Below are 72,089 nucleotides of genomic sequence, written 5' to 3'. Positions count from 1 at the left end.
CTGGGAATGACACCAACCGGATATCAGACTGAGGTGGGGGGTGGGGGAGGGGATGGGGGTATGCCTACACAATGAGTGCATTGCGCACTGTTTGGGGAATGGTAACGCTTGAAGGTTCTGACTCGGGAAGGGGGGTGAGGAAGGGAGGGATATATACCTACATGATGGGTGCAACGCGCACTACCTGGGGAACAGACATGCCTGGAGCTCTGACTTGGGGGGAAAGGCGGTACATGGGCAACGTATGTAACCTGCAATTCTGTATCCCCCATAACAATAAGATGAAATAAAAAAAAAAGAAATTAAATATGTTATTCCTCAGTCTGAAAAGCAGAGGAAGGAGACTGTGAAATCAAGGAAAGCACAAGAAATTAATTCCTCTTCTACTTTTGATTTACTCCAGCCACAGAGAACATACTCTCATTCCCTACAGGGAGTAGCAGCAAGTAAATAACAGATTATATTTGTCAGTCACACCACTGACTTCTTGTGTGATTTCAAGCAACTCACAATGTATCTAGACTTCAGCTTTCTTATTTGTTAAATGTGGTTAACAACACAAATGGAATAGCAGAAATGACTCATTGGCCATGCCCAAACCATTCCCAAGTCCCATATGCTATTTCCCACTTCTCTATGGAGACTGGAAAGGCTAAACATTTTCCAATTCTCCCTTTGTCCTAATTTTAGTTATTCATAAAATAGATTTTGAGATGAGGATTTGGGTGTGAATAGTTAATGCAAGTTATCCCAGGAATAAATTGAGGGGTAACTTAGGTAGAAAAGAAAGACAAACTAATAATAGATGTGGTAATGAACGATGACCATGGTGGGAAACTGGGGATCAAACACTATGGGGATGGCCTGGGACACCACATAGAACTCTCAGAAATATCCAGGGAGAAGTGAAGAATCTGGGGTTTTTATATAACTACTCTCATTCTTACCAATTCAGTTCTCCTCTGCAAAATGGGCAACTGAACATGACTGCACCAAGACTAATTACAGATGTAGGCATAGTTTGAAAATGTCATGTTAAAATATGTGCTTATATATTATTGCAAATTTGTCCTGGTAGTAGAAAGAGTATAGAATTTGGCCAGGAGACCTCAGTTTTATCTCATCCTCGCCTTGCCACTAGCTGATAGCAAAATAAAATAATCTCTCTGTTCAGACCTTAGAGTTTAGTCATTTGAAAAACAGTGATCTTGAATCATTGATGAAAGTAACTCTTCTTCCATGTCTAAGTTCCAAGAGTCTTTGGCTAAATATATTTTATGAGGTTTACAATAATTCTACTCCTTTTGTTGTCAAGGTTTAAAAATCTTCAATGCCACATTTACGTTTTTTTTTTCATGAAATAGAAAATAGAATGCCTTTCCAATATCAGAAAACCATCTGCAAAGTGAATAAATGAGCATGGCTAAAAGAAACTCTCTCCACAGGAGAAATTAAATGATCTGTTAAAGTAATTGGGCAAGCTCACAGATTCTCCTGAAGGTCCATGTAGTACAAGCATTATCTCAAGACTTGGAAAAAAGTAAGTCAATGTTTAATTTTGAATTTTAAAGAAAGAAGAGAAAGAATGATGCCATGTGTAAGTAATAAAAATACAATTCCAAACAAACCAGATCCTCAAGAAAAACCTTATGATTAAAACTGTTTCCAAAACTACCATATTATTGATGCCAGATGTTAATCATGAAAGCAGAAGATAAAAAACTTATGGAGAGAGAAAGCTCCATTTTAAAAAGTAGGAAGTTAACTTATGAAAATAAGAAGCCAGTGCAAGTCTGGTTAGGCAATAAGCCTTCTGTAACATATTAAAGCATTTTTTTCATTGACAAGCATAGTTTATAGAGTCAAAATCATTTTTACAGGATTAAACACATACATTTTTGTGTAAAGTTTCAGACTGCTAGAGGTTAAAGCAAAAAATGAAGTTACATTTTGAGAGAATTTTAAGCATTTTTTGTGCATTTTATTTTCTTACAGGATTACCCTCAATATATGAACTCTAGCTATGTCTATGAATCCTACTTTTCTCTTATAATTCAAATCCACATTTCAGAGTTTTTATAACATTTTGACCTGATTGCTACTTTAGCACCACAAACTTCGTATGCCCTGAAATCTCTTTACTCTTGATGATTTCCTTTTTATTCAACAATGAATTCTTTCAAGCATTCCTTCATTCATTTAATCATGTAGTCAATGAACATCTAGTGTCTACCAGGAGGTAGATACATTGGTGAAAGCTAAGGCATGCACAATGAACAATAACATACACTGCCTGCTTTTGAGGGGTCTAGCAGATGATTGCCATATATGGTAGTTATAATACAATGGAGCAATTCTATCATTGGTGTAAAGCCAAGAATTCTTATTTACTCTGAAAATTCTCAAGAAGGTGCTTCAGATAGAATCATCAGATTTGAATCTTGAAAGTAGGGTGAAACTTTTCAGTCCACAAAGAGAAGCGGTGATGCAACATAAACAAAATCAAAGAGATGGGGGAAGCAAAGAAAAATATAACATGTCTAAACTCTAGATTTCTGTTTCAAAGAATATAGTTCCATATATTTCCATCCATTGTGCTGTTATTATTAATATCACATATATTACATCTACATATGTTATTGTTCCTATATAAAACCATAGAGATTTTTGTTTTAAGAGCATATAAAATTTTTAAATAAAGACAATAAAATATTGTTTTATGCTTATCTATATATTAATATTTATTATTTCTCATATTCCATACTTCTTCCTCTAGCTTCAAAGTTTTCCTTAGGCTTGAAAAACTTTTTTAGCACTTTTTGCAGTATAGTTCTGCTGATTCAAACACTTAAATCTTTTATTTATTGGAAATAGTTTTATTTTACTTTAATTTTTGAAGAATTCTTTTTTTCTGGATATAAATTTCATAGTAGACATTCTTTCAGTAATTTAAAGATGTCACTCCACTGTCTTTTGACCTCCATTGCTTTTGAGAGGGAGTCAGCTGTTATTTGTATTGTTAATCCTTTATAGGTAATACATTGTTTTTCTCTGCCTACTTTTAGGATGTTTTATTTATTTTTGATTTTCAACAGTTTTATAATGATAAAACTAGTTATGTTTTTCTTTATATTTATCTTTCTTAAGGTTTACTGAGAATCTTGGGTTTATTGATAGATGTTTGTCATCACATTTGAAAAATATTTGGCCATTTTTTTCTCTGTTATGGAATAAAATGTGTTCCCCCAAAATTCATATGTTGAAGCCCTGACCTCCAATATAACTGCATTTGGACATAGGGCCTATTTGGTCAAATTAGGTTAAAGGGTGGGGCCTTAATCCAATAGGACTAGTGTCCTTATAAAAAAAAAAAAAAAAAAAAAAAGAGACACCAGAGATCCCTCTCTCTCCTCATGTGCATAGAGAAGAGGCCATATGAAGACATAAGGAAAAGACAGCCATCTACAAGTTAGGAAAAGAGCCTCACTGGAAACCAGTCCTGAAAACACCTGATCTTAGACGTCTAGTCTCCAGAATTGTGAGAAAATAAATTTATTTTGTTTATGCCACCCAATCTATAATATCGTGATACTGCAGTCCAAGGAGACTAATACATTCTCCAAATATTTTTTCTCAATTCTTTCCCTCCTTTTCTTTTTGACCTTCAATCACATATATTCCAGACCCTATGATATAATCTTACAGATCACTGAGAATCCATTGATTTATTTTCTGCCTCTCTTATCTCTCTTTTCTATTCAAATAGTATTTCTATTCATCTATCCTCAAGCTTAGTAACCATTTATGCTACCACATATGAAGACATTTTTAATATCACATATGATTTTTCTCAATTGTAGAATTTCCATTGAGTTATTTTCTAGAGTTTCCATTTCTCTGCTGAGATTCCTTATCTGTCTATTCATTATGATCATGTTTTACTGCAAGTTCCCAAAATTATTTATAATTATTTATTTAGAGTTCTTGCATTCTAATATCAATATTCAGGGTATTTTAACATTGGCTTCCATTGACTGCTTTTTCTCTTGACTGTGGGTCACAATTTGTTTTTTCTCATTGTCTACTACTTTTGTATTGCATGGTAGATATTGTGAATAACACATTGGAGAGACTAGAGTCTATATTTTCTGAAGATTGTTCTTTTTTAGTCTGGTAGAAATTAAATTGATTTGACTCAGATTCAAAATTCTGGCTCCCCTGAAGTGGAGAGATAAACTATTCATTTATCCGGGTTTTTTTCTCTTTTTTTTTTTTCTTTTTAAAATGACTTATCTTTCACTGTAATATCTCAGTTTTTCCAACTCTTGCTTTTCACTGAGTAATCTGAAGTCTCCTCTGCATGTGTGTAGCTCAGTGGTTAGAAAATGATTTCAGTGGAATTTGTGTACACATTTGGGACTCTCCTCTCTCTTACTCCCTCCTTCAGGATTTTTCTCCTACTTTTCCCAACCTAGCAAAATTCCAGCTTGTGTACTAACTGAAGACTACCTTAGGCACTTCAGATTTTCTTTTTCTTTTCTTTTTTTTCTGGTTATCTTTAGTAAATTGTATTTTGTAAGTACTAGTTTATTTTATACACTTTTGTGAAATTTATTTGTATATATCCTGAGTCTGTTATACTATTGAGTGATATATCACACAGAGTCAGGTGCATGCCCTGCCTCTGAACTCTGGGTTGTAAATTATATAATACTACCTTAGCAATTATAAATTTGAGTCAGATTTAAATATTTTTATCTCAAAGCCTTTTGACTAAAGAGTGTGTATTAGGTAGATGCTGATTTGAATTAAGTTGCTAAGATACTGAATTTTGACATAACAATTTACTTTTTATACATTGCCATCAAATAAAGTTTTTCAGATAAAATAGGCAATTTCCCTATTTGAAATGTTTCTATAACTGACACTAACCTATAGTGGTGAAGTAAGAGTGTGGAAAATCTTAGTATTTCATTTAAGCTTTTTAAGCTTAAAAGAATTTGTTTTACTTAGTCCCTCCCTGGTGGATGCATATAAAATATGTTCATTCAAGTTATCACTAAACAATGGAGGGGGAAAACTTATAGTAAGGATACAAGTGCATATGGGGAAGTATGAAATTAGGGCATGCAACCAGGACTGAAAAATAAAGGAAATCATCATAGTACTTAGCATCATAAAGACTGGAACTAGATTCTAAGCAGCTCTAGAGGACTCAGTACTGATCAGTCTTTAATGCACTGTTACTATCTCTAAACATTTGCTATTCATTCTTTTCCCAAAACAAATCTATTTCCTGAATAGCTTCTGTTTCCTCCTAACTTTGCTTTTCTTATGATTCATCATGTTTTTCTCTGCCTTGTGGATGGCCTCCATCTCTGTTTCTTTTAATCTTCAGATCATTTTTGCCGATTTGGATACTTTCAATTACAATTAAGAGAAATCCAAAGCAAATTAGCATGAACAGAAACCATAATTTATTGGTGTGCAGAACTGATAAGTAAAAGTTTACCATTGAATCTGGGAATGGTTGTTGTAGGGGCTTAAACTCACTCTCTCTCTCTCTCTCTCCCTCCCTCTCTCTTTGTCTCAGACCAGCTTGTTCCATGTGATGGGCCATGTCGACACTACCAGTCCTAGAGTTATATTTTATCTTAATGACCTAGTTGGAAGAAAATGTATATTCCAATTATACCAACATAGTATCTCCAACTGGAGGATTCTGATGGACTCTACCTGACATAATTTATATTATATGCCCATCTTTGTTTCAGATATGTGGCCATGGGGGCAGAGACAGTGTCAGGCCGTCCTGAACTATATCCAATAGGTTTCTTATAAATGAGATCATTCTATTCCTAGGAGAAATGTGGAAAGAATTATTGGACATCAACAGAAAGAAAAGAAGAGAACCATACTTTATAGTTCCTAGTTCAGACTCTGACAGTGATTAGGCTGCTGTTCAGATCATTTTCCACTGGGCACCATCGATAGTCTGGCATGGATACACTTTTCTCAAATGCAGGTTTCAGTTCATAGTCTTATAGGTGCTTATGAGGATCACACTGTACAAAACTAGGTGTAGAGGGAATTCCTGTAATAAAAGCCCTGAGTGGAAATGTTTCCCTTATAAGTAATTCTGGGCTTGGCAGGTATCATAATTGTCATGCCTAGTTAAGTAACCATTATTTCAGATATGGAAAGTCAATTGGTTATATTTCTTTTATAAACTCCAAATGTATCATATTTCTTTTAATTTATATATAGTAAGTTTATAAACTGTTGTCTTAACTCTTAATACAATTACAACTATAATATATTGGCATTTTTATAAATATAACAACATGCCATATAGTTCTATTTAATTAGGCTTAATATTAACATTTAGGGAGACCAGAGAGGTAAGAAGACAGTTGTAACCAACAAGTTGTCTCTTAAAGAAGACCTGTTCAAGCCCTGGGTTGACTGTGATTCATTTTATAAAATTAAACAATTACACAATTATAAATCTTGATTGAAACCAAAGATAATGTTTATCCAAAACTGACCACTTAGTTACGGAAAGGGATAGAACTAATTCAATCCAGAATGATTATTATATTATTTTTACTAAATTCCAATGCACATTTAAGTTCTGAATGTCTTTATAACTACATCTTTTAGTGTTCAAAGACAAATATGTCGATATTTAAATTACATCAGCTAATATTTATTGGGAACATAAATATCTTAAACATAGTACTGAACACCATCGCATAGAAGAAAAATACATCTAAAAATTAAATAAGGAGAAAAAACACAATATTTATTTGACTGGTTTGAATAAAAAATAGCATGCCAACTGGACACAAGTATGATTGCTATCTTTTTGAGTATTTTCAGCAAAACACTTGGGACATACATGATTTGAATGCCAAGCCATATAAAAAGTAATATTCCATTCAGAAAACAAAACAAAAAACAACAGAACAAATGCTCCATTCCTTCCTTTCTATCTCTAAATCTAGGAAATGCTTATCTTTGAAATCTAAATTCTAAATTAAATATTCAATAATTCTGAATTTCTCAGTAAAATTAAAAGGAAATTCTTTTTCCTCAACTAAGTATTCTGCATGCATTCCTCACAATAAAAGTTATGGTTGGACTGATTTACTCACTAATCATAAACACGTGTGTAAACACAATTTTTTCCTAAAGTTCATAAAAAGTTCACCCTACTTCTCAATCTTACTCCACATGTCTGAAACGTTCCACAGCCCTTACCTTTAGTGGGAAATAGCAACAGAAGAATCAAACTGTCACTACAAACTTTCCCCACAATGTTTTTAAGTTTGACATGTTCAATACAACTCCTGTAAAACAGCAGCAGTGCCACATTCATCACAGGTGTCTTAGATGTAATATCTGGAAAGTACTTGTCTAGGAGTTACATACAATTATCTTCCACAAATGAGAAATAAAAAATTATTTCTGAATAGACCACGTGGCTTTAAATCAACAGATAGCCCAGAATACGTTTGCTGTATTGACATTCTTAAAGGTAATATTGGTGATAAATTTATTTTCGCCTAAACTTTGATCTTCTACTTCATTTCATTTTATGAAATTCTTGCCTGATTTTGCAGTTTAAAGAATAAAAGACCTTGCAACTCGAGCAGGAATGTCTACATATACATGCAGATTCATATACATGTTCATATTGGGACATATATATTTTTGAAAATTTAGAACAAATTTTAATTTGAAACTTTATAAACTTAAAGAAAACTAATAAAAATAAAACATTGTTTATCTATATAACTGTGTGTTGCTTAAAATTCACCCTCTTCTGAGGTTCTCTGTAGCTACTCTTTTTTTAAGATTCAGATTTCATGAAAATTTTGTCCTCATATACTTTTTACACTTCACTTCACTTCACTTTACCTTCAGTAACTCTAATTTGACTCCTGGTCCTACCATATTACCAAAACTGATATTTACCAGTATCACCAGGGACATTCTTTTTATTTATGTATGTATGTATTTATTTATTTTGAGACAGAGTCTCGCTCTGTTGCCCAGGCTAGAGTACCGCGGTGTCAGCCTAGCTTACAGCATCCTCAAACTCCTGGGCTCAAGTGATCCTCCTGCCTCAGCCTCCCGAGTAGCTGGGACTACACACATGCACCACCATGCCTGGCTAATTTTTTCTCTATATATTTTTAGTTGTCCATATAATTTCTTTCTATTTTTAGTAGAGACTGGGGTCTCGCTCTTGCTCAGGCTGGTCTCGAACTGAGCTCAAACGATCCACCCGCCTCGGCCTTCCAGAGTGCTAGGATTACAGGAGTGAGCCACCGTACTAGGCCACCAGGGACATTCTTGTTGCAAATTTCAATCATTAACCTAACCTATGAGGCCACATTAAATCCTTCTCCAATATCTATTATCTCCTTCTGTACAAATAGAATCCCAGTTTTCTTTGGTGTAGCAATGTCCTGGCCTAAACATACCCCCCAACACATGCATATGTATGTGCACACACAAGCACACAATTACATTTCCTGTCTTTCAATACTGTAATGTCTACTAATCATGGGATAAATCTGCCAAGTAAGATGTAAATTGAAGACTACAGGAGATTTCAGAGTAGTTCTAGATTTACTGATGTAGGCACCACATCCATTGTTTGGCTGCTTCCATCTTCTTTCTGCTTGTAAAATGGGTAGAAAGTTAGAGATGGAGGGCAACTTTGTGACTATAGCTTGAACAGAAATTTTTTTTCACATATAATATACCCTTAACTGATACAACCTCTTTGCTTAATTTATCATTTACAATGTCCTTTTGCTCTCAGACACCTCAGCTAAAGGCATGCATTTGAAACTTCTGCCACATTTTCTTCTATTCTTCTATACCTCCTTACTTTCCCTCTCAAAGGATGAATTATTTATCTAATGGTCACATTTCAGGATAATGTCTGGGATTACTTCAAAAAGCTTACCAAAGATTTCGGGAAGTAGACCAGTTAATAATAAAGTTGTATTTAATTTCTTACTTCTTGATGTTCCTTGTATGTGGAAGTCCCTTAGAAAACCTAGAGGGAAGAGGAATAGGGGTCCAGGCAGAATGTCAGCATTCCTTGGTATCTAGCTGGGGTGTAGTGGTTAATTTTAGGTGTCAGATAGGCTAGACTAGGGTGCTCTGTAGTTCGATCAAACAGTAGATGTTGCTGTGAAGGTATTTTGTAGACATGCTGAAATTCTACAATTAGTTGGCTTTACATAAAAAAGATTATTCTCGATAATGTAGATGGGGTTTATATAATCAGTTGAAGGCCTTAAAAGAGAAAGCTGAAGTTTGCTAATGAAGGAGGAATTCTGTGTCAACACTGTAATACAAAATTCTGCCTGAGTTTCCAGTTAATGGCCTGTCCTCGGAATTTGGAACTTGCCAGCCTCCACAACAGTGTAAGCTAATTCCTTCAAATAAATTTCTATAGGATATATACATATATTCTGTTAGTTTTGTTTCTTTGGAGAACCTGACTGATATAGGAGGCATTCATACTTACCCTGAGTTACATCATGTACTTAGCTAATTCTTACAGCAGGGTATTTAGCACAAATCTGCTTAAAATAGATTTTGTTATAACAGAACCCACAAATGTCTTCTTATGTTACGTATTGACTCATGCTGGCCACTGTAAACGAAAGAAAATTCTGCACCCACACTTTTCAGAAATGCTAGTCTCTGCTATGTTTTGAAACTACACTTGCCTTTAAGGCAGGGATCCCCAAACTACGGTGAGTTGTATAATGATTTCATTATATATTACAATATAATAATAGAAATAAAGTGCGTAATAAATGTAATGCCCTTGAATCATCCCGAAACCATCCCTCCACCCACCCTGGTCCATAGAAAATCGTCCTTCATGAAAACAGTCCCTGATGCCAAAAAGGCTGGGGACTGCTGCTAGGATTTTAGATTTCAGGCAACTTGAAGGGTATCACCTTAGATTTCAAAGGATAAATTAACCTCCCTTGGCCCACTCCCACTGTGCCAAGGCTCTACAACATATGCCTCCAAATTCTCCTGAAGTATTTCATATTTTAATTTCCTAGATGAACTTTAAATTCCATGCCATTCTAGATATCCAAGATTTCCAAGATTGTGTGATCAATCTTTGTAATGATTTGTTGGGGCATGAGGCGATTCATTCTTCCTCTTTCCTGTTCAAGTTCTGAACTAATTAGAGTCAATAGTAAAATGCAGGATGTTCAATTAATTTGAATTTTAGGTAAGCAATGAGTAATATCACATGTAACATAGTTATAATAAAAATTGTCTTTTATTTGAAAATCAAATTTCACTGGGTGTGCTGTATTTTTTTTTGCTAAACCTAGCAACACTTATTAGTAACTGAAAAATACAATTATAGAGTAAATCAAAAAGGAGAGTAAAATATTACATTTGCTATTGATATGATAATTAATAATATTGATAAAAGATTAATATTTGCCAGAGAGTTTTGACTTTAGTACTGCTATGAATACTATTATAAATAATAATCATAAAAACTGATTTAAAGAGCTTTGGTTTCTCCAGGTGGCACAGTTCAATTGATAATTTACTCAGATCTAGAGATGGTTGATGGCAGATAACACTTTTTTTATAAGTAAAACTTTGAAACCTGGAAATTGTAAAAAAATAAAGAAAAATGGTATTACTTGTAATTTTAAAACATATAAACACTATTAACATCTAGGTGTATTTCTTCCTGTCATGTGTGTGTGTGTATGTGCATGTGTATATGTATGTACATTTACAGAGTGGGATATAGATACACATATTTAAAATGAAGAATTGGTATCATATTCTCTCTTCTGCCTCCTGCCAGCCTTTCTTTCTAGCTCTGAAGCTTACCATATTCATTCATTTTTGATCGCTAATACCTACTATGACTGCCATGTCAGCATTCAATAAAAACTTCTTAAAGGAATAAAGTAAGAACAGTTATAAAATGACAAGTAGGAGAAAAGTTAGGGAAACTCAAAGTAAGTACTCCCTGAGTGGCTAGAACGTTACTTCATACAACCAAGTAAGTGCTCAGTAAAATGTACTGAATAATCACCAGGACCAAGTGCTGTTTTCGTCATAGATGCTTCAAGCATATGAGGAAACAGTGATCCTAGTGGCCTTTTTGAATTTTATTTGGAGCTGATGTATTTCTTTACTAATTCCACTTAATGAAACTGAATTGAACCTATAAATTCTTCATTCAACAAACATTGATTTGAGTCCTTCTTTGTACCACAGACAGAGCTAGACACTGGGTACTCAAAGGTGGGAAAATAAAACATGATTTTTGCCCCCATAGAATTCCACTTTTATGGAAATTAAACTAGATAATAATTAAACATAAAATATTCAATACAATATATGAAAAAAAATCAGGATGCTATGGAGGATAATAACAGGAAACATAGGAAGAAGCATTGAAGGCCTCTCTGAGACGTAAAGTATTGCTGATGGTATTTTGCAAGAATTAGAAAAAACACATACACAACAAAGGGAACGACATAGATGAAGAACCTAAAGTGGGAAAGAACTGGTTTATTGAAGGGTGTAAAAGACTAGTGTGATGCAACACATGGAAGGTGAGGTGAGTGACAGGGTAAGATGAGGTTGGAAAGGTAGGAGGCCATATCAGAAAACACATTTTAAGCTATTTTCAGGAATTTCTGTCTAATTCTAAGCACAAGATAGAGTCATTGCTTTGCTGTAAATGACTCATTGCTTTGTTGTAAATAAGCAACAACAATGTCAATAGAAGACTTAGTTTTTTAATAACAACAGTATAAAATGATACACTGTAGACTAAAGAAGCTAAGACCAGACTCAATGCCTTAAGTACAAATATAAAATTCTGTAATCTTTTACAGAATTACATGGAAAATTTTACATGGAAAATTTCTCTGGAAATTTCTAAATTTTCCCAACAGGAACATTTCTGACTTTTTGACATGTTTACTTGGTGTCTATGTTACCCACCACAATATAGTCACATTTTCAAACATTTAGGTAAATATTTATAGAACTACTAAAACCTCATTTTAAACTCTTACATATATGTATTTTCATTATCTAAGTATTCTTTTGTTAGCAATAATGACAATATTTTTTAAACTGAAGCTTGAAAAATTACTACAAGAGAACAAACTTATGAGATAAAGAGAAGAAAAACTTATTAGCAAAATGTAATAACTGTCTTAAATGCTCTTAAGCTGCAAACACAGGTTAAAATTAATAGTTGAGGTGTAACAAGAGTGAAAGTTGGATGATGTTTTAGGATCAGAATCAAACTTAGAGCAAACAGCCAATTCACCTATACCAGCTGTGAAAGCCAAGATGGAAAACATATCATTTTGTAAACAAGTACATGAATTAACTTATTTAATTCAGAACAAGTGATTTAACTAAGTTAGACAACATAAAGAAACTTCAGCCAAGAGAAGAATCATAACAGAGCCAATAAACATCAGAGTTAGAAAACTTGGGAGCTAAGTGTTAAGACTGCTGACATTTATATGCATGTGCAGACTTTAAAAGTTAGAAGTCAGAGAATATTCTGTAGTAAGAACACTGTAAATGTTCTGGTGATACAGTTTCCTGCTCTGGTAAAAGCCTCTTTTGATTTCAAATGTTTTCCTTAGCAAAAAGTATTTGCTAAGGGAGACAAAATTTATTGAGTCTATGTATAATATACATAGTGTGCTATTACTCTTACAGACTAATGCAAGGACCCATCCATAACTAGAAGTAGTAACAGTGACAGTAATAGTATACCTAAGAAAAATTGCTTCATTTTAAGATGTAGTCTATCCTTAATCCAGTCTGATATTCTATATTTAGTCTATAGTTTCATTATACCATTAAAATCTCATAAGGCTTGTGCCCCAAGTATAGTGTCTGTGATAGCATAAGTACTTAAAAATTAAGGCAAATTAGTGAATAAATGAATATATTAATATTTGTTATTGGTATGCAATGAAAATACTGATTTTTTAGAATAGTTTTAGATTTACCAAAAATTTGAGTAGGTAGTACAGAAATTCCCACAATATCTTCTCCCCTCTTGCATATACTTCCCCTATTGTTGATACATTTTTTATAATTAATGAACCAATGATTAATACATTATTACTGAGTAAGATACATAGTTTATATTAAAGTTCATTACTTTTATTGTACAGCTAAATACATGTTATGGATCCACCATTACAATATTATACAGAACAGTTTCACTGCCCTACATATCCCCTGTGCTTTACCTAGTCCTCTCTACCCATGTCTTCTAGACCCCTGGCAACCATTGATCCTTTTATTATCTCTATAATTTTGCCTTTTCCAGAATGTCATATGGTTGAAATCATCCAACATGTAGACTTTTCAGATTGGCTTCTTTCATTTAGCAATATGTATTAAATTTCTCTCTAAGTACTTTGTGGCTTGAAAGCTCAGTTTTCTTAAATTTCTGAATAATATGCCATTGTATGGATATACTACTCTTTGTTTATCCATTCATCTATTGAAAAATATATTAATTGCTTCCAGTGTTTGGCAATTATGAATAAAACTGCTATAAACAGTATTCACCATTCCTCCCTCCCATCTCTTATAACATTGTTGCCATGCATTTCACTTGTCCATATGCTATAATTGCCCAATACATTGTTACTACTATTATTTTGAACAAATCATTACTTACTAGATAAATTAAGAAAAGGAGAAATATAAGATTTTGTTTTATCTTCATTTATTCTTTCTCCGTGCTCTTCTTTTTGTTTGTGTAGATCTAAGTGTCTGACCTGTATCATTCTCCTACTCTCTAAAGAACTTTTAACATTTCTTGAAAGGCAGATCTACTGTTGAAAAATTCCCTCAGTTTATGTTTGTCTGAATGAGTCTTTATTTCTCCATCACTTTTGAAAGATAATGTCAAATTCTTTTTCTTATTTTTCTAAAGATGAGGCTTTCTTGCTCAGCCTGGATTCTTTGAAAATTTTCTTTGTCTCTGGTTTCCTGCAGTTAACATACAATATGCCTAGGTGTAGATTTTTCATATTTATTCTACTTAGTGTTCTGAGTTTCCTGTATCTGCAGTTTTCTGTCATTAATTTTGGAAAATACTGCTATTATTTCAGATATTTTTTTCTGTTCCTTTCTTTCTTATACTTCTGGCATTTCCATTACACATATCTTACATCTATTGCAACTATTTCACATTTCTTAAATATACTGTTATCTTCTTAAAAAACTTCTCTCATTGTGTTTTACTTTTGGAAGTTTCTATTGACTTACCTTCAAGCTCACTGGTTATCTCCTTGGCCATGTTCAGTCTACTGATGAGAGCATCAAAAACATTTTTTTTTAATTTATATTACAGTGTCTTTTGATTTCTAGAATTTCCTATTGATTCTTTCTTAGAGTTTCCATCTTTCTGCTTAAATTATCCATCTATTCTTGCATTTTGTCTACTTATTCATTATAGTTCTTAATAAGTTAGTAATAATTGTTTTAAGTTCTCTATCTGATAATTCCAAAATCTGCATCATATCTAAGTCATGTTCTGATGCTTGCCTTGCCTCTTCAAACTGTTTTTTTTTCCTTGCCTTTTAGCATGCCATGTAATTTCTTTTGCTGAAAATTTGGCATGATTTATTGGATAATAGGTACTGAAGTAAACAGGATTTTAGTTTGAAGTTTTATGTTATTTGGACAGAGATGGGTTTCCCTAAGAACTCCATATTAACTAGTCTGTGTCTTGAAGCTCTCTTAGTTTTCATCCATTGTTTTTATACTGAAGTCCTGTTATGTGGTGGTAAAGTGTTAGGGAAGGTAAGCATTCTATATTCATATGATTAAATCTTAGATTTCAGTGGACCTGAGTCCCTGGGCTATGACCTTCAGAAGCAATTCTTAACTCCCTTTGTTTTTCCTTCCTTTATCTGAGAGATCAAGGCTGGAAGGGTTTGGAGTTGGCTGATTGACCATTTTCCAGAACAGATTTGGCTCTGTTAGAGGTGATTCCCATAGAAGCAGGACTTCGTTACTCTTTCTTTGGACATAATTCAAAATATTCACTAAAAACAGTAGGAGAATGGCAGGATTAAGGAAGTATACAAAAAAGGAATAAAATAAAGTTGGAGTAAAAAATGTTAGTGATGAATAAAAGCAAAATGAGTTGCAACACGACATAATTATTATTTCAGAAAATAGATCACAATGAATTAAATAGAAATACTCATTCAAAGGTGTAGTAGAATAGATTTGTACTTAAAGTAAAAATAATAATTAATCTGCAAATAAAAATGTATGTATCTTCTTCTCCAAGAAATATTTGTATGAACACATGAAGGCCAAGTCATCATTTGGCGATGTTACCAGTTTGAGGTCTAGAAAACATCTTAGGACCCTCCAGAGAAGAAAAGTAAGCGACCTAAACAGTGAAAGATAATTAGGCTGGTTTCAGATTTTTCCACTGCAACGTGTTGTGCCAGAAGACAATGAAACGATGACTTAATATTCTAAGAAAAATGTGACCCCAAAATATCCTACCCAAAATTTTGTCCTTAGAGTAAAAAGTTCACAGCCATTTTCAAACATGCAGGAACTCAGGGAACATAGCAAATGTGAGACTTTGGGAAAGAAAATACGAAATGAATATAGCTATAAAATGGACTTGAATCAAAATTGGGCATTTCAGAAATGATGAGGCAGATATGCAAAAAAGAACAGATCATTAGTATTAAATATACACCGTATATATATATTTAATATCATTGTATATATATCTAAGATAAAAAAATACAGTATTGCATAATGGGACAGAAAGAATAGTCTGGATCCAGATTCTAGTAATTTCAGTTCTGACACTTTTAGTTGTATTTTCTTGGGCAGATTAATAATGGCAACAATTTAATAGGTGTTGTAATGATTAGAAATGATGTAATACCTAAATAAAAGTGAAAGAAACATTGGAACCCTTCAAAATATATTAGCTAAAGCAAGCAGTCTGCATTTTAGACATAGGAAAAATTGGTATCAATCTCTAAAAGTAAAAACATAAAAACTGGAAAATGGGCTGAACTGTTAATATAAGTTCATCTAACTTGGAAATATTTTTAAATGACTATATTCTTAATATTTTTTATAATTATTAATCTTCAGATGAGTAATTTTTGAGCTAATATTTCTTACGATGAAACATCTATCTTTCACCAATTATTTCAATTAAAATTTTCTCCTATTAAATATAAGTAGAGTTAAATATTTTAAATAAAATACCATATTTTTAACATTTTACAATATTTACAGGTAATATTATCTGGCTATCACATACAAATGTAATGTCAAGCTATCTATATTACCTCTTTTTCATCTATAGATATGAAGAGATAATAATATTTGAGGTGGTAAGCATTTGGGTAATTATTTTTACTTTTTCTCCAAACAATTATAATCCATGAATTTTTATAATGATAAATATGTGTGATTTATACCAAAACAATAAGCTTTTAAAAAATAATATTAAAAAGGCAAATAAAAAAGAATAATTCAAAGTCCAAATTATAATGATAAAATGAGTGTTAATGGTGATTGACTATAATTGTTATTTTAAATATTACTGATAAAGTGTGAGTAATGTGAAAAGTGATCTAGAAAATATGGGGTTCCATAAGCTATACATGAAGTATAAATTTAATATTACCATAACATTTTGCTTATCAATGATATTGTTGATATCTTACATCCAATTCATTTAGAAGACATACACGAATCAGAAATTTACCAAAAGAGGCTTCAGCTCAGCAAAAACAAGTTTCAAAAGGCCCATGCACTAAGATTCAAAGACTTCTGCTACTCATGATCCATTTGCTCTTCTTTTACTAGTCTCTACTGGAAACCACTCTTCACTGCCTTTTTAGTCTACTGAAGACTGGGGGGTAAAAGCATTTGGCCTAAGGGCCTAAGTCGGTTCATTTATTTATTTGACAACTATTTACTGAATGCCTGCTATGTGTTGTGGGCTAGGATAATAGCAGTAAACAAAACAGATAAACCATGTGTTCATGGAGATAAAATTCTGGTTGAGGAAATAAATAAAGTAATAATTTATACAGCAATGTCAAAGCTTTAAGTATTATAAAGAAGTTGGCCCTATTTTAAATGGAATCATCAGGGAAGGAGCAACTGAGGGAGTGACATTTGAGCAGAGATTGAATGAGATGAGGATTCAGCCAATTTAGGACACTAAAAGCTCCCAACTCATTTTTTTCTTTTCTTGCTTTTTTTTTTTTTCTTTTCTTTTTTTTGAATGATGACTATGTGGTTTGTTCAGAACCAACAACACAAATCAAATATTTGGGGGGTTTCTAGAATGAAGAATTCCTCTCTGATTCTCTGGATTTTAACCTGAAAAACTGCAAGATGTGGAGCAGTGATAGCCATCTCCTCCATTTGGAAGCACATCTGAGAATGACACTAACCAAAGGACGCTCTCTGGAAAAAGGGAAACTTGAACTTTTCAGTTACTTGGGTCAGTGAATTCCCTTTTTCCTAAAACAATTTGATTTTTGGTTTTCTATACTGCTAGCAAGAAGGAGTCTCATATGGTACAGAAACCCTCTCAGAGTCTCATCAAAAGTGTACACCATGTATCTTTCTATGTGACATAAGAAGGTCCTAGCAGCAAGTAAAAGTAAAACCTCACTTCAAGAGGCCCACGGGTAGCAGCTTGGACAGCGTCACTAGACAGCTTGGCAGTTAGCTAACGCAGAAAAAAGTAATAAAATAAAACAGAAGAAAGAGTTCATCTAGCATGTTAGTCAAGAACCAGGTATCAGAAATGCCAGTAACCCCATATAGATTAGACTAGCTCAAGCAAATCATAGCAGTTATTAGGTAATTTACTAATTCATTAATTCAGTCAATCCTTAATTATTTGATTTATTCAGAAAACACTGAGCAGAAATTGTGGGCCAAAGATTATTTTAGACACTGAGGCTGTAACAGTCCTAACCAGTAAAGTTTATATATTATGGAGTTTATATTCACCTTGCATAAGCATATATTAAATAACATATAAGAATAGAAAAACATAATAACAGATTGTGGCAAGTACTATGAAAAAACAAATGTGGTGAGCTTGTAGAGTATAAGGGGAAAAAAGAGGATCTACTCTGATGTGGAAAGGGTTAGGGAAAGTATCTCTGAGGTGGTATTTATGCAGAAATTTATATAGTTTAAGAAGTGAGATGGCCATTCTAAAACATGGGAGCAATTATTTGATGTACCACTGCAGAAACAATGATTTGGCATGACTGCAGAACAGAAAGATTACCCGTATGACTACAGCAGAGTGACTGAGGGAGAAGTGCTTGCTTTAAGTTTAGGTAGGCAGGTAGGATCTAGCTGATGGAGAGCTTTGCAGGCCATGGCTTAGAAGTTTTAATTTTACTCAAAGAGGAAGAAAACTATGAAGCTATTGAAAGTTTTCAAAGAAAAAAAAAAAAGGTGGGGTTTTATGTATTCGCATTTTCATGACCTCTCTGGCTGGTGTTTGGAGAGTAAATGATAAAAACCCCAAAGAGGAAGCAGGAAGACCCTGTAGTATGCTTTTGTGGAAGTACAGGTGAGAGATGACAGTGAAATGAAATACATCTGAAGTGGAACTGACTTCTTTTGATATAGGGGAAACAGGAAAATAGAAGAAATCAATAGTAATTCTATCAGACATACTTTATTAATAATTTTTCTAATTAGATATCCAAGTGAAGATGCCAGTATGTAAATGGTCAATGGCACATGAGAATCTTCAGGCCAGAATGAAACGTGGGGCCTGTGGGTGCAAAGCTGGAAGGTTTACCCATAAAATGGTAGTTCAGTGACGTGGTTAAGAACACGGGCTCTGCTGTCAGACTGCTTCAGCTTTGACTTTGGCTCTGCCTCTTACTCCATGAAGTCACTTATACTCCCTGGATCTTAGTTTCCTCTTCCATAAATGAGGGTAGTAAGCAATGCCAGGCTTAGAGTAAGTATTCAAAATGTTAGTTATTGTTAACATTATTACTGATTTTGTTGTAATTATAACATGAAAGAAGATGAGGTCACCCAAGGAAAAGAATAAATAGAGAAAAGATGAATCATAAGAATAAAACCTGAGGCACTCCAAAATTTAGAGACTGGATAGAGAGAAAGAAAGAAAACAAAAAAGGGAGAAGGTATAGCCAATGAAGTACGATAAAAACCACATCAAAGCCAATCTAGGATGTTGGGACGTTAATTAAGACTAAGCCAGAAAATCACCCATGGGGAGCCCATACAGAGCAGTGAAATGAAGAGTGAATGGGAACATAGCAAGCAGAAACAGCCAATGCATACCATTTATATGGGATATTTTTTTCTGTAAAAGGAGACATAGAAATGGGACAGTAGTAGAATGAAAATGTGGAGTCTGAGGGCCATTATTTTTTTAAATGGAGCATAACTGAAGAAGCCAAAATTGAAGGATTTATAGGCTAAATCAAAGCTGCAGATGCATTTTTGGTCTATAGAATATTTTAAAATAATTTCATTTTGCATTGCTTTAGACTTAGCATGTGCTAAGTTGCTGCTTTCTATTGGCTTTAATTGAGCTTACATGGTTTATATATTAATAGAATACCTGCCTGACCCTGTGCCCAGAGGATAGGTGTATATATATATGGCATTGATCTAGTAGAGGGGCAGATACTGAGAAGGAGGAGATAACTGAATAAATATAGACCTTGAGAAGAAAGAAGGGAATGAAATCTTTGGTTTCATTTGGGTAATACCCTTTTAACTTCTTATGCTGTCAGAGAAGGGAAGTCAAAGAAGATGCATGTAAGTGCAGGTGGATTTGATGGTGGAAAGTTAATTGAGCATTCCTCTGATGGTTTCTACCTTTTAAGTGAAGAGAAAAAGAATATAGGATGTTTGAAGACAGAGGCTACATTATAAAATAGTCACCTCAGTCTTGGGAAGGGAATCCACATCTGAAACTTCCTAGATCTGCCAGGTAGGGTTGACGTTTATCTTACAGAATTTGAAGTGAAACCAATTGCCACTGTGTGTGATTTCCATTAGTAATATTCAGCTTCTCACATGCAGGAGGGGAGAGAGTTGGGAGTTGTGCTCAACCAGAGTTGAGGTTTTCCCAGATGAGTATGATAGAAGTGAAAAGAAGAAACAAAGCAAAAGTGTTTGAAAGGGAATAATTATAATAATGGCCCATGGGATTTAAGGATAAGGAGGAAGTAAACATAGGAGATTTAATGGGTAGTAAAAAATATGGTGAGGTCTATGCAATGAAGGTCTCATGAGGCCAAGAAAAATGGTTACAGTGCCCCCCGCAGTCGGTTATGTAATGCCTGGTAATAACAAGCTGTTGGGTTCAACAATGATGGTGGGCGGCCAGGTAGGAATATAATAACATTAGTAAATATGATAAAATAAAGCAAATACCAGGCCACTAAATAGATGGATCACGCACATGGAGGTTCATATCAGTGGGAATGATGACAGTGGTCATGTGCAGAGGGAATGAGTGACCAGGGACAAAGATCATCAACTACAGGAGGGCATGGTGAGCAGGTCAAGCTGCCGACGACAGGGAAAAGGTTGTGGGTCACTGAGTCGAATGCCATGAGTTACAGGATGGATGAAGCTTTTGAAAAAATAGAGAGAAGAAATCATTTGGGAGAGAAAATGTAGAGCAAGAAAAACCCCTCCATCCTTGAATTATCTGACTAAAAAGAAACAATCACACAGCACTTCCAAAGGACTGCAGAGGAAGACCTTTGTCAGAAGACACCCAGATTCTTTCAAGGCAAAGGAATTAAAGGAACAGTTTCGAAAAGAAACTGAGAACAAAGGTGAGTCTGTAGATTGCAGATCAGGATTGAAATATTCTTGGAGAAGAAGATTGGATAAGATTAGGGGACACAAATAAAACTCATTGGAAATCAAGGAGGTGGGCGCGGGGAGGAGGGGATGAGTAAATTCACATCTAACGTGTACAGTGCACACTGTCTGGGTGATGGGCACACTTATAACATTGACTCAAACTGTCCAAAAGCAATTTATGTAACCAAAACATCTGTACCCATGTAATATTCTGAAATAAAATAAAACAGAAACAGAAAGATTAGAGGTTACCAGCAGCACAGTAATATGTGCTTACGGTGAAACTGGAAAGCATGGAGTTTTGTACTTCTGGTGAGTAGAAATCCTCTGAGGCAACATGGGATTTATCCTAGTAGTTCTTTATATTAATAGGAAGGTAGCTAATCATTGCAGGCCATGGTTTTATTCCTTATAATCAGTGGGGTGGGGCATCTATACCCTCCTGCTACTCTTAATGATATGGCAGCCTTTCGTGGCTGGGGCAAGGGCAGGCAGCCATGGGCTATCCTTGGAATGCCTGCCACTCTCTGCCCACCACTGCCACAGAACAGGGAGAAAGAAATCATTAGGAGAAGACTGTGCTTTGTTTAAAAGTAATTCTGTGTAAGCAAGCAGGACAGTGTTCAATTAATTTTGCAAAGAGTAGTAGCCAAAAAGTTTTGTAAAGTGTCTGGAGGCTTTACAGGGATAAAGCCACAAAGCTTCAGTTACTAGATAACCCAAGGAGTCATAATAACTGATCCCCTGAGGGTTTCTAATAACCCAGCTTGGGCTCTATTAAGAAAATTATCATGAGACTAGAAGATATTTGCCAGCGATAAGAGAGGCTGGAACTGGCAATTAATCCTTCCTCACTGCTCAGTGGTGATTAGGTCCTCATGGGATTGCTACAAACCTGAGCTCTTACAGTTTAAAATAGATTTTGAAATATTAGAGAAGGTCCAAATAAGATCAAGAGAAATTATTTAAGAAATCATCAATTGCTATAAGGAAAGGAGAAAGTCGTATTTATTTGGAGGAAGAAAAAGTTCCCGAATGATAATTTATGCTTTCAATCCTACACTAAGACAATTAGTTTGGCTTTTAAATTGTCGCAAAAATTGGACTTCAGCTGCATCAGTAGATAGTGCCCTGAAGCCTCAGGAAGACATCATTTAAATAAACACCAACAGTTCTACAAAGGATAGTGTGAGAATATTATTTCTGAAAATAGTCTTACAAGTTTAGCCAGAGCCTTCCAGAAAGCAAGGGACCAGGTAGATGCCACCTCTCTGTCTCCTGACAAAGTGTGCAGAGTACTAGATTAAACAATGAGGGAAGAGGAAGAAATGCTAGATATTTTCATGGATATTCTATCAATCTATTTTTCTTCTAAAGCACCTAAAAAAGCCCCCAAACTATGCGTGGACATAAAAAGGCAATAGTAGGTCTTGGTTCCTTAGATTCTCTTTCAAAGCCTGACAGGTAAACAGGCTCAGATGGGCTCAGTGATGTTTAGAGACCTGAACCAGAGAAAATCCAATTTGATTTTCTGGTTTTTGTGTGTGTGTGTGTGCGTGTGTGTGTGTGTGTCACATGTGATTCCGGATCATTTAACATCTGAGTCTCATTTTTCCTGTGAATAGTGACAACCACTCTGCTTAAGAATGTGTTGAGATAATTAACAATAATATCTGAAATCACCTACTACCCAATATAGGACTGTACTGCTAACCAGAGCCAGCTTAGGAATTGCAGACAGATTCAGACCTCTTTCCAGCACGGCATCTGAAAGGAGCCTCTATATGTTGAGGGGAGACTTCAAACACGCCAAGAAGTCCCTACCTCCAAAATGGCCTCTCTACTTAGGTCTTAGTAGACTTCATACCTCACCCACTATCACTGCTGCTTCTGTTCCAAATAAAATTGGTCTCACGAAAAATAATGCACTCTGAGAACAAATTGTTTGCAAGCAGGTGAAGATGAAGATGATGAATGAGGCTGCCCTGAATAAACTAGATGGGCGAAAACATTTGTTGCAGAGGAAAGGCAGAGGAGGCAAAGAGAGGAGTGAGAGAATTGTGAAGACAGACCTTCTCCTCCATTACTTTGCCCAGGACCCAACCTGCTTTTCAAGTTCGATGCAGCTATTCACTTATGGTCATGGAAGAAAGACTCGTGATGCACAAGTGAGAACCAGACTCCTAGATTTCTATAAAGCAAATTAGAATACATGATGCAAGTTTCATCTTTCTCTAGAACTTTTATAGTGCAAAAGAAAGGAATGGAAATTTAATACATATTTTTTTCTCCATACCTGTAATAAAAGTCAGTTTTACAAACCATGCCGGGTACCTAAAATAAATCTTATATTCTAGGGGAAAAATATTTTTATGTAACTGGATTTGTTTGACTCTGACAGATAAAAGAACAAAAAAAAAAAAGCCCTTTTCCTTCAAAACACTAAGATCATATTTATGCATTATTTCTGGACATATTTTTTCAAGAAATTTTATGCAAAAGGTTCATTGTTCATTGCTATCAAAGCATTCCAAGCTATCAAAATAATTTGGATATCTTTTTTCACTTACTCAACATTAAACAGGTTAGGTTTTTGCAACATTTACTAAATTTCAGTTAACATTAATGAAAAGTAAAGAAAGCAATTCAAAACGTGCAAGATTTGGGAAAATTTTTTCTTATAAGAACATCTCTGAAATATTCATCTATAGTATCACTGTATACATTAACTTCTTTTCTTAAGTGGTGAATTTGTTACGGATATGTTAAATCTAACTTTTTAATTTAAAATTTTTAAGGTGACACATTGGCAATTATAAGTCCATTAACATAATTTTAAGAGTTTTATATACTACGTAATTTGGATTCCACTGCCTAGTTTGGGTGACTATAAAATAATTTGGGGTTTTTAAAGGCTGAGAAGTATTTCTCAAGGTTAGTTTTTCCAAACAGAAAGTTGAGTGTTATAAATTCCACCTCCCACAGACCAGAATTCACAACCATTGGTCAGGGGCAAATACCACTGGCTCTGCGTCCTCAGTCACTTTGTGCCATTTCACCAAGTCGGAGCCAAAGGTAAGTTTTTATACTTGCTTTCTTCTTGGGTTAGAGACCTTTTTCCCTACTATAACAACCTTTAAAAAATAATTCAACTTGCTTTACTATCTCCTGGTGAACTTTGATTTAATGGCTATGGTTTAATTTTGCTATTGAGTTTATATTATTCTTGGAAAATCCAAAATTCTCAATTAGCTTAGGAATTAATAACATTCTGCAAAGTAGTTGATCTCAATAGTCACGTCATGACAGATGCCAATAAAATTATTGTAGTTTCCAATATATGCCTTAAATCAAGTGCCCTGACACAGACCACATCCTTTGGCAGTATAGACAGGCACTATTGATTAAGATTGAATGAAATATTATGCAAAAGGAGAAAACAGTGAAATTTCAGGTGTTTCAAAATATCCCAATGATAATTACATTATGTATTTGGAATGTCTTTTGAGGCTATGTATTTTAAAGCTTTAAGTAAATATACATTTTCAAAATATTATGAAATGGCATCAAGAGGACAAAAATTCAAAGTTTCAACTAACAAACTACATTAAGTACTGGTATCATTGCTTGAAGGATAGAACATAATTTTTTTAATTAAACATAGATGTTTCTCACTATTGTAAGGTTCACACAGACTGCCTTATTGCTGATAGCATTAGAAAATATGCCAAATGCAAGCAAACTCTGATATGTAGCCATTTGTAATCAAACATAGAGTATGAAGTAAGAAAAAGTATCAGCAAGTACATGATTTCTTGGAACAATGGAAGTTGCCAGAAATATACAAGGAAAATATTTTTTTAGGTTGGTAGTGGCCCCTGCTTCCCACTGGAATATGGAAGGATGGTTCCTGGAAGATTTGCAAATCACACTGTTTTATTAAGAAGGACTTTGTTGGTAATTGCCTAGAACAGTTCCAAATCTGCAATCCTGCAAAGACTTCTGCAAAAGCAAGTAAAATAGAGGCTTAGTTTATCCAGTGTGAATAAGAAATTTTATTTGAAGAAAGCATAGGAGGGAATAAAAAGGAGCTCCTTGTACTGCCTCTTATTCTCAGAGGAATTCATATCCTTCTGCCTAAACCTGCTTCATAAAGACCTTCTTTCAAGTAGCTGAAGGTCAGTGTGTCTGCCAGTGCATTCAAGTTTAAAAGTAATATTTATCATGAATTCCCTTTTATATGTGTGCATAGGTACCAACACCATACCTACCATTCTTAAAGTAAACCCAAGAAGCATATCCAAAATACAAAACCTTCTAAAATTACACATGCTTGATAAAAAATTTTATGATACTTTGCCTACTCAATAAATGATAACTAGGTAATACTTTTTGATAGGACAACCTTAACTATTTAAAATTAAATGTGAGGGTTTTTTTTTTTTTTTCCCTAAAGTGAATGTATTCATTGGAGTATATGCAGAACTAAAATAATTAAAATTATAAGATCTTAGCTGAGCCTCCCAAAACATATGATGTAATGGAAAATAAGAATTATGTTTGTTAAATAATTACAAAACAAATAATTGCTCTAATAACATGTGCATGCAAATCCTCCTGAAAGGGAATCTTGGCAAATAGTGCTTTTTAACATGTATTTCTATTGATTCTGAGTTCAAATCTTAGATAGCTGTTAAGAATTAAAATAAAATACTAAGAACTAAAGGGAAAAATAATTGTGTTTTCTCTTCTAGTTATGAACATTTTGAAAAATATTGCATGAGATATTAACTTATGTACATATCAAATTATGTATGTATTCTGATACTCAGAGGCAACAAAGAAGTAGCAGAAAAAAATAAAATTCATTATTTTGTTCTGGAGAAAGCCTTAGGCTTCTGTGTACAAGAAACAGTCATGAGTCCTAGTGGTATCACTGGCCAACTTTGTCTCAGTTTCCTCAACTGTAAAATGATGTGGCAGTTACAGCCATCATCAACATGAACTCTATATCCCAGAGTTGATGTAAGAATCTTAATGCTTATTAAATGATAAAACTCTTAGATAATCAAGAGGTGTTTGTGAACGTGTATCACAATCTTTCTGCATTCCATTTTCTCCATAAAATAAAATCAGTAATTAAAATATCACTGTAAAAACATGGATTAATGTGTGAATTAATTTGGACATCTGGTAGCAATGGCCTCAGAAGCCATGTAATTTCCTGTGTGTGATGTTTGTAAATTAATTATCCATGTAAGGAAAGCCACCAGCTTGAATTCCTCGAGGTTGACATTGATTTATCATTTCTAGTTAGTAAAATCTATTCATAAATTATCACTTAAATATTTATGCATTTTAATATTTTATGATTAGGAAAGTTTGAAAAATGAAGACATTAGCAAGACTTGTTCTGGGCCTTGTCATCTTGGATGTTGCCGTGTCTGCACCAACTCTAGCGCCCATCAACTATGACTCAGAAACCTATGATGCCACTTTGGAAGACCTGGATAACTTATACAACTATGAAAACATCCCTATTGATCAAGCTGAGGTAATTGATTCCTTCCATCCTTGAGACTTTTGAAAGCATGGCCTGAAGGATGATTGGAGTTTATTCTCTTCAAATAGCTTTTTTGCTTATTTATAAATTGAGAGGTTTTATCTTCATAAAACTTCTTCTCTTCAGAACATGTTCAATCTTTTGGAGGTTAATACTAGGTCAGTCTTTTGTTTCTTAGAGTTTATATTATTTCCTTCAAATTTCTTCACCAAATTGCAGACAAAAATGAATGTCTATCAAGCTGAAACAAAGAAAATTAAAGGAAAAGGCAAACAGCGAGGAAGAGTTAAAATGATGTGCATGCCACGATAAGCAAAGTTTGGGCCAAAGGAGAAAGATATGAGATTAAAATGAATTAGCAGAAAATAAAAAAGAATATAGAGACAGGACAATGGGCGGGAACTCCAGTGTGTCCCAAGAGTGAATGTGCTTCCCTGAGTGACTGATCATTTCTCAGACACTAATGTAGAAATTGGCAAAGTTGTAGCCCATTACATAAATCTGATATGATGGGTTCCTCACCAAATGCTAGGCATTTTACATAAATAACTAAGGGATACAGGCTAATTTTTATGAGTAAGAAAGCAAACAGACCTTGAAATGCTAGAGTGTTAACTAATGTGCAACACTGACAAAGACTAAATAAATAAACAACAAAAAATTATGTCATCTTTAAAGGATCATAACATATTTTGGGCAGACGAAAATTTCAAGTATGCATCTTCCTGGAATAACTACTTTTGTTAACCAGGAATATGAAATATTTAGACAAAATCATATATTTAACTTGCAATAAACTTAAACATATCTTTATTAAGAAGATAGTAAAAATTTTCATTATTTTTTGTTGTCTTATGAAATACAAGAGTTGGATTTTCACAATAACGACAGTTTTCACAAGTCTTCTCCCCTCTTGCCTTTCTCTCTCCCTGTCCTTTGCCTCTCTCTGTCTCTACTCTATCTCTCCCTCTCACTCTTGCTCTCTTCTGCCCTCACTCCCTTCCTCCTCCCCCCAACTCCATCTCTCCCTCTCCCTTTCCTTCTCTTTAATAAAGTTTTAGGCTCCACAACAAATCACTTTTCTTCTGCACATTTGATTGTGACTCTATTTTCTAAGTCTTTACTAATATTTACTGTTTGATTCATTCCACTCTATGGCTTCTGTTATGATAAGGGGATTTTCTATTGAGAACTTAGGGTCATTAACACCAGTCTTGCTCTACATGACTTCTGTGTCTCCAACCTAATGCATCAACGTAGAGGATGAGATCAAATTTGCCCAGTGGTTAACTCATCTGCTCTTTTCCATCTTGCATAAATATATTTTTAAAAAAGTTCCATCATCTTGTTCTGTTTCTATCTTGCACAAATATATATTTTTAAAAAGTTTTAGGCCATAAATGAATTTATCTGCCAAATTAAATATTTTAGTTCAAAATTATTTGTCATTTCCCCCAAAAAATACTCTAGAGGAGCAAAGAGATTTGACAATGACCAAAAGTGAACCCCATATTTTGAGTAGGGTTGAGGAATGGATTCAAAGGTTCTGTTTATTCCTTTTACTAGACCCAATGTACAATAGAAAAAATACTGTTTGGGACCATGATTTCTCTAGGCAAAATTGTAAAGAAGATGAGCTATATTGCCAGAATGCTTTTGACCCCTTCCTTGCTGTCGGGATCCTTTTCTTTGCCTATAAAGCCCTAGGCATTCTCATGAAGTTCTGAAGTTTTTCCTACTATCAAGAAATTTAAGCTAAAAGACATAGTTATATAAAGATGATTTAATATATAACCTTTCCTCAGTATTTGCATATTCTGGAATAAGAACTTACTGCAAAATACCAAATATGTGACACTGTATCTTTATGCAAACATCCCTAGTTTTCCACAGACTTCTTTCTAAACAATTCTAGTTCCATTAAATCAGTATCTTGATGTCAGGGACGAAATTTGGATCATGAGAGAGATTCAGTACAAGGTAAAATGCCTGCTGCTAGCTTTAAAGAGAGATGGGTCCATGTGGCAAGGAATGCAGAAGGCCTCTAGATGCTGAGAGAAACTGACAGCCGGAAAGCATTTGGGGACCTCAGTCCTATAGATGAGGAAACCTGAGCTCCACATAAGATCACAGTACTGGCTATCACCTTGATTTGGGTCTCACGAGATGCTGAGCAGAGAACCCAGTCAGGCCATCCCTGGATTTTTGAGCCACAGAAACTGTGAACTCAAAAACGGGTATAGTTTTAAGCTCCTAACTTGATGGCAATTTGTTATGCAGCAATAGAAAATTAATACAACATGTAACAACTGAAACTTTTTATTTCTGAAAACCAGATTTGAAATAAACTACTGCTGCAAATATGGCACTTGTGAGTCCAGTGATTTGGCTACTTAATAAGATAAACCACCCCAAAACCCAATGTTAGAATCTCAATTGAGATTTGTTGATTTCTACTGGTGGTGGTATATTCATTGCCTCTTCAGTGGTTGAGAAAGGGTCACTAAAGTATTTATATTTTTGAAAACTATATACAGTAATAGAATTCCAGACTGATGAGTTACTAATTTCTAATGATCTATAATAGAATATTTAGGATCCTCCAGATTCTATGTTAGGAGAGGTTTTAGACCCAACAATTCCATCAGAGGGCTATGTATTGCCGTGTAGATAAATTTGTCGGTATGAAATGGTTACAGTTTATACTGAGCTTTGATTTTACTTTAATGGTATGAATAGGAATTGGTTATAGGCTGTATGATCAAAGTATAGCCTTTTTTACTTTCTGATAAATAATAGCTAACCCTAAGTGAGCAATTTTTATGCGCCAAGTACTATATTCTAGTCATATTACATGTATCATCTCAACTATTGCTCGCAACAAAACTATGAATTGCTATTGTTTTTCCCATTCAATAGATGAGGATATCGAGAAAAGAATAGTTAATTAAATAATTTGACTAAGACTAAACAGTAATGACATATAATCATATTGATGCTATCTTCTCATATCAGAAAATAATTTCCATCAGGGTAATAAAAAATGTATTATCCTTTCCCCATTTTCCATCCTATTCCAAATGCCCTTTTAATTTGATGATGGTTTTAGGTGAACTAGATGCCAGGTGCCCTAACACTCCTAAAAGAGAAAGAACAGCATTCTTCTGTGGGTGGATAATGTGAACTAGAAGTCACTTTTATACATAACTCACTCCATTATCTAATCATTCCCCAAAAGTGGCTTAAGACTATTTCAAAGAATAATTGTGGATATGTGTTCTTCAACACATATCTAAGTTCTGGACAATAACCTAATTTTATATTTATCACATATCTAGTAGTCTAGAGAAACATTTTTTTTTATTTGCCTTAAAGTAATCATCAGAAAACTACATTGTTCTACGGTTGGTATTCTTTGAGTGGCTTAAATTGATATTGTCTTCTTGATGAAGGTGGTTATTTGAAGTTTCCATTTTCATGGCATAGTTTGGGGTTATTGTTATTCCATTTCCCTTCAGTTGGAGGGGGCTTCAACTTGTTTTCTAAGGAAAACATTGTTCTGTCCATGAGTAATGTCTCTTTCCAGCAAAGTGCTCAGTAGCAATATTCGTATTTATGGAGGCTCTACAGAATTATGTCAGCTTCCATTTTTCCAGTAAAATTTCCTTGGCTTCATCTAGGTAATTAGACTTATTCTTGCCTACACTAACTACATTAATTAATTTAGCCTTATATAATTACTTTTGTTTAATTTTACCTGCAGTGTCCCTATGTATTCAATAAACATCAAGAATTGTTATACTATAGAACACTCTGGAGCTGTTAATTGTATTTGCTGTAGGATGGTATGAAGGACTCACAATGATACTATGCAATGATCTTTATGAGGATACGTAGGAGAAATTTCTCTCAGGTCTCCATGCCAGAATGGGTTGCAATTTTTAAGGAATTTGCTTATTTTCTAGGTTCCATATTGTGTAACTCATTGTGCTTGTGACTTTGTCTTGCCTGCTCAGAAACCTGGAGCCCAATTTTTGTGTAATTCTTCTCTGGTTTTATATAACTTCCCCTAGCTTTATTTTCCTGTCACCGTAACTCCTCATGTAGATTTTTTGAAGTATTACTATACATTGTTTTAAAATTGTCTCATGTCCTTTCTGGAATGACACAGTGTATGTATTCATAAGTAAATATTAATAACAAGAACAATGCATAAAGGAATATCAGTAAAAATTTACCACAGAAATCTTCTTGCAAAAGAGATGCTTTCCTTGCTCTGACTCCTCCATTGGTCTTAAAATTGAGGCCAATTTTTCTTGTTCATAAAGAATACAAATGGCTAGATTGCTTAAGGTTATCCTTATTAAAAAGTCGCCTTTGAAACAAATCAATTCAGCTTGAAAAAGATAGCTTTTCAATATGAAGAAGCTATAAGGTTCATCAAAGGAATAAAAATTAAATTTAGCAAAGTTGTAGGAATGGAAGACAACTCAATGAAGGCAGTTGTATCAATTAACGATTGAGAAAATGTTTCTTTTCTATTGTCATCAATATAATACAGTGCCAGGCAAAATAATTTTAGGATATATGTTGATGCCCAGTAACACCAGAAATTGCCTTAAAAGGAAGCTAATTCTGGAAAATTTATAGGAACCAATATCCACTTTAGATGATGATATACAAAAAGGATCTTAGCATTAAGTTTTCTAAATATAATAAATTGGTATAGAACTTTGTTAATGTTAAAGGGTAGTTTGTCTCAAAAATTATCTCTGTGCTTTCAGAACAAAAAATATTTAAATTAGTAATATTTTGACTATTTCTTTACTCTTGTAACAAAAGATATGCAATATGTTTATCTTTATATTTGCAATTATACCTCCCTTTGGCCAATTTATACAGTTTACTTTCAAGTTTCAAACATATGGTTTGCACATCAAAAACCTCATATTGGAAGAAGAGACTTTAACTCTATCAGCCTGAAGTAAATACTCTTTTCAGGATATGGGAAAGGGATAAAAGCGAATCTCCCTCTTCACTAAAGATTCTCTGGAGGAAGGGTGGAAAGAATTTTGCTGATGGGCTTTTAATATGGTTGTCTGATCTATTTTCCATGATTCTTTTAAAAACAGTGTTTACCAATTGATCCTTATTTTAAGCTACAGCATTTTTTAATAAAACCTTAAAAAATGAAGCAACAAAAAATATACAATCATGGAGGTTCATTGGGAAAAAAAAAATACTGATAGTCTTTGCCAGTGACATCCTTGTGTTTGTATTATACGTTATTTATGAGACCACAAACAAAAGTTTATTCAAACAATTATCCTTGGAAAGAAGATATTATTGTAGCCATTTAATACGAATAACTGAGGATCAGAATAATTTTGTTCAAGGTTATTCAGCTAGTAGGTTTCAGAGTAAAATTTAAAACAGACTCTTTTAATGCCAAAGCAGAGAGTCTTTGGCACTAAAAGCCTCCATTATTTTTCTGCTACTTCTCTTTAATCTTTACTTCTTTTATCCATGTCCAATATTGAGGATTCTTTTTTCTGAAATTAAGTAATTTGATTATTAGGAATCAGAAAAACAACAATTTTCCAATGATTACAATTAACACAGTATCCAAACATCTCTTTAAGCTGTCAAAGTATTTAAGGGAGCAAGAGGTAAAATGATCCTTTTGAACTGAAAGCTGCTTTGTCAGAAATATGGAGATTGAGCAGTCTTTGCCAAATACATTTCTTCCTCATCCCTTTCAATATAAAATAGAAAAATAAGATACAGCTTTCATTGCCAGGTGTTCATAGTCACATTCTTTTAGATAATTAATATGGATCACTTAAATAAATTTGAGCACCAGGCTCATGTTTAAAGCAGAATTCTAGTGTGCTGAACACATCTACATGCATGTATGTTAAACCCATGAGAATACATCCTTAGTAACCCTGGCTGAACAGCTCAGAATTCTTTAACACCTTTGGAAGCCAATTTTTGACATAATGGTCACAATGAGAGATAGCGTCAAGATTATTTATTCAACGGTATAAAACAATTTCAGAAAGAAATACAAAATTCCATTTTCTTTAATAAAAGCCTTAGCTTGTGCTTGAGTAAAAATCCAAATAACATTCTGGATTTCAAATGCTTAAAAAAAATAGAAGACAGACCTATAATTTAAATATTATCTGCTGAAGGTCAGGGCTTACTGGTTAGGAATTGACTGGTACAATGGGTATCCTAAACTAAGTGAATAAATAGGTGAGGATATTTGCTTCCCAATCTCTCTTTGCCTGGGCACGTAACCATTAACACACACACTACAGAGAACAGTGAGAGAAACCACCGGCTTTAGGTATGATTCATGTATACACCCGTTTCATTGTTGGGAGGTAGTTTGTCATGGTGCTGAGTAACACAGTCCCGGGAGTCAGACTTCCTAGATGTGACTGCCAAGTCTTTCCCACTAACTGTATAACCCTGGACAAGTCATACAACTCCTCTGAGCCTCGGCTTCCTGTTTATAAAATACTTTTTGAAGATTAAATTAGATAAACGTGTTAACTGTTTGATATAGAGCCTTGCACATATCAAATGTTTAATAAATGTGAGTAACTTTCCCATAAAATCACTCATTCAATTAACAGCTGCTGAAGTGTATGTGCTATTGATCACAAACGCCTAAGGGAAGGGATGAGATTTGAGCTATAATAAAGGCTAACTTCTATTATGCTTGGGTTCACATTGGGTCCACTTATCAATCTTTTGCTGAGAACCAAATATTGAAGCAGGTAAATTACATCAACTCCTTCCCTCTCGTTTGACACTCCCAGTCTACTGCACTTATATATAGGCAATTTCAACAAAATAAAGTGCAAAAAGATACATATAAAATATATGTATACAAGATTTATAGTTATCTATTGGAATATAAGTTTCTATGAGTTCACTATGTCCTTGAATCTATCATTAGTCATAGACCTGGCAGCTGATCTGAGATATAAAGTATTTTACCTGTGTGTTTATCCACTGCCTTTTCTGAACAGTACTTAAGGGTGCTTACATGAATAAATGCTATGATGTGTACACAAATAAATATATAAAGATAAAAATTTAGACATATAAAATTGTATTCAAGTTTTAGCTCAAAAAGTAATATATAAAATATATATAATGTAGGCTATATTACATTATATTCTCTACACTATCATAAGATATATATTACTAATTATGTTATATTATGAGATGACAAAAATAAATTAAGAAAGTAAGGCAAAGGAAAAATAAAAGTTGGGAACATAATACAAAGCCAGGAGTCAGGTGCATACATCAAACTACATACCATTTTGTATTATAACCTATATGGGTACATATAATATTAAAGTTTTTTTGTGCAATAGTTTAGGTTTTAAGGAACTCCTTATACTTGCTTTGTTGATGCCCTCTCTAAATTCAGGATCAGCTGAGAGACAGAAAAATGGAGCTCTAAATAGCCCCTTCAATACTGATAAAGTCTAGGTTGAAATACAGGACTTAGGTGTGACGCAACTAAGGGCTTCCTGATATAAACTCCAGATCTAAACTATGCCATCGGTCACAGGCAATGGTGGCCAACCACAGGCCTCAGGACAGAGCCTACCCAGCATGCATCGAGGGGTAAGACAGAATGTATGCTCTTGACAGACAAGTGATTCCCCGCAAAAGGGAAGGTGACCCACCTAGGCCCAGTTCCTTTTCTCATTCATCAATTCCCCTAGTCATTCTTCCTCCCTCAGGAGTGGTGAGTAAAGGGATCAAGAGAGGATGTCCCACTCCTCAGGATGGTGTCCTCCCAGGCCGTTAGGCTCAGCCATTAAGTCAGTATGGCTCTCCCTTTCAAGGGAGGAAATCAGCTCATTTTTAGGATAGTCATGCTTTCATCTCCATATAACCTAGGCCCATGCCAACTACCATTCTTTGGTGTATAGATTTTGTCCCAGAAAGGTCTGAAATGGTCAAAAAGCACATCAATGAATTTCTACCAAAGGCCTCTCTGTACCTGAGATTGAAATTTCCCTCTCAGTTGTCTGTTCTACCTCAAATTATACCAAGTCACATTATCCAATAGAGTTTATGAGAGGCTCTACACTGAAATCAAACGCTAAGTGAGTATACTCCAATAATAAAATTCCAGAAACATGGAGATGCCACAAGTTCGTATATAATTCCCCCACCTCTATGAAGTTTTTACATAAAATTTAGAGACTATAGATTAACACCTCTTGCAAATACAGTCTAAAGTTTTTTAAATCCAAAGGGATAGGAGCAAAAAATCAGAATTTCTTGCCTTATGATTTAAAAGTCCAAACAGTTTTAAGTACAAAATTCCCCTTCCCTAATTCCTTTTGCTTCATATCAGCTAGATGCATTCTTAGAGCCTGGGTCAAGCTGGATTCTTTCAGTAACTACAACCTGAGAGGACTTCAGTGTCACACAGGTGTATTAGTTCATTCCCAAGTATCCCCTGACCTTCATATTTAACAAGAATGAAGCATTAATGTACACACAATATTATCACAACACTGGCCCTACCCTCACCAAATTTAAAGAAAAAGTTAATCCTGAGTCCCTAAAAGAGTTATTCTAGGCAAAAATGTATTCCATAAAAATAATATATATTATTGTCAGAGACTCGACAAGAGGATTGATGGTACCTGAGGAAAGTTATAAGATGGAAACATCTTGGTTTAGTCTCTTCCAGATGGTTGTCAGTTCATGTTCCTTGCCTCTGGTCTGCTACCTATGTACTCACAGTTTTGAGAACTCTCTCACTCAGGAGTTAAATTATAACACAGGTTTTACCAATATTAGAGCAGCTCTTCTCAAAGTGTGGTCCCTGAACTGGTAGTAACAGCATCACCTGTGAGGAATACAAGTACTCGGGTCCCACCCCAGACCTAATGAATCAGAAACTCTCTGGAGGGGCCCAATGAACAGTTATTTAACAAGCCCTCCAGGTCTTCCCACTGATTCTATAGTTTGAGAAGCACCAAACTAGGGAAACAAACAAACAAACAAACAAAACCCCTGAACCTAATGTCTCTTCTCTGAGTAACACTTTAGATGTTCAGGTTCTATGGCACCGTTTGTAAATATACAATAGTGGGATAAAAGTCACTGGGTCTTACCTTGAAGCCTTTGAATGACCATTTTTCTGCTAAGCCCTGTGTTTCTGGCACATGATGCTGCATTGCATGCGTGTTCTGTCAGGTGACAGACTCTCTTGTGAGCAAAAATTTTCAGCTGAGGGTTTCTCCAGTCTTGATGCTATGTGCGCAGTGGCTTCTTCCCTTGCCTCCTGCTATGGAATTCAAGAGTCTACTGCCCAGAGAGTTTTCTCTATTCCCCATTTTTTCTTTCAGCTGGAGAATAAACTGCAGCAGATTCCTGAACTAAAGCTGCTGTTGATATTTTTGAAGTCTTTTCCACTGGGAGCCTAGTAAAAAAAAATCCCTCTACCACATTTTCATCAAGACTTTGCTCAACATTTCAACATCTCCTTCCTAAATCTTACTCTGCAGAATAAGTCACTTCTCTGGTTCAATGATTCTCAGCCTTGGCCATATATTTGAATCACCTGTAGAGCTTTTAAAACTCCCAGTTCCTAAGACACTCCAGACCACTGAAATCAGAATATTTGTGGGTAAGACCCAGATTTGATGTTTGACTTCCCTCAGCTATCCTGGCAGTGTCACTCAGTGCTTTTCTTTAAAAAAGTCATTTTAATATGCTTCTTAATTTCGTCTCATTAGTTCTTTAGACTGCATGCTGTAGAAAGAGAGCCTTCCTTTTTTTTTGTTTGATATTTTCGTTCTGGTTCACACTTTTGTTTTTCTAACATAGTCCTCTAGATTTCGTCTTGTGGCACCTTCCACAATAACAGATATAAAATCAGTAAGTTGTGAGGCTGCCAAAAGTAACACTATTCAAAAGAAAATTTGGAAATCTTCCAGTTTCTGAGTTGGATAATCCTACCTGGATATGTTTTCCCATTGGATTAATTTCTAAGCCAGAATTGGAGTTGACATATTATTGTCCTAACTCTCCATTAAAATGCCTGATTTTCACTGGATCTTCCCTAATTGCACAAATTTCTCATTCTTGCACTTCGAGGGCAAGTTCTGGTAAACCCTGCCTTGAATTTTCTAGGGACAGAGAGATTTACCCTGTGTTTTTTAAGGTACACACACACACACAGGCTTTGAAATAATACAAGAATTTTGCTTGGTGATGTTGTTATCCATTATCAATTATTGCGATGATTTAATTGTGATTATTGTGAACATTGTTGTACAATTATTGGTTTGTGATGCCAATGCAGCCAATGTAAAATGCAGATATGTGAGCTATAAAAGGTAATCACAATGACACCATGCCAATCTCCTTGCTAACTTTCAATGTGGGCTTCAAAGTGTTAAATGGCATGTATGCAAATATATAATTTTATACTATATTCCTTGACACATTTGAAAAGATGAACAGAGAAAATATATACAAAAATATTGATGCTTGATCAAATCTTTTCAGAAGTGTGTTCCCTTGGAGTTTTGATATCAAAAACTCTGATTAAAGACATAGAAATGAAAGAAATCATATCTAAGAAATTTTAAGATAAAAATTCTTCTACTGTAACTATATTGAATTTGTAAGATATGTAAAGAGAAATTGGAAATTGAAGAGGATAGTAAATTTTGGTAGCAGAGAAAAAAAAAAAAAAAAGAACATCCCAGAGGCTAATTTGTCAAGCCAATAAAATTCTATTCAGCAGTCTTCTTTTACTGGCAGGATGATTTCTGTTATGCTAATGACTGCAAAAACTTATGATCGGTTTAACAAATGTAAAGATTTTGATCTCTTGGGAAACAGCCCTTCTTTTGCCTTATGTTATTATAGAGCTGATTTATCTAGAGTTCTTTGTACTGGTTCTATGGTCATCAACACTCTTGTGATTATAATTAGCTTCCCAAGTGGGACTACCTGCACAGAATGTGTTGATGGCAATAAGAGGATTCAGGTGGGCATTCTGGTTTCATGCAGTCTTTTGAACTTGTTTAAAATAATTCTGCCCCTCAGAGATAAAGTTAGCTTTCTAAATTTGTAAAAGTTTGCAAGAATTTGCCACTGATATTGGACAGTAATTATCCCTTGCAAAGGCAATTCACTGTTAGCTGCTCCTCCCTGGGGCATCCTCTCTAAATGCACATTTTTTCCTATTTAAAATGTCTATAGGTACCCTGTGATAATATAGTCATTATCACTATCAACTTCTTCCTCATGAGTAAACAATAGTTTTATACAAAGAAGTTCTACAAATTAAAATGCATGGCTTATTATACTTTGTGCCTCTCTAAAGGCTGTGTTAGAAGAAACAATTTGTTTTGTGTTGCGATGAAAAATATTGAAACATAAAAAAAACAAAAAGAAAAAAAGAAACAACCAAATTACTCCACCACAAATAAAGAGAGTTCAGAAGATTCCAAATATCTTGGTTTTCAGACCAACGTCTTTGTTTTCAATTACTGTGACTGACTCCCCCGCCCCCATCCTCATGAGATTACTGATTTCAGCCTACACTCAATTATCTAAATTGTCCTTCTGGCATCCTTATGTGGAGAAAAAGGGCAGTAAGGGAAAAGGGAACATGAACTGACTTTGCTATTAGATAATGTTTCTAAAGTCTTTGCCAAAGTTCCCTACCAATATTACTTGGAGACATTTAATTAGAATTAGATAATATAATAAGAAGCCTATTAAGTTTCTTGAGCCTAAGGAGATGATGGTGAATGGAGTCCTGAATAAACTGAGATAAAGCTGAAGTAGAAAATCTTTCTGGCAACTAAAAATGGAATATTGCCATTTACTGACAATAAGAAATGGAAATTAGAAAATAAAGATGTGAGCAAAGAAAATAATACTGATGTCTCAAAACAAACAAATAAACAAAAAAAACCCCAAAGACTAGACGGTACAAATACGTGAAACTATTAAATCACCTCTTGTCTCTTTTGCATTAAATTTTGACTTAAACATTACATTCAATGCAAAGAAGCATTAACCTTCAGAGTTATGAATTTATGAAGAATAACCATACACTGGGATAGAGTGGGAAAAAAAAACTAAGAAAGCATTTACATGTTCTAAATTCATATCCTAGCAAGTCAGCATCAATTATAATAATTTTATCCTATCTAATATAAACAAAAACCCATTAACTAATTTTGATATTCAACTTGCAAATATTTATTTATTAATTGCTATTCATTTTGGCTTAAGTTAGTAAAATACTGAGATTTAAAAATAAATATATTGAAATAATGATAAATTTACTCAAATTTGTGGATATTTCAGTAAGTACTATATAAAATAACCAAGATCAAATAACAGTTGTTTGTAAAAAAGAAATCAGAGAGGATAGAGACCAAAAAAATGTGCAAGTATTTTTTCTAATGTCAATGCTATGTGCTAGATAAATCAACCTATAAAATAAAAATTGCTCTCTCCATATAATTAGGAAATGGATAAAAAACCAAAAATTGAAAATCAAAAATATTGGGGCAAGTTATACTAGTAGATGTAACAAATAACTCCAAAGTCCCAGTGACTTAACACAATAAAAGTTTACATCTTGCTGGCACGACTGTCCAGTACAGGTCAAAGGGTACTACTTTGTCCTATTTTCCTCCTTGTAGTTACTCAGAGATAGAAAATTCTTTCATGCTAGAACTTCATCATCTTCAACCTGAGACTTCAAGGTCCACTGGTATCTTCCACTGACAGATTAAGGGAAGAGAAGGAATGTGGAGAACGTGCACTTGCTCTGCATCGACTTGGACCAGATGTGGCACATCACTTCCTCTCCCACTCAGCTGGCTAGAACCGGCCATGTGACCCAACTTAGATTCCGAGAAAGTAGAGAATGTATTTTAGCTTAACGTTCAGAAGGAAAAGGAAACAAGTACATACATGGGATTGTCTCACCCATCCTGTAGAAGCAGGCTGTTCTGACATAATACTTATTTCTTATAAAAGTAAGAGAGAATTATAATAAATGCTGATTGTATTTCACAATTCTCCCACATCAATGTCAAATGAGATTTTTCATGATTGTCAGTTTGAGGGAATGATTAACTGAATGCCAAGTACTCCCATAGGGCCAAAAGGCCTTGGCATGGCCTTTGGCCTCTAGGGTCAGCACCTGAATTTTGTAAGCATAGTCAGTCATGATCAGATTAGATTCTAGGTTGATGAATGATGCCACACAAAAATCATATGAGGCTTAAAACATGAACAAGAAAGTCCACTTATGAATTTATAATGTGAATAGGCATTTCCCAGTGATGACAGTGCTAACTTTTCCTATTCAGAGACCCTCGTTCTCAGATAAGGAAAATAAGAAGCTGGATTATTCAGTAGAAGTTTATTTGGATGAGTACAGAATCCATGCCAGTTATTTCCATAATTTTCATCTAGCCCATGATGAGATCCAATGAAACATTTCTTCTCCATGTCAGAAATAATCTCCTTGGGGCCTGTATTGTTCATATTCAACAAATTTACTATTTCTCTCCTCCAGACAGTGCTGGCCACAATAACGAACTAATCTTTTGGGAGCCTAAATTTTCTAGGCTGCCATTCTTTTCATTTTCCTTTTTTGCCTTTTAGCTGAATTACCATCACAACTAGAGTAAAGAGTCAAGAAGCTGCTTCCAAGGGCTTGGGAGGAATAATTTTCTTTCATTGTGTATTAAGATCACTTTTCCATCATGAAAACAACCGAAAGTAACTTCAATTTCTTGGGGTGGAGATCTCAAAGTGACACTATCCCTGGTCCTAGCTGTATCTATACTAAAATATGCATTATTCTTCCTATAGGAACAATTATATCTTCATTCTACAATGAGTATCAATGAATCAACAAGGATCTCAGTGTACACACATGCTTCTACTTTCTCTTTTTTCAGGAATTTTCTGGACTGTCCTTATTTCCCAATTGCACATAAGAGCAAAGGAAATATCAATAAAACATTTCCACCTCTGCCTAAGTTGGGGTGTGAAGTCAAAATTGTAAAGAATGTGGCTGAGATAAAGAGCATATGAAGGAAAAAAAAGAGAAAAACCTAGGCATTAAGACTGGTTAACTGATGATTTAGAGTTCATATGTGCTCAGGCAGGGATATCACCTGCTACACACCCAGGGAACACCATTCACATAGAATATCCCATGAATAGTGCCTCTCGAAGTTGTGCAATAGAGTGGCTCTACCTCTGGGAGTATAATTCCATCTTTCCCTCAAATATAGAACATGCCTAACTCACATTCTTAAATCAGCAATAGATTCGAAGTCAGTTCCATCAAAGGAAGTCAAAGCACACATCCTTAATTTCCTTTCACAATATGTTTGCCCCTACAAGGAAGGTCCATTGGCAGGCATGGAGCTGTCTGAGCCATAACTAATTGATTTTCACACCTGCTCTCTCATGTACCTTTAACCATGTTACGATATTTTCTTTTTTTTTTTCTCACCCTGATGTACAAAACAATACTCTAATGTGTCAAAAATTGTCATTGTTTACCTGTACTGATTCAATGATATTTATCAGAAGGCCTACTAACAGCTAGGCACACTGGGGCAGGAGCTGGGAATATAATGGTGAAAAAGAAAAGAGATAGATAGTATTTGCCCTCCTGGGGTGATAGATATTAATCAAATATTCACATGTACGACATAAAATCTGTAGCATTTTTTGCTCTATAACAGATAATCCCACATTTTTGTGACTTAAAACAATCATTTGTTTAACTCACAGTTTTTTAGTTCTGCCATTTGGGCTCTGCTGTGCTTCTGGTTTGGACCAGGTTCACTCAGATATCTGTGATCAGCCACTGAGTTGGTTCAGGGCTGGCTGGACTAGGTTGGCCTCAGATGAGATGGTTTCCTCTCCACCATGTGCTCTCTCACCTTCCAAGAGGCTGACCACACTCTGTTTATGATGACTAGGCAGGGTTCCTAGAAAGCAAATGGAAATTTGCAATGTTTCTGGAGGAAAAACCTTCAAAATTGACATAACGTGAGCACATACTATTGACTAAAACAAATTAGGGGCTGGTCTAAACTTAAACTTCAAGGGATGAGAAATTAGGCTCTACCCTGTGATTACAGTTGAAAGGCATATTGCAAAAGCACATGGATCCAAGGAAGGGAATAACTGCAACAAGTTTTAAAAATCTGCCACAAATACAATGGTTGATACGCCAACAGGAAGTATACAATGCTGTGAGAGCCACCAAACACATTTGTCTGAGTCAGTGAGATCATGAGAAGTTTCCCTGCGGAAGTGACACTTGAACTGAATAGAAAGAACAAATAGGCAGTTAATTAGAAAAGCAGAGAGGAGAGAATTCCAGGCAGAAAGATTAGTGCATGCAAATGTCCTATAGAAGGAGCATTGAGAGCATAAGAAATTAAAGACATCCAGTGCAGCTTAAGTAGACACAAAAGAGCACAATTGGTATGAGATGGAGGATGAGGACACCTAGAAAGGCCAAACTGTGTCCTGTAAGTCAAAGATTTTTAAACTTGTTCTAAAAATAATAACAAACACTTTTTTTTCAATTCTTTAATTTTTTATTTTTAATTGTTATGGGTACATAATAGTTATGTATATTTATAGGGTACATGTGATGTTTTGATACAAGAATATAATGTTTATTAATCAAATCAGGGTAACTGGGGTATCTAAAAGCTGATCTCATGGAAGGACAGACTAGAATGGTGGTTACCAGGGGATTAGGTGGTTAGGGAGAAAACAGGGATTGGGAGATGTTGATCAAAGGATATAAAATTACAGTTATACAGGAGGGGGGGAAAGCCTAGAATAGGTGAATATAGAGAGAATAGGCAAATATACAGAGACAGAATTGATAAGTGATTGCCTGGGGCCAGGGAGTGGGGAGGGGGAGAGGCACTGGGGAGAGAATTTGGGAATGACTGCTAATGGTTATGGAATTTCTGTCTTGGGTGATGAAAATGCTCTAAAATTGATTGTGTTGATGGTTGCCTAACTGTGAATATACTAAAAAGCCATTGGCTTGTACACTTTAAATGGGTGAATTGCATGATACGTGAATTATATCTCAATAAAGCTGTTAAAAAAAAAAGAGTTCATTCATTCTCACTGCATGTATACTGGACGATATTCCAATTTCCTGTAAGTACACTATTGCTATATTCCAGGCAAGAGAGGATACTAATTTAGATTACAGTGATTGTGGCAGATAGGAGGCAAAAATAATGGTATTGAGAGATATTTAGAAAATACTATCCACAAGTATTAATGCAATGGACAGTGGATCATAACTTAAGCATAATGCCTGGCATACACATTCAGTCTGGTTGATTAGATAATTATAAAGACTGGCAAACTTTCTAACATATATAAATTCATTCATTCACTCAGTGATACTTCCATTCATTCATAAAGGTAGGGATCAAATCTGGGCAACTTAAATTCCTTCATAGCACTTTTTCCATCACGCATATATTACATTTTCACTGAGGTCTTCACTAGAAACTTAGCTGTAGATTGACTGCTGAGATTTTTAAAAATCAAAATATCACAAAAAACAGATTGAGTTGTATTAATTCAAACACAATGTTGAATGGCAGCAAATTGTGATCACCATAAACAGGTAGAGCTAGCATGCTCAACAAGAAGTCTGCACTAAAGGGACTCAGTGGCACATGAAGCAATGAGTAAGAAGTATGACTGCTGTTTCTGAACACACACATTCTTTATAATTTTATAATGAAATTGAGACAAATAAATTAAGGAGGCTCAATGGTAGCAATATAGTTATACAGATCATTTAGATATGCTTTTTGCTAAGGGACAAATTAATTTCATCAAAATTATTTTTAACCAAATGTTACTGTCATTTAAAATGGTCCTGAGTGCTTTTATAGAGAGATTCTTCTATCGACAACAATGCTGATTACTGGAAAATGAAGGTCTTAAATTTTTTTGCAGTATTATTAACAACATAAATATTGCTAGCCAAAGTTTCAGTTCAATCTGATAGAAGAAATGTAAGCAGATTATTTTCTACTGAGAGTCTTTATTTCTCCAGGGAGCAGAAACTTAATCTGAGACATTTCAGGGTCATTCTACCCCCTTTACCCTGAGATTGGATTGAGATCTGGGCTTTTCACATGGAGTCAAGGCTGTGCAGGGTGCAGAGGCTGAGGTAGACGTAAAGATTTTTTTTCTTGGCAATTATCTCTCCAGGCTGACATCTGCTGAGACCTCACTCTACCCAGATCACTGTCTGGACTATGCATTCGTCATCTCTGGTATAGATTTACTCTTTCAGGACACCAATTGTGCTTCTAAGCACAGTCTACCATGACATAAATTATCTACAGTTCTAAGGCCAGGAAAACAAGAGAACAGAAATTGACAACGTACCGCAAACCAATCAAATCAAAGATGTACCCTGCTGGTACTAGGTCAAGACGACGTGCAAGTGCAGTGATGATTAAGATCAAAGTCATATGTAGTAGTGACTTTTGTACTATGTTGTTAAATTTTAGGGTAATATAATGAACAATTTAAAAAGTGCATGCAGTAGGAAGCAAGTCAGATTAAAACAAGGAAGTAAAGGAAAAAGAATGGAGGAAAGCTCTGGAAGAATTTATGAATATTTATATAAGTGTCTCCATTATATTTTCCTTTGAGTATTGCCAATTGTGTCTAAAGAAAAAGGGGCAGGGATATTTTCTGGCCATTTGTGTTTACGTTCAAATTTAGTTTTCTGCAACATAAGCATAAAAGTCTGCCACACGGACAGCCAGGTGGTTATGTTTCCCTGGCCTCATTATTTTGTATGCATTGCTTCACAACTTCATATCACGGTATGAAGATTGTTAAAAGAGGGAAAAAGACAGAAGCCTAAATCACTTCTATTTAATAGTGAGAATAAATGTGTCTACAAAGCAAAAGGCTCTCCAGGCACAGTACTTTGAGGTTACAGCTCTGCAGTTGTGCTCAACTGAAAAGGCATTCCTTTTTGTTGGTTTTCAAAGTTGTTTCAGCATTCACATTTTATTTGCAAGTAAGCATGAACAAAACAGTTTCTGATAAACACAAAAACCGTTTTTGCTTCATTATACTGGATGACAAGTGAGATCTTACAGCTTCACACCAAATCAGTGGAAAAACAATTATCTGTAAAAAGTATGTGCAAACATTTTTCTTACAAAGCTAAAGATTCAAGGCAACGTGTCTGGAATTTGTTTCTCCCTTTAGGCTGCCTCCATTCCATGAAACATCTGCCTCAATTTCCGCTCTTCCTGGAGCCTCCTTTTGGTCTCTTTGCAAATCCATTCCTTCTGAATCTGCCTCATTCTGACCCTACAGATGGAAACCGTATGTCTTTCTGTTTAAGGAAATGTGCACAATCTTCTCAGCTGGAGATTTCTGGCCAAGCTTTACAGTATCTTCATGTATGGCTTCTAAAGTACCCAATTCAGCATAATCTGCTTTTGGTGTGATTTCATGCTTTAAATGATTTAAAGTAAGCATTAGCACATTCATTGATTCTTAGAAAATCTCTGAAGTTAAGCATAGGGCTGTGAATTAGATATATTTTGGAAAGCAAACTTTTAAAAAAATTATATTTCAGTAGTACTTGTTGATCGCCTATTATGTTACAGACCAGAGGTACACAGATAAAATATATAACTCAAGAGTTTACCATCTAATAGGCTTGGATAGGCACAAAACTGATGCAACCAATACAATACAGTACAGGAAAAGCTGAAATAGACTCTACGGAAGCACAGAAGAAAGCACAATTCAGAAATGTCAACTGACAAAGGAGAGTTTAGTGTCTCTTAAAAAGGATAATTTTCATCTGTGATTTGCAGTGTATTCAAGTCTATCAAAATCAACACTATATAATCATAAGTCTATCTTTAAAATCTTATGGTTATCTGAAACATCCAGAAAATATCTGGTCTAATTACGTGTTTATTTTAGAAATGAATAGTTTGCAAATCATTATGGCATTAAGTAATTTACAAAGTAACTTGTGAGTTTCTTTGCAATTTTAATGAAAGCAAACAAAGAAGGGTGGAAAGGAGCAAGAAGCAATATTGATGTGGTTAAAGGAGAACCTGGGACTTCTGGGGATGTTGTGGGGACACGGACCACAAAGGGTGGGTTCCTGATGTTACCACCCCAATTGTCTAGAGCAAATTTCCAGCCCAAGCTTACAAGGTCATCCGAGAGGTAGACATTTACTAAGTAATACAAAGGAATAGACATTGAGACAAGGGACGATAGTAAGGCTTTGTAAGGCTTTGTTCTAAATCCAAAAAGTATTCTTAGAAGCAACAACTCATTACTTAAAATGAGCAAATAAGAAGAGAGAAAACAGGGTGAAATCTAAAATATAATCTCTGAAAAAAATCTTTGAATAATTTTGCAATTTTATAAATGCTTCCTAGTGTCAGCCCTCTCCAAAAGGTCAATCAGGCATATCAACATACCCAAATATTGTTGCTAACATCTGTTATTCAAATAATATTGACAACATATGAGAAGTGGCATATCATAATCAAATCATATAGTTTTTATGACACTATAATTTTCTTTTAGTAAAGAGGATACTTTTTAATAAAATGCCATTAGAGGAGTATAAGTTGTTGGTAAGTAACAGAATATTTGAATCTAGGAAATCAAGAATTGACAGGACAGGAAAATACACATCAATTTCTTACTAGTTATTATCTTCCATGAGAGTAAAATTAGGGCTGGAGAGTGAAGGGGACTTCTGGATTTTATTCTGCACACTTCTGGATTAATTTGAATCTTTCACAACAATAATGTATGCTTGTAATGCTATGTAGTGTTAGAAAACAATACAGAAGGCTTTTTAAACCTATGAAGTGCACAAACATAATATGATGTTAAAAGACCAAGAAGACAAAGAAAGAAAAAGGTATTAGAAACAATTTCTCAGATTCCAGAAACAGAATTAATTAAAGCCAACAACAGTTACTAGAACCATGTATGCTCCCCCAAGCAAACAGGCCAGGCACATTGTGCTGAACCTCAGAACAGGACTGACCTCTTGTGGCAAATGTGGGTACATTTTAAATCTGTGTCACTGCCACCCAGGGTGATTGAGAAGGTTGCCTGATGACATTCTGCCTTTTTTCAGATTGAAATAGCAACAGTGATGCCTTCAGGGAACAGAGAGCTCCTAACTCCACCCCCACAGCCTGAAGAGGCCCAAGAGGAGGAAGGGGAGGAGGAATCCACCCCCAGGCTGATCGATGGCTCTTCCCCACAGGAGCCCGAATTCACAGGGGTTCTGGGCCCGCACACCAACGAAGGTCTGTACATCAAAGCTGAATTATAACTGAATTCACTTCATCATCCCTCAAACCTGCCAAGCTCCAACTCCAGAGGGAACCCACATGACCCAAGGAGAAAGTTTTGGAATAGGCTAGGTTTGAAGCAGGAGTTACACACATATTTTAGATTCAAATATAAAGCAGTTCTAATAATTCAGTTTCGGCCTGATGGAAATGATCAAATAACCAAAGATTTGGAGTGGAAATATTTGTCTGGCATCATTACTCAAAACTTTTGGGTGGAATGCATTTATTTCTAGAACAAAGGGTTTTCTATGAGCAAGATGAAATCTATGTCTCTGAGATCAGGCTGCAGCAGTCCAAAGTGATAAGGTGAGAAGGAATGACGATGATAATAGTGGCAATTGTCATAACAATATTTTACATTGATTGAGCACATACTATCTGTGGACCTAATGCTCAGCACTTCACATTATCTCGCTTGACTATTACAACCTTCCTGTGAGGATGTTAGTATTATTCTTCTCATTATCACTGAAAAAACTATAACTCAAAGAGGGTTATAACTTGCCAGAGATTACAAAGATATCAGTACACTGGGTTAAAGCAAGCCTATTCAGATTCTTGTCTGTGTATTTATTGGAAAAATAGGTTTCTCCTCCTCATTCAATCCTAGGAAACAACAGAGAAAGGAAAAGAAAAACATTCCATAACATCAGATACCATTTTGCATGGCCTAAAGATGATCTAAACCAGAGCCTTTTAGTTAATGAGAAGGAATTCCTGGTGCTAAATGTGATTCTATGATTTGTCTATATTTATTATTAGAATCTGTCACTGTCAGCCTCAGGGATACTCAAGAGGACTAACACCAGAATACTTTTACTTACATAGAAAACAGCATAGTAAGGGGGTAAAAAAAAAAATTGAGGTGGGTTCTCATTGTAAAGATTTAGTGAATATTGAACATCTCTTTATTGTACAAGGAAAATTTGTTGAGTCAAAAATGGATAAACTCTTCTATCAATAATAGATTCTTAATAATAACTAACATTTATTATACTCACTATAGATCATGAATTACATTTATTCATTTAATCCTGACACCAATGCTGTTAGGTAAGGTAAGTTCTAGTACCTTAGAACTTATTTTTCTGTAGATACAAAACATTTTTAAATGGCCACTGTTCTTGGATATTTCTGTCCAGTACAAGGAGAGAAACATCTAAACAAATTTAGAGGCAATACTGTGTTTTGCAAAAAGTCTGTACAGAACATATTGGGAGACAAAAGAGAGGGAAGAGCAATATAACATAAGGCAAGACTAAGTAAGAATAAGAGTACAGGAGTCAAAACTGAGACAGAACAGCCAAATCATATGCATCTAAATCCCAGCTCTGCGGCTCGCTGTATGTACACTCTTGAGCAAGGCGTTCAATATTTTGTGTGCCTTAGTTTCCTCATCTAAAAAAAAGTAGATAATAAATAATAGAACTTAACTTTATACAGTTGTTGTCAGAATTAAATGAATGAACATAGTGCCTAGAGTACAGTAGGTATAAGAAATGTTATTTATTATCAAGATCCTATTATTGATAGAGGTTATCCATTTTTTTTTTACTCCTAACAAATTTTTCAGTGTACAATACAGTATTGTTAACTATAAATACTATGTTGTTTAGCGGATCTCTACACCTTATTCATCCTGCATAACTGAAACTTTTCACTCCTTGAACAACTCTCCATTTCCCCTCCACCACAACCCTTGGTAACCACTATTCTACTCTTTGCTCCTATAAGTTTTTAACTGTTCACTAATAAGTAATATTAAAAGTTGCCTTTTGCAATATATGTAACCTAAACTTTTGTACCACCATAATATGCTGAAATAAAAAAAGAAAAAACACTCATAGAAGCATTCGAGAGAAAAAATGATACAACACAATAAAATATATATTATTAAAAAAAGTTACCTTTTATCAAATGCTTCCTATATGCCAATCACTTAAAGTTTTTGATGTACATTAACTCTCTGAAGAGAGTCACAACAACACTAGGTACTGTTTTCTCCATTTTATAAATAAGAAAAATAAAACTCCAACATAATATAAAATTTGTCCAAGATCATAAGGGTGGTACCTAGTGGTCCTGGAATGCAAACACATATCACCACATCATAAGTCAGTGTCTTCACAAAAAGAGGTAGGAAGATACACACGCAATGAGAAGGAAATGTAAATATCTGGCAGAAAGCACCCTAAATAGGAAAATTAAATATCCCTAGAACATTACTTACTTTTAAGTAATTTTATATCCTTCAAAAGTTGATCCATCTGGCATTAATACCTGGGGTCTTTCATCTGATTCAGGAATAGCAGAGAAGCATGATGCCCAATAGTTTTAAAAGCTTTAATCAAGTTATGACTCAATAATGTCAGTTTTGAAACAGTACAAAATCTGAAATTTTTCTTCTTATTTTTGTCTCTAAAGTAGTCCAAGGGTGAATAATGAAGTTAAAACTTTTATTCATAATTTAATTTTCAGAGAAGCATAAATTAATAAAAGTTAAATAGTTTTGAAATAGTTAGAACATTAAAAATCAAAATATAATATTCTAGAATATTATATTAATAAATAATAAAATAATATTCTAGAGCCATGTAATGTAGGCTTGAGTTGTGAGTAGAAAAGCTAGAATTAAATTATAACCAATGTGAATATATATCAATTACCCTAGACAATTATTGCTAAATTAGCAAGACCATGAATAGATAGAAGAATCAAATATCTTACCTCTTACAATTTTTATGAGTAGAAAATATTAATTTATAATGATTGGAGAAATTAGCAAGTATTAAATATTTTACAGCTCCCCCTTAAAATTTTTTTCCTGGCTTTTCATTCTTAAAATAGTTTTCATTCCTGAAGTTGTTATTGTAAATGATTTTGCTATTTAATGATAGCAATAAGACCTTAGTTGGTGCATTATTAGTTCTTGATCATGAACCACAAATAGACTCTTCAACAAGGGTGACCAAATGTCCTGGTTTGTCTGGGTGTGAGGAGTTCGGGAAATGAGTGTCTTTCAATGCTAAAGGCAGGAAAGTCCCAGGTCAACCAAGATGAATTGATCACCACTGAGCAATTCCCAGACATTTTGAAATTCCACCAATCTCCTCTTCTAATTTTTGTCATGGCTATTTCACTGTCTCCATTCATCTTTCATCTCACTACCTGTCTTTACCTTTTCGTCTAGAGCTCTCAGCTCTTCAGATAACCTAATGTCCCACTTCACAGAGAAAGTGCAATCTCCCAGTCACCAGCTCCTGGGACTTTGTGTTTCCAGACATATAATCTACCTACATCTAGATCAATGCACTCTAATTCCCTCTTCTCCTAAGGCGCAGAGACACTGTCTGTCCTTCCACACGTGGGATATGTATTCCTTCCACTGTGCTTTGAGTTCTAGTTCCCACTGCCATTTCATGGTCCCTTTTATACTCAACTCTCCTCCTCCGGGATCCCTCCCACTTTAATCACCCCCCTCAATCATTCAAACCACAAACACATCTTCTTGCGGTTATAGCAATCTCTCTTTGCTCATTCTTCACCAGCATCTCAAGAGCATCTTCTGTATTTGCTGTATCATTCCCTGACCTTCAACTTCTCCCTTAGCTGACTGTTATCCAGCTTCCGACCCCATCATTCCACAGATCTTGGAAGGTGTCTGATAATCATTGTAACAATTAATCCAAGTACATTTTTCAGTTAACTGATCTGACATTTCAGCAGCCTTAAGCTATTGATTATTTCCTTAAAACTCTCTCTCCACTTGGTCTCCATATTATTGCCTTATCTTGTTTTTCCTCCTTTCTTCTGGTCATTGATGACAACCATGCTATATCGCTCATCAGTTTACAATACATTTTTGAAATGTTACAAAGAATATATTAATTGTGGGGGAAACTTTGATATATTTTATTTTAATATTGCATTTGCAGAAAACTTTATAAGAAAATATAAATTATACTAATGTGGTCTGTGTGACACTCTAATCTTGTTTACCAAATATTCTGAACTACATTATCTCTTAGAAATTGTTTTTGTTACTTACATATAATTTTATTTGCCTCTGTCTTTTAGACTTTCCAACCTGCCTTCTGTGTACTTGTATAAGTACCACCGTATACTGTGATGACCATGAACTTGATGCTATCCCTCCATTGCCCAAAAACACTGCTTATTTCTATTCCCGCTTTAACAGAATCAAAAAGATCAACAGAAACGACTTTGCAAGCTTAAGTATGGATGACAGCATTAATTTCTTCTTTACATACTTATTTAAAATTTTTACAGTGTAAAATGTTGGTACTAAGAATGAAATTTGAATGCCAAAATATGGCTCATAAATCAATTATTTTTTTCTTCTTTAAATATGAGGGTTTGCTTTAATGATAAACAAAAAATTAAATATAAATCATAAATAATTATATTTTATATTCTAGGACTTTTTATCATGTTAATGCACTAAGAGTAAAATGTTACGGTCATATATTTATGAGGAGTTGGCCTTTTTGAATAAACTTTCATTAAAGCATCATTGCTCTGTGATTAACGAATGCAAGCCTAATTCTGACTTTATAGTTATTGCCAACTGAGAAGAATTTTGGCACGTGTCTTCATAAAGTGTTTAATCATTTGAAGATTTTTTTTTAAATGTCTGTAACTTTGACTATTAGAAAATACAACACTCTTTCATTACTGAGAAAAACATTTTTAAATAGTAGAATCCAAAGTTTATGAAGAATATGGAGAAAAGACTAGTTATTTTAAATATAATGTGCCAATTTCTTTGCTAAAGTTACAGTTTTTGTAAGTGCATAAATATGAATAGTGTTAGGAGGAAATGATTTTTTATAAAATAGTTAGAAAGATAATTGTTTCATTAACTGTCCATTGCCAATTAAATTCATATTTATATTTGTTGTTTGTGGGAACATTTATGTTCACATTTTATGTGAGCAAATATATTCAAGAATATTTAACTTATTCTTTTTTTCTTCTAGATGATTTAAGAAGGATTGATATGACATCAAATTTAATCTCTGAGATTGATGAAGATGCATTCCGAAAGCTGCCTCAACTTAGAGAGCTTGTTCTGCGTGACAACAAAATACGGCAGCTCCCGGAATTGCCAACCACTTTGACATTTATTGATATTAGCAACAATAGACTTGGAAGGAAAGGGATAAAGCAAGAGGCATTTAAAGTAAGTTTGAAATTTTATATGAAAGACTTTCATCTTCCTGTTTCATTCACTAGCCTTTTTATTTCTATAAGAGGGTTTAATTTAATGAGACTTTTAACTTCCCAAATAAATGTCACAACCATATCTATCAAACGTTTGAGAAATAACGTATTCTGGTACATTCTGAGGTTGGTCAAGCACCAAGAACAGAAAGTACATCTGGAATAACAAGTAGGTGTCTGCCTGGAACACCAGTCTACAAGGAGCACCTGGAAGTGGTGCAAGCCCGAGAATTTGTGTTTACCAAGCCCTCCACTCAGGAAAAGTACTTTATGTGGTTAAAAGGATCATTACTTGGGCAAGGTGCAGGTGACATCCTGAGGACAGAAGCTTCTAAAAGACCTTGTAAAGAGGATAGATTCAGACAACCTTAGGGATTTTATTTTCTAAGCGAAGGAAGCAGTTTTGGGGTTAGCAGACTTGCTTGGAACAACAGTATAGAGTCTAAGAATAGTAACCAACTGGTTTTCTTACCCATACTTACTGCAGTCAAGCTGCTCTTCTAAATATACATTGAACAAATAATTTTAAAATATTCTTTGAAGGGATATGGAATTATTCCCCAAGGAGGTCACAGGAGTTAGTGTGGCCTCATTACCACCAGGTCATGGTGAAAGTCCTGTCTCTCTGCTAGGCCTCCTATGACACCACCAATGGTGGCTCGGGGTACCTCATTATATCCTGGCAAGGGTCAAGGTCTAGTCTGTCTGCCCCACCTCTGTTGGCATGGTTGGGGGGGAATGACAGTTTATTCTGGTGTGTTTGGCTAGAATAGACCAGTTATTGTCTATATGCTTTCTGTATTGGTAGGTTGCCCCTTTCCTGGTACTTGGGCTACCAAGCTGTTGTTGAGGAGAAATTGTCATTTCTCTCTGTTATGAAATAAGATAAATTCTTGCTATGTCTCACAAAAATCTTCAAAATCCCACTGCAGAACATCTTCCGTTGGAAGAAGCTGCCTTGCTAGAATTGAAAAGAACTGAATAAAATAAGGTTCTTCCTGGAGATTGAGAACACATTTCATTTTCATGAAGAAATATTTGCTGATGGCCAATTTTTCCAAAACTCATTTGAATTGTCTAGTAACTTAGAAAACTAATCCGCCTCAACTGTATAAAGCAAGACCTGGACAGGCACATGTTATTTTACAAATATTTGCATGGTGAAAGAATGGAAAATATAACTGTGGCACCACTAATTTTTATTAAGTCCCTACATTTGGAATGTTTACAGGATATGTATGATCTCCATCATCTATACCTCACTGATAACAACTTGGACCACATTCCTCTGCCCCTCCCAGAAAACCTACGGGCCCTTCACCTCCAGGTAGGATTCTACTCATAAGGTGCACCCAAAAGCTTTGGGGCAAACAAACCAAACAGAGGAAGTCAGGACACAAAAATCTGTCCATAATGGCATGTTGACATACTATGACAATTTTCCTTCTTTTTCTCCTATCTCTCTCATTCATTCTCTCTCTCAATCTGACTGCAAGATATTTATACATTCATAGCCCTATCTCTCTTGATTTATTTCTGATAATCTTAGTCTTTATTTTTATTCATTTTAAATCAAAATCCATACTTGTAGTATACAAAGCTTCTTTTGAAATAAATCAAAATCTTCACCTGATGAAGAAATATGTAGGGATTAAAAGTGGAAGAGAAAAATGAAAAAGAAAAATTTAATTTGACTTCTAGCATTCAGGGTGGAAAAATGTCAATTTCAGGTTTTGATTTTAGATTTTATGTATTGAATTAAATTAAATCCTAAGGCATTCCTATGTGCTTAGAGATGACAAGCTTCCATCTCTCTGGACAGAGAGAGTGAAGTTGTTATTTTTTTAACCAACATATTTGGAAGTTTGAGTTATTTTAAATCCCATTACACCACATTTTATCTTTGAAGTAACTGAGTAAAAACACATTTTTCAAAATTGTTATGATCTAATAGTTTCTAAATATATTTAACTTTCATCCATGTGATTAAAAATTGTTCAATTAGACAAACATTTTTGTTGAAAAAAGAAAGATAAATTATTTCTTATTTCAGATGGGGTAACTTTTGTTCTACAGCTGTAATCAGCTTTCTCTAATAATTTCATCTGCTATATGGAATCAAATGTAGAGAACACAACCATTTTATGCACAAGGAAATAGTCATAGTCCAATATTAAAAATTTTTAGAAAAAGTACAAACCACTACAAGAAGTGATTTTGCCATATAAGAGCATGTCTCTGATTCCTGTGTTTTTCCCTGTGGATTCTGTAAATATTCACCTCTGTATATTTTCTTTTCTTCCTATGAAAATGTATTTTCCATACTTTTTGGTGTATTTTTGTAAATATCTGCCTGAGTCTTGGATACCTATTTTTTTTGCAAGTTTTTCTGACTGTAGTTATTCCTTAATGTATATATCCTTTCAAGCCCTCATGACGTTTCTAGATGGCTTTCTCTTTGCCTCTTTTTTTCTAGGAATAAATTCTTGTGCATATGAATACTTCTTGCCTTGTTTATGATTGGAGGGAGAATTTTCAAGGGAATCGTCGAAGAAATTTTGGAATTTTTTCCAATTATGAATTAACTTTTATTACTCTTTTCTGGGATGATATTGGTCCCACAAAGTAAGCAGGTCTCTGGTGTTATATTTAAACACATGTTCCTGGTTATGAAATATGAGTTTTTTTTAATGTAATTGGCTTTACATTCCCATTCTAAATTTTGAAAATCATTAAGCATACCTTTTAAAATATTTTTCTGTTGAAGCTACCTTGCCAATATCGAGTATATAACTGTTTTTAATTTACACCTACTTGCTTGGCTAAAATAGATAATTACAAGTGTTGATTAGGATGCATAGAAAATTAAAACCTTCATATATTGTTGGTGAAAGTGTACATTGGTACAGCTACTTTGGAAAACAGTTTAACAGTCCTTCAAAATGTTAAGCATAGATTTACTATATCACTCAACAATTTAATGTCCAGGTGTATACACAAAAGAACTGAACACATATATCCACACAAAACTTGTATATAAATGTCCCTAGAGGCATTATTCATAAGAGCCAAAATTTGGATTTAGAAATAATCTAAATTTCCATTAACTGATGAATGGATAAGCAAATTTGTTAGATCTATACAACGGAATACTATTGGACAATAAAAAAGAATAAAATACCAACATATGCCACAACACATATGAACTTTGAAAATATGATGCTAAGGGAAAGAATTTAGTCACAAAAGGTAGTATATTATATGATTCTATTTATGTGAAATGCTCAGAATAGGAAAATCCATAGAAACAGAAAGTAGACTAGCAGTTTCCAGGGTTTAGGGAGATGGAAATGTGTATGGTTTTTCCTTGGGGAGTGTTGAAAATGTTCTAAAATTAGATTGCGGTGGTGGTTGCACAACTCTGGATATATTAAATATCATTGAACTAAATAATTTAAGTGGGTGAATTTCATGGTATGTGAAATATATTTAGTAAAACTATTTAAAAATCCAGCCCTGGGCCCTGTTTATATTTCTAATATTTGCCCCCTCCCTCCTTCACTTCACTTCAGCCCCATTGACTTGAATAACGAATGCTGAGGAAGCGATATTCCGGGATAATTTCTCAGGACTTTGAACTTGATGTTCTCTCTGCCTAGGATGTTATTCCCTTGGGTCTTTCCATGCCCCTGTCTTCTTGTCATTCCATTCTCAGTTCAATTGCAACCTCTTAAGATAATTTTTCACAGTCACCATCCTTTCTTCATAAAACTCATCATTTTTGGAAATAACTTTTTTAAAAATTTATTTTATTACTTCTTTATCTTATATTTCCCTTACTGAAGTGTAAGCTCTATCAGGGCAAGAGCATGTTTATTTTTTTAATGGACTTATCTCCATTGCCTAGAAATGCTTGGCATATGTATTATGTAGTTCTGATTGAGGGAAGGAACAAAAGAATAAAAACAAGAGTGAAGCAAAACGAACTGGGGTATCAATCAGTACTAAGAATATGTTATATGTTTTCTCACAATTTATTTTCATCTTTTTTAGAATAACAACATTCTGGAGATGCATGAAGATACCTTCTGTAATGTTAAAAATTTGACTTATATTCGTAAGGCACTAGAGGACATTCGATTGGATGGAAACCCTATCAATCTCAGCAAAACTCCTCAAGCATACATGTGTCTACCTCGTTTGCCTATTGGGAGCCTTGTCTAATTTCAGATAATGGTTAGCATTACGAGGCCTACCGTAGCAAAACAATTCTTACTGCTTTCTTCAAAAACAAAACTCAGCATGATATTTTCAAATTGTGTTCTGAAAGATTGAAATAATTACATAAAATATTTAATACAACTCAAAGTATTAAATTATGATAAAAATTTAATAATTTAAGAAAACATTAAATGGGTTAGTAATAAACCTACAAGATGTACAGAAAGAACAAAACTAATACAAAATATTTCACAGATATTCTTATAAATCACATATAACTTGCAAATTTTAGGGGTTCATATCCTCTATAATTTCAAATTAAGTATGTAACAAAGAAAAGTTTAAAAACACTTTAGCTATTTTGCCAAGATTTAGATGTTTTTAATTAAACTTTTGTATTCCTTTTTTTCACTAAAGCATGTTTTTTTTTCCTAATTCATTAAAGCATGAAGAAAACAATAAATGTATTTGAAAATTACAATGGCCTTGTGGGAAAATATTCATTATAATCACACTATGCAAGTAATCATATACAACAATAATATACATAACTTTCACCTTTTGAATGATAACATTTTATCATTTTAAAGACCTATCAACTCCTTTTAGATCTCTGGTAAACTGATTTGTTACTTGGAGTATTTATGTGCCTGAAAAAGATAAAATAAAATATAGAAAATATAGAAGATGATATAACTACATTAGAGAAGGTGTTAAGGAATATCTTCTAAGAAGAGTTGATCTTTCCAAAATGTATAATCATATTACAGGCACATGGTTAAAAACTAAATGACTAAAGAGTATCCAATGAAAGGTGAATTTCCTTCCAGCTGCAAGAGCCCAAGTTCTAATCCCTAGAAATAATGTTTTCTTGTATACTTTTATGTAGTTTTCCATGAGAAAAAAAAAAAAAAACTAACATATATGTAATTTCTTTTTTTACACAAATATAAATGTGCATGTGCTACACATATATATATTTCACCATTATGTATCTATACATAAAAATATGCATTCTTAAGTACAAACAATAATCATTATTCTGAACCTTGCTTGTTTCACTTAAAAATATTTTTTTGGTGATCTTTCCATATCAGCACATACAGCTCTACTGATTCTAAAAACCACATATCAGTATGTCACATGGATGCATGATATTTGTACTTACGTGAAAACTACACAGAATAAACTTGCTTTTTAGAAAAATATATATGAAAGTAAAAGAATTTATTTTATCCTTTTAGAAGAACAAAGAGAAAGAGAAAGAGACAAAGAAAGAGAGAAAGACAGATGGCACGGCATCTCAAAGAAACAGAAGGGAGATGCCAGCCAGAATACCCTTGCTTGAACATAAATAACTTTGTGTACATGTGAAAGAACATCTATGGATAAATTTCATAGAAGTAGAATTCTGGGTCAAATATTATTATTTTAAATTTTAATAAATGTCACTAAATTGCCCTTCGAAGCTATTATACCCACTTACACTTTCACCAACAGTGTGGGAAAGTACATGATTCTCTACAACCTCACTAAGAATGAAAAGTTTGTTATTAAATCTATCTCTGAATTAATATATTTTTTAAAAAAAAGAGACAATTGGCAATATACTTCCTCCAATATTTAAAAATACTACATATACATGTTTCAATTATATCTTTCAATCAAATATATTTCTACATCTAAATTATCTGAATTTTTTCTCATTGCTCCACACCATTTATTATAGGCCATTATACATAAATACTACAGACAAATACAAAATTTCTAAAATATAACAATTAGGGAGCATTGTTCTAATATGCCTGCAAATTAGATGCATAAACATTTTCCTGTGTCAATTTAAAAGTGCAAATATTAATAGGTCTTTAATAACAAACAGTATATGTTAATTTGCTTGAGACCTATGGAGCATTTAATCATGCATTTAATCAGAGTTTGTATCTCCCAAAGTTGAAAAGCTTAAAATAGAATAACCATCCAACCATCAAGTGCCACAAACCAGTGTCATTTAAAAATTGGTTGAGTTTTTGTTTTGACTTTTTAGATATACTCCTTCATAACTACATGACTGGGAACCAGATTAAAAGCAAAATTTTATTCTAATGTTGTATATCTACATTAGATTTCTACTGAGGCCAGACAAAAATTGCCCCCAAATTGTGGGCCCCTCACATCTTCTGGAAGAGGCCCACATTCCTCATTACATAACCGCTTCCATTTTCACAGCCAACGATGGCATGTCAAATCCTTTGTGCTTTTAATCTCTATTTCCTCTTCTGCTGCTATCCAGAGAAAATTCTCTGCTTTTAAAGTGCTCATTGGATAGGGTCAGGCCCACCTGATTAACCACCATATTTTAAGATCACATGATTCGTACTTTAACGACATCTGAAAAAAATTTTAAAGACAGTACTACTTAGAGGAATGTTTGAATAATCAGAGGACAGGAATCACAAACAGTCATTTTAAAATTCTATCTACCACAATCTCAAGTCCTAATAGTATTTTTTTATTTAAGAAAAAAAAAAAATATATATATATATATATATAAATAAATGCCTAACACAGCCTAAAAAAAAAAACATCCTAATAGTATTAAGCAAACAGTGATTCACTGTAGATGACTTTTCTTGTCTACCCTTAAACACATAGAAAATAGTGAAGGTAGCTTAGTAACATTTAATGAAGCCATTTTACTGTTATATCTTAGACGTGGAATAGTTATTCTTTGGTCATGTGTCCATGTGGACAAAGAAACAGACAAAGAATATCCCTGACTTTTCCAGTTCTGGTTTGCAATGAGGCAGCCAAACGGATGATTTGGTTTTGATTCATTTGTTACAGTTCAAAAAAAAAGAATTGCATTGATCCTTCAAAAAATTCAATTATTTTAAACATATAGATAGACATATGTTTAGCCAACACTATCTTCAATTGTTACTTTTGTTGGCATTTGTGGGAAATATGAAGAAAATTAACATGGGGAAAAGAAAAATCACCTGTTTTGTTTTACTGTGAATGCATTTTAATTAGGTTAAACGATAATACTGTCAGTGGACAAATCAGTAGCTCCCAGAATGTCCATAGAGTTATTATTACAACTTTGCACAAGGTTATTTAAAATAATAAGAACTACGCCACATCATTGCTATAGAACAGAAGATGATAAAATTGAAGAGACCACAAGAGAGTATACTTCAGTGGATAGTGTCCGGAAATCATTTTTAGGCCTTGAGATTAACTTTGAAGCATACTAAATGCTACATTAAAGTTAGTCCATTGTTATAATAGCAACCAATTACTGGGTACAAACTGTGGGCCAGGCACTCTACTAAAGTGTTCGGTATGTATTAATTCACAGTATCCTAGGAGTTGGGGATAATAATTATTCCAACTCACAAAGCAGAGGAGAGAGCTTAAGTAACTTGCCCAAGGCCAACAGCTGATTCCTATATCCTGTGCTATTCTACTCCCTTGCAGTGCCTCAAATACCACAGGCATGCCTTTTTCCTGTTTTGTAATGCAAGAAAATTGTGGATAGGCTGGACAGAAATGCAAAGATCAGCATTGTCTTTTTGTATGCAACAGTGACTTCCAAATGACCAAGGGCCTTTTTTCAAGTCACAATGGAGGAACAATTTCTGGAGTAGTCCTCCAAATACCTGGCCTCCAGAAAATTAGCAGAAAGGTGAATTGAGATCCTTAGGGCCATGGGGTTCAAAGGAGACGCCTAGCAGGCTGTGATGATTTACTCATTAGGCACAGTAGGCTTAGGGCCCACAATAATTGTTGGAACCTATAAAAATGTTTAACTTCTTTTAAAATAAAAACAGAACATGATAATAATAATGATAATAAATATGCAATAATCAACTTAACATGGATTATTTTCTTTGTTACAGCAACAAGCCACATAATATTATTTTATTATTACTATTTTTTTAATGGAGGCAGGGGCCCATGACAACCATAATGAGGCCCTGCCTGCAAGAACAGTATGGATGACATCAGATCCCCCCATGAATGGCATAGAGTATCTTTCTGTTCTCACAGCCTTCTCAGTATACCATTGTTACAAAATCTAGGGGGAGGGACATTGTAGGAATGAATTAAAATAAAAGAAAAGAAAACCAAATAAAATAAAATAGTAAAATAGTAGGATGAAAAGAATGCCATTATGCAAATGTCATGGTGCTAATTGACATTCTCACAGGTGTAATGACTGCCTATTCACAAGGTTACTTTTCAGATGTAGTTCACCATGAACTCTAGGACAAAGGACTTACTACTATAAAACTGAAAATGTGATGATGATAATTTAGCAATCCTGCTAACTGTAACATATTTAAATGGCCATTTCAAATGCCCCACATTCTTAATTGACAGCTCTAATTTTAAAACTGACCTTTGATTAAGGACTATATATATATTTAATAATCCAACTTTTTTCCCTATTCTATAGCCACTCATGTTTATTTTTCTCTAAATATTACAGGTTATTTGCCAAGAAAAAAAAAATGCTGCATTCTATTGCCCCATAATATATTGTACATTAAAATTATTTATAGGCAAACATGTCTAGGTCAACAATTCCTATATAAGCATTACTGAGTACACATGTTTTTCAGACAACATAACTACAACATGTGGTGTTAATCCTCTGAAAATCTTGAGTGCTATAGGATTAATAATATTTTCAAAAAGTGATACCAAAAATACCTACACATAGTACTATTATGAGTCTAAAATTGACATTCGTGCTTCTCTTTAAATCTATAGAACCATTGTCTTTGTCGTTATCACATAGTTCACTTCCTCTTCATAATTTGCTTAAAATGATTTGAGGATTCATAAATGGACAAATGCCGCAATCGTATTCCATGATATACAACATATCTCACAAATTTTCAAGCTAACCCTACAACTTCTTAAATTATTAAGACAAAGAGATGAGTAATTTCAAATCTCTTTTTTTCACCTTTGAAAAGCTAGAAAGGCTTAATATTAAATACTTTGTACTTAGACTCTGTGACCACAAGATGGCCACTGACCTTTTTGGTTGTAAAATCCTGTGTGTAGATGTCTTTGTCCAAAAAGGCAAATCTTTAATGGTGCATAATATGCATTGTTTTTTGTTTTTGTTTTTTCTTTCTTTCTTTTTTTTTTTTTTGGTATCCTATAGCACCGCATTAGTTACATAGATGAATCTAAAAAATATTTGTTGAATTTCCTTTATCTGATCATATCAGGCATATCCAACTTCTCTCTGAAGAATTTTATTTACCAGTTTAACCAGCTGAGGTTCACTTCACAAAAGCCAATCGAAAAAGGTTAAAATCTAATATATATACCCAATTGTACTGCATCAGAATAAAGGGCAATTAAGATTGGCAATCTGGAATAGTTTAGAAGTGGAATTCGTGATAAAACACAAAAAGGAGGTGTTTAGTTCTCAGTTTGTTTTGCATGAGAATGCTTGCTGACTGAGCTTTGAATGAGCTACTACTGCCATCAAGTGTTAGAATTCATTCTTTTCAAGTCACACAAATGCACAAAAAAAACACCAAAACTGCAATGTGTTTTCAATTTAAGAACATAATGCTCTGTACAACATAAAGCATAACATATTAATAAACTATGCTATCGTAATGCATTTATTGGAATTTCAAAATGCCAACACTGTCTTTAAAATCTTCCCAAAACAGTTTTAACTAGTGAATATGAAAGACGTATTTTACTAAATTTACTTATATATGTGGGAAACAAACTCTAACGTGACCCCTCAATGATTTCACACCTCCTGGTCTCCTAGTGTTCCTATCTTTGTGTAATGCCCCTTCCCCTACCTTGTGTGCTTCTGAGATGGGCCTAGTTTCTAACCAAAAGAATATGGCAAAGGTGATGGAAGACATACATGTAAAGGCCATGATTATGGTACCTACACACGCATATGTCTATATCTCTGCATGTATCTGCATGTACATTTTGCTAGGAAGAACTAAGGAGATTCTCTTTGCTGGTTTGATGAAGTGAGCAGCCAGGCTGAGGAAGCCCATAGTGAGGAACAGTGGGCAGCATCTAGGAACTGCCCTTGGGCCCTAGGACACGTGGGTGGCCTCTAAGTCCTGAAGGTAGACTTCAGCCAACAGAGAAAATAAAGGCAGGGCCCTCAGTCATAGACCCACAGGAAATGAATTCTGCCAGTAACACAAATGATCTTGGGAGTGGATTTTCCAGAATTGAGCTCATGGAGAATCCAAACCAGCCAACACCTTGCTTATAGCCTGTTGAGATGCTGAGCAAAAGACCCAACCAAACCACTCCTTAAACCCTGATCCCTGAAAGCATTGAGATAATAAATGTATGTGGTTTTAAGTAACCAAATTTGTGGTAATTTGTTATGCAGCAACATAAAACTAATATAATATATAACATGGTAATGTGTTGTAATATTCAATCAGAATATTTTACTTTGCAATATTTAAAGAATATGGATCAATTAAAAATATGTCCTTATGTTGGTCAATGGGTACAAAGTTCCAGTTAGGTAGGAGGAATAAGTTCTGGTATTCTACTGTACACCAAGGTGACTATAGTTAACACTAACATAGTGTTTATTTCAAAATAGCTAAAAGAGAGAATTTTAAATGTTCTCACCACAAAGAAATTATAAATATTTGAAGTGACAGATATGAGCTTGATTTGATCATTCCACAACGTATCCATGTATTGAAACATCACATTATACCCCTTAAATATATACAATTATTTGTCAATTAAAAATACAATAAAACTATAAAAATGAGTCTTTATAAATTCCTAAATTGAATATCTGACTGTAGCATTTAATATGCCTTGGTAGTAAATTTTCTTGGATGGTTTACCATTATATAAAAAATGTGTATTATAATTCCAGCCTTAGATAAATGAAAAATCATAAATCATAATCAAAATCATAAATTGCTGCTTCTCTTAAGAAGACTGGGGCAAAACAATATTGAGTCAATGTTTTTTAATAGGGAGAATAAATATTCTCACCATGGAAAAAGTGTATAAGGCCAGTATTATTTGTACAAAGATCACATCAACTGATTAAAAAAATGATGTCCTATAAAATGAGTTAAAAAGAAACTTATGGGAATTCCACTACAGCAATAGGGTCAATTTCTAAAGTTCTCAATTAAAACCCAGCATTGTATATCACATATGTCCTTAGAAAAATAAATCTGAACTATCACCATTCCATTTTGAGCTAAGAAGAGCAGGGTTAGAATGACAGCCAAAGGTATAAGTCTGGATATAGAAAGGGATGCTGGAGACTACAAGTGTCAGCATTCTGTACTTTGAGTCAAGCAAATCCCAGAGCAAATGAAACTGAATGAAGCCTGTGGAGTCTACAGGTCCCAAGGCAAGAGTTGGAGTCCTCATTCAAGAATCCCTGCACTTTTCTCAATTTTCAGCCAGGAATGCATAAATGACCTCTACTAGCTTCAGGGCTTTCACACATTTGCTTCTCTGGCATTTAATGGAGACTTGTATAGACTGAGGTTCCCCGTGGGCAGTGTTCCATTTTTCATAATTCCACTCAGCACAGGAAAGTAATAAAGGGATATACTCCAAGATTATTTTCTCTTGCATCAAGCCTGGTAGCACTTCCTTGGTGTTTCTACAAAGTGGGACAAGAAAAGGATATGAGAGTGGGGATGCCTATTTTTGTATCTTTACATCCTTTAAAAGTCCTAAAATATTTCAATATGATAACGATGATAGTTACTGAGTACTTACCAGGGACCTGCTTTAAAGAATTCCAGTAAGTCCTCACTTAACCCCATAGCTAAGTTCTTGGCAACTGCTATTCTAAGCCAAATGACGTATAATGAAACCAGTTTTTTCCTCATCAACGTTATAGGGAAATGACATTGAAACGTTATTCAATGACCTGCAGTATACAGTTTCCAAGAACCTCTCCAGAACACTAAGTCCCTTACTGTATCCCTATTTAATCCTTGTGGAATAGGTACTAAAACTATACTCATGGTATGGGTAAGGAACCTGAGGCTTAGTAATTCGTGAGTTGAAGTTGAATCACATCTATTTAAATCAAAACCCATATGCTTAAAAACTTTAAAAACTCACAATGTATGTGCTGTATGGTCAGTGAAGCGACAAAAGAGAAGACATAATCAGAAGATTCCTATTCTCAAGGACAAACCCATGGTATTCATCCTGGTAATAACGTTACTTTAATCAACAGACATATGTATGGTATAGTACAGCTAGCAAAGTACTTTCCCATATGTATGTCATTTATTTATCACAAGAATCCTATTTAAGTTGGGTTGGTAGTACCTATAGAAATGTGGTTAAGAACATCTTTGGACTCAGGCTTAGGCTTAAACACTAGCCCTGAAATTCATTTACCCCACAACCTTGAACAAATCAACCTTTCAGTTCCGAAATCTGTGAAATGTGGTAAGAATACCTATTTCTCGGGGTAGCTGTGAGGATTATTGGCATAAGCCCACCTGTGTGCTGCTAGCACACGCAATAAATATTTGTGGTCTTGTTTTACGTATGATGAATCCTGACTCCCAGGAGTGAGAACAGCGGGCACCGGCCATAAGGTAAGGAGTAGGGCCCAGTTTTCTGACTCTAGGAACCTTTCTTTACCCCATAGGTACCCTCCCCACAAAGGTGTAGAATGTGGGTTTTTCAATACACAAGTTCTGCCACCCCACCCGGGTTCAGCTGAAGGCCTTTGTTCCAAATCTCCCCCGTCAAGGTGATACAAAGGGTTCAAATAAACTGCTTCAAGCTTTGTCTGAGTTGGAGGGCACAAACGGAGCCCCAACCCCTCTTCGCGTCCCGCTGATTTCCCCCCTTCCCCCCATATCCCCCCTCCCCCCCACCTGCGTCACAAATCCCTGAGAACGTTCACGGGGCACCTGGTTCTGGCCAGAACCCTGCCTCTCGCGCAAGGAGAACGATCTCGACCCCGATTGGCTGTCGCCGTGGGCAACCAAGGACGCGGTGGGAACGCGGGGCCCCAGCCGGTATTTAAAGGCTGTCGCTGCCCGAGCCACCTCAGTCCGGCCAGGACGACGACGCGCCCGGGTTGAAAGGGAGCAGCAAGGTAACGCGCAACCCCTGCCTCCCCGTCCCCAGCCCGTGCCTCTGCTGAGGCGGGTGTATGTGGGACCCGGGAGCAGGTCTCACTGCGTGTCACCCACCAACACCTTCCTCCCCCACCATCCTTACCCAGCCCCAGTCCCACCCAACCCACCTGGGCGAGACAACCAGGGTGCGAAGGACAAGAGATTATTACAGACCAGCGCGCAAGCAGGGAAGAGAGAGGCCTCCTGGAGAGAAAGGCGTAATCCCAGGGACACGCAAGTGGCGCTGCGCGGAGAAAGACAGGGTTACACGAGGCTCTAAAGACAGTCCGATCTGGCCAAACTTCGTAGCTTCTAGGACGCTACCATTTAGACCTCTAGGAACTCCCTGAACCATGACCCAGACCCTCAACACAAGGGAGGACCCTCTTAACCTGGCCGGCGGCTGGGCATCCTCGGCCCCCTTACGCACGTGGTCGTCCTGCCAGCGAAGGCGCAGGGGTGCCCCAATTTACAAGCGACGGCACCGCTACAGCCCCAAGGCAGAGTATGAGCCCCCAAGGAAACAGCCAAAGCAACAATATGGCCCTGGCTCTTGGTTCCAACCACCACCCCGACGGCCCAACTGGGCTGTGTGCTCTAACTGGGGGAGCTGGGGAGGGCCCTGGCACCCACCTCCAGGGGGATTCTGGAGGCCCCCCGGCCCGATGCAAGTGATTCGGGTGTATGGCCTGCACCCGTTCTGCCTTTGCTGCTGCTCCTGCTGGCGCGGGCCCTGGAACCCGGGCTGGGCGAGGCCTCCAGGCAGGAAGAAGCGCTGCGGCCGCAGGGGCCGCCGCCACCCTCGCCGCTCCTCCCCGAGGAGCCCACCTGTGAATCTGAGAACGCTGCTGCGGCCGGTCAACTTGTACGGGTGGCGGGCGCCCGGCATGCGAGCGCCCCAAAACACCACTCAGTTCATCATGAACCAGATCTACGAGGACATGCGGCAAGAGGAGCTGGATCGCCAGCAGGAGGCGCTGCGGGCGGAGCAGGCCGAGGCCGGCGGCCAGGCCTCCCCTGCCGGCTCCTCCGGTAACGACGCGCCCCCCAGCGGCGGTGAGGACGACACGGAGCTGCCGGAAACTCTGTACGGCTTTGGGCAGAATCCCGCTCTAGCATTCAGTCCTGCCCCAGAGGAGGAAAATCAGTCTCCCGCCCCGCAGCTGATGGAGGACGAGGAAGAGGAGAAGAATGATGATGAAGAGGAGTGTGATGGAAAGGAGGAGGAGAGTGAGGAGGAAGAGGGGAAAGAGGCAGAAGAAGAGGAGGAGGAGGAGGAGATGGAAGAGGGTGACTACTTGGAGGAGGGGGAGGAGGAGGAAGAGGATGCAGAGGAGGAAGAGGATGCAGAGGAGGAAGAGGATGCAGAGGAGGAGCTACAAGAGGAAGAGGAGGGGCTGGAGGAAGATGAGCAGAGAGGGGAAGAAAATAATTTGTCATTGGAAATGCCTTTATCAATCCTAGTAGGGGCTGAAGAAGAGAGAGAGAACTATATAAACTATATGTACTTAAGCCCAGAACAGATAATTCCCGAAGTGCCACAGGAAACTCTACTCATGGTACAGGACATTAACTGTTAAACATCAGGAAAGGGATTGAGGAATGGGATGGAACTGATTTGAGGCTAAAATGGATTAGCAACTTATTAAAAACTGATTAAAAAGTGAGTTCCACTAAATAAACATATCTATGTAAACCCCTTCTTTGGCCATTATAAAATATTTAAACATTGGCGTGTTTGTGTATGACTATGGGTGGGGGTGGGAGAAGCTTTCAAATGTAATTTTATTGGAAATAATTAAAGGCCAAATATTTTATTACTACAGTTTGCATATTTTCATTTGGTGTTCTCCCCTCTAGACAACTGAGGTTCTTTTGTTTGTTTGTTTGTTTTTAATTCTGGCAATGCTGAAAAAGAGTTTCTTTTTGTAACACATTTATACAACATTAGATATTTTGACTGTTAGATGCTTAAGAAGCACATGCCATGAGGATTGAATGTCCACCGGTGCTCTTAACATAATCGAAGCCATTTTAAAACTCAGTATTTTTCTAAAATATTTTTCCTTGTAGATTTTTCACCTTCAGTGTTCATTTTTGAGGGTTGTATTTGGTAACCCCATTTGCAGTCTTTTGTGGCTCATTTATATTCCTTGTTCCACAGTGCTATGGATCTTCCTCAGAAGAACATGAAGTTGCTTCTGTGGAACTGGTTATCTGCCATGGCCTCAACAATCCATAATCCATGCGTGGAGAGGATTCCCCATGGTCAGAAGTCAACTTGCACATCTAGTTAAAATCCAAGGTAACTGCAAACAATGGAACATAGCTTAGGTTTTGATGCCTTGTTCCTGGATATAGTCCTTGTCATAAGTTCAGAGAAATCATAAAAATTGTTTTTGCAGAATGAATTTTTTTTTTAAAAAAAAAAAAAAGACTATTGAGCTTTTATGGGTGGAATATCTTGTTTCCCAGATTGTCCTCCTTATAAAGGAGGGTAAAGATGTGTAAGTGTGAGCCTGTGTGAACTAGTTTCTGATGATATCTAAACAATTACCTACAGGGAATACATCATTTAAAATAATTGTTTTTGTTCAAACATTTTTAGAAAGTAATAATACATGTCTTCCTGGGCACGTAATAAAAGGTTCCATCCATAGCATATTTCCAAAATATCCCTAGATGAAGAAGTTGAACCTGCCTTTTCAAAAATTATATCTTTTGCCTTTTAACCACAACTTGGTATTTATTTGTTGAAGAGAAGACTATATGGTGATAGCTTACCTAGATGTGGATTTTTACTCATATATCTCACTCCAGTGTATTTCAGCTTTCAAGATGATAAGTTTAAACTGTTAAATTAAAAAATAATTAATTAAAGTATTAAATAAAAGTACCTTGTCTCTCATTTCTCATTATTTGAATATCAGAAATCTATGCAGCAATGAATCAGTGGCCAAAGGAATAAACATAAAAAGTGGCGAACTAACACAAACATTGTAGGAATTTTAAAATTACACCAAACATTCCAAACTGCAGCAGAGAATAACCAAACATTTAATTTTACTCTTAAGAAATCAATACTTCCCTATAAGATGAATTTCTGAATGACCTATAAAAGTAGTTTAAAATTGGTCATCCATATGAGTTTCTATTACTGTTCTAATGTGTATATGTAGAGATAATCAAGAATCCTGCTGCTGATATTGGTCAATCAATCTTTAAAAGTCATAGCCTTTAAATACTAAAGTCACTCAAAATAATCACTAAGCCAAACTTAAGCAATAGGTTCTCATTAAAGAAACCATTTCATTTAAGATTGAATTTCTTCACAATCAAACTTAGAGAGATTCAACACATATTAATTGCCTCCATATGCACAAGGAATTATTCGTTAGTCATTGTAAGGGATGTAAACATGAACAATGCCTCAGGAGCTGACGTTCTAGTTCATGTACCATTATGCACTAAATATTTACTGAACTAGGGACAAAGCACTGTGAATAGTGATAAGGCTACAATGGTGACAACATCCCTACTCTCATGTTGTTTACAGTTCATTATAAAAGCCTGACAAGTGAAGAGTTAGACAAAATTGGTCACCAAAGAAAATGTACCACTATAAAAACATATATCACAAGAGAACCCAAGAGTGAAGTTGGGGATGTTTGCTGTGGGCAGAGGGGCCCCTGAATCTAAAGGCCAAGAACTGAGAGGAACTTGGTGCTGTTGAGAACTGAGGACATAAAGACCAAAGTGTCTGAAAGGAGCAGCCAATGACAAGTGAGAGAGGTAGGCAGAAGGCATCTATCCATTCCTGTGTATACATATCTTCTGAAATAGACACCAGCAAAAATAAAGGAAACAACTATTATTCATCACTGATTTTCTATCTGAACTTATTTTTTTATTAGCTAAATAATGTTATGGTCCCTTTACTAATCCCAAAGGCAAATGTAAAATGATTAAGCCATGTTGGGGTTTGGAGGGATAGGTCATCCCAGTACACCTATCAATACAATTTTCCCAGATCTCCCCCACCACTGTCACAAAAGGAAGTGGGGAGTACTAGGGTTTCTTACTCAGAGTGATTGGAGCACCACAATTCTCAACTCCCTTGGAGAACTTCCTGCACAGTTTATTCAGCACAACCTGATGATGATTCAGGCAACTTTAAAGTATTAGTATGGCTCAGAATAAACACAGTCTTTAGCTTTAGAAGGAAGTGTGCACTTGAAGAAAAAATACAATTTTCCAAAATAAGTTTATTATTATTATTAAAGTCAATTCAAAACTTTATAGGGTGAACACAGTAATAATGATGTGCCACTTAGGCTTTTCTTTCAAGAATGGAGCTATTATTTTGTCAGTTGTCAGAAAAATAACATTATAAATCATCATAGACATGTTTAAAAGGCTGAGACTTGATAACCATCTTTGCTGTCTATTCTGAGGTGTTTTTACATGTAGAGGTGCTGGCATTTTCCTCCCCTAGTGACTGACAGCATTTCTTGAATTATCTCCATTACTTTGTCTCCCCAGTAACTCAGAGGGATTTTTTTTTTCTGTGAAAATATTAGTCCTCTAAAGCTGGTAAATACACTTGACATTTAGAGATCAACCCTGAGCTCTGAGTATGATTTCATAAAACTTTAGAACATCTGTATATGAAAAAGACAGTATTTTCAACATATTTAGTTCCATTAAGATAAACACAAGAGGTGAAATAATCTGCCAGCTACACCAAACCTACGGATCTGGGAAGTAAATGATATTAATACTAACATCACCCCATAGGTGATCTGGAGGTGAAGGAGTGGATAAGACTAAGAAAACTGCATTTTTAAATTTTATTTTTATTTTAGAAGCATAAAAAATGATATATGCAGTTATGTTGTTTGTATTCAGACATGTTCATATTAATTAAACAATTGAAAGTTATTCTTAATGCTTCCAAATCACTTCTGCCTGGATTATCTTGAGTGTTTAAAGCAAAATCAGAATGTGGCTGTGTCTTAGCTGTTTCAATACTAGCATTTTTTTTTTTAATCTATTCAGTTTTAGCTAATTACTGGAACATTCCAATATCAAGGTCAGCTGATGGAAAGGAAGAAAAAGATGTAGGCATGGGATGGGAAGACCTGGATGTATGTTGCCCTGCTGCCTGGGTGACCTGTGGTGGTAGCCACTTGCCTTGGGTTTCTGTTTCCTCAAAGATAGTAACCATACTCTATTATCAGTTAGGCCTATTGTGAAGACCAAATATCCACTATTAGAGAAGAATTGTATCATAGACTATAAATCACTATTGATGATTATAAATTCAGTTTAATGGCTGTATTTTATAAAGTTAGGATCTCACTTAAACTTTAAACATTAGATCATTCTAGATTTATTACCAAGGCCAGGAAATCTTATCTCATTGCACTTTTGTTGGATTGAGGTATCCAGATGTTTCAGTTGTGACCACTGAACTAAGCATAAAACAACTTGTCCTTGAAATTTAGTTTCAGCTTCAGGTAAAACAGTGTGCAAATGTACACTGTGCACATTGTATAGTGCCTTCATGTTGAAAGTGTGGTCTATGAACCAGCAGCGTTGACATGACCTGAGAGCTTGTTTGAAACGCTGAAGCTGAGGCTTCCCTCAGACTTACCGAATTAGAATATGCTTTCTAACAAGGTCTCTAAGTGATATACATGCACATTAAACACCTAGAAACTGTAGTTTAGGGGATAGATCCATTGCAGAGGTCTCATGGGAATTTAATGATTAAGATTATGGTTTGTGCATTGAAAACTTTTCTCATTTACTACATGTGTGATCTTAGGTATGTTGCTGAAATTTTGGCTTCTTATTTTCCTCAACTATAATATCAACCTCCTGAACTAAAGGAGATTGTGAAGATTAAGTGGGCTGAAACTTACCCAACACTCTGAATAGTGGCATTCAATACCTCCTAGCTATAATAATAAGTATTCAATAAATATACAAATGAGGTCATAGACATATTATGTGGTGTCTAAAAGTTACTTGTTAGTGAAGAGAACAATTATAAATGTCAAATCTCCCAAAATAATTAACAAAATGATTCATTAACTCTTTCCTGTTTTTCCCAGGACAACCACAGTTGCATTACTTTAAGCTGCACATACCATTGTGCAGACTATTAGAACCAATTAAATCTCTCTAAACTCATGAGCTAAACTCATTCTTGAGATAAGATTTTTTGTCCTTTATCTCTCCCTCTGCTCTTGCCCAGGTCAATGATGTTTTCTTTCTTCCTGTGACTGACGTGAACACCCTAAAGGCTGGTGCTAAGAATTACCCATTCTTTCCCATATAAGCATATGGATATTTGAATGCATCTTTTCAAAATCAAAATACATGCAATTGTAATACTTGAAGAAACCCTTTTTGTTAGTAGTTGTTTGATATTTTATA

General features: G+C 35.1%; 2 protein-coding genes across 3 annotated transcripts; both read left to right on the top strand.

Moving 5' to 3' along the window:
• The first annotated feature begins 26,349 nt into the window (after positions 1 to 26,349).
• EPYC (epiphycan) lies at positions 26,350 to 56,965 on the top strand. Its single transcript, XM_069491051.1, has 6 exons — positions 26,350 to 26,527; positions 46,800 to 46,974; positions 51,100 to 51,258; positions 52,023 to 52,225; positions 53,498 to 53,593; positions 56,320 to 56,965. The coding sequence occupies exons 1-6, from the start codon at positions 26,363 to 26,365 to the stop codon at positions 56,488 to 56,490; spliced, it is 969 nt and encodes a 322-aa protein (XP_069347152.1). The 5' UTR covers positions 26,350 to 26,362; the 3' UTR covers positions 56,491 to 56,965.
• A 9,033-nt stretch (positions 56,966 to 65,998) lies between these two features.
• Positions 65,999 to 67,225, top strand: CCER1 (coiled-coil glutamate rich protein 1). Of its 2 annotated transcripts, XM_069491863.1 has the most exons (2): positions 65,999 to 66,973; positions 67,016 to 67,225. In XM_069491863.1, the coding sequence occupies exons 1-2, from the start codon at positions 65,999 to 66,001 to the stop codon at positions 67,223 to 67,225; spliced, it is 1,185 nt and encodes a 394-aa protein (XP_069347964.1). The 2 variants fall into 2 exon arrangements, with proteins under 2 accessions (XP_069347964.1, XP_069347963.1); XM_069491862.1 differs by having other exon boundaries at positions 65,999 to 67,225.
• Positions 67,226 to 72,089: the final 4,864 nt, after the last annotated feature.

The sequence above is a fragment of the Eulemur rufifrons genome, chromosome 16 (genome assembly GCF_041146395.1).
Source record: "Eulemur rufifrons isolate Redbay chromosome 16, OSU_ERuf_1, whole genome shotgun sequence".
NCBI lineage: Eukaryota > Metazoa > Chordata > Mammalia > Primates > Lemuridae > Eulemur > Eulemur rufifrons.
The sequence above is the reverse complement of the archived record's forward strand: the minus strand, read 5'-3'. Positions and strand labels throughout refer to the sequence as shown.

Excerpts from the sequence above, each read along its gene's own strand:
- EPYC (XM_069491051.1), top strand. The coding sequence starts at position 26,363 with ATGAAGACATTAGCAAGACTTGTTCTGGGCCTTGTCATCTTGGATGTT. Across the intron at positions 26,528-46,799 it reads TCCCTATTGATCAAGCTGAG|ATTGAAATAGCAACAGTGAT; the intron begins GTAATTGATTCC and ends GCCTTTTTTCAG. Across the intron at positions 52,226-53,497 it reads TAAAGCAAGAGGCATTTAAA|GATATGTATGATCTCCATCA; the intron begins GTAAGTTTGAAA and ends GAATGTTTACAG.
- CCER1 (XM_069491862.1), top strand. The coding sequence starts at position 65,999 with ATGACCCAGACCCTCAACACAAGGGAGGACCCTCTTAACCTGGCCGGC.